This window comes from Dermacentor silvarum, unplaced genomic scaffold, assembly GCF_013339745.2.
Source record: "Dermacentor silvarum isolate Dsil-2018 unplaced genomic scaffold, BIME_Dsil_1.4 Seq1127, whole genome shotgun sequence".
Classification (NCBI taxonomy): Eukaryota; Metazoa; Arthropoda; class Arachnida; order Ixodida; family Ixodidae; genus Dermacentor; species Dermacentor silvarum.
Genome location: NW_023605590.1, coordinates 1 through 59,999, shown reverse-complemented (window position 1 = coordinate 59,999; position 59,999 = coordinate 1). Strand labels below are relative to the sequence as shown.

At 46.3% G+C, this 59,999-nt stretch overlaps 2 protein-coding genes across 6 annotated transcripts; both read right to left on the bottom strand.

Moving 5' to 3' along the window:
* Positions 1–158: 158 nt before the first annotated feature.
* Positions 159–3,977, bottom strand: LOC119434497 (hairy/enhancer-of-split related with YRPW motif-like protein). 3 transcript variants are annotated; one of them, XM_037701645.2, is made up of 6 exons: positions 3,463–3,975; positions 3,166–3,397; positions 2,648–2,749; positions 2,179–2,266; positions 1,933–2,112; positions 159–1,524 (listed from the first exon to the last, which is right to left on the bottom strand). In XM_037701645.2, the coding sequence occupies exons 1-6, from the start codon at positions 3,507–3,509 to the stop codon at positions 809–811; spliced, it is 1,365 nt and encodes a 454-aa protein (XP_037557573.1). In that variant the 5' UTR covers positions 3,510–3,975; the 3' UTR covers positions 159–808. The 3 variants fall into 3 exon arrangements, with proteins under 3 accessions (XP_037557573.1, XP_037557575.1, XP_037557574.1); XM_037701647.2 differs by having other exon boundaries at positions 3,304–3,397; positions 3,463–3,968; XM_037701646.2 differs by lacking the exon at positions 2,648–2,749 and having other exon boundaries at positions 3,463–3,977.
* A 19,233-nt stretch (positions 3,978–23,210) lies between these two features.
* Positions 23,211–43,991, bottom strand: LOC119434499 (N6-adenosine-methyltransferase catalytic subunit). Of its 3 annotated transcripts, XM_049659503.1 has the most exons (9): positions 43,822–43,991; positions 43,394–43,696; positions 42,588–42,839; positions 39,184–39,381; positions 37,433–37,615; positions 35,467–35,720; positions 32,813–33,026; positions 28,417–28,673; positions 23,211–23,418 (listed from the first exon to the last, which is right to left on the bottom strand). In XM_049659503.1, the coding sequence occupies exons 2-9, from the start codon at positions 43,652–43,654 to the stop codon at positions 23,226–23,228; spliced, it is 1,812 nt and encodes a 603-aa protein (XP_049515460.1). In that variant the 5' UTR covers positions 43,655–43,696; positions 43,822–43,991; the 3' UTR covers positions 23,211–23,225. The 3 variants fall into 3 exon arrangements, with proteins under 3 accessions (XP_049515460.1, XP_037557576.1, XP_037557577.1); XM_037701648.2 differs by lacking the exon at positions 43,822–43,991 and having other exon boundaries at positions 43,394–43,801; XM_037701649.2 differs by lacking the exons at positions 23,211–23,418; positions 43,822–43,991 and having other exon boundaries at positions 28,413–28,673; positions 43,394–43,801.
* Between the last annotated feature and the right edge of the window lie 16,008 nt (positions 43,992–59,999).

Genomic DNA, 59,999 nt, shown 5'->3' with positions numbered 1-59,999 from the left:
AGCCAATTTCCCATGTACCAAGCATATGTGGAAAACCTGCAACTTTTCATCAAGTTACCAGTAGCTGGTGAAATAACTTCAGCTTACATACTAAATGGTTATTACCCATCAAGGCCACACATTGTGAGGCAATAGAGTAAAAATAGAAAAAGACAAGGTCCAACAGGGCTGTCTTTATTGGTGGACATGCACTTGCAAACAATAAACTCGGCAAACTCAACAACAGCATAAATAGGGAGCAATAAGTTAAATTGGTTGCCTGTCCAGGGACAAAAAAATAAAATGTGGGAACAGGAAGGCACAGGGCTAATGAACTGGACTAGCTTCTGCATTTTGTACAGAGTGCGGGGACTGCTTGCCTCACTGTGTTGATCAAGGCAACAAGGAATGCCGAGAAGAGGTGCATGCCTTGTGACTAACTTCGAGGGTAAAATGCCTCAAAGAACAAACATGAGAAGTTGATGGCTTATGCAGGAAGTGACTGGATGTTTCCTGCCCTGTCGAGATCTCAAGGACAGTGGCTGCCTCGTGCAGTGATGAACTTGTGCCCCGAACTGAAAAAAACAAAATCATTTATAAAGCTGTACAACCAACACTGTTGACTGTGTGTCTGTATGCAAATGCAGCAGAGATGTGAAGCCTGTGGCTAGTTTGAAACAGTGGCGGAGCATAATGTTTCAATGTTAACGAACGTGTTTGGCCTGCCAAAAAAGCACCCTCCAATTTGTTGGGTATCTTTCTGGGCAGTCGTGCTCCTTCTCCTAAGCACTCTGTACGCAACGCATCACCTAGGTGTGAGAGGTGTCCATCAGGCGTAGCCATTGGGCTCGCTCATGCGGAGGCGCCACGGACACTGCGACCACGGGGGTGGACCTAGCACACGTTGCCGGCCAAAGTGCACAGATATGCTGACTGGGTGTAGAGGGCTGGGGTCATCGCCCATGCACGAAAAGGCAGGTCCAACGAGGGCAGGGTCTAGGGTCACGGGAATGTAGTATGCGCCACGTGGGTGCAATGCAAATGCAGCAACACCAGGTGGCGCAGGGCTACCGGCTGGCTCGGGAGGAACCTCGGGAGGAGGTGCCGATACAGTTAATCTGGTAGGGCTCGGGGAAGGCGCCAGTGGTCCTTGGGTATGGGAGTGACGCCGCTGCTCTTCAGTGGGGGTGGAATTCCGTTCAATGGTACCCCACTGAGCATCCTTGTGGAAGCGGTCCTTGATGTCATTTTTGAACTTGTAGGTCTCTTCACTTGGGGCTGGAGTCGCAGGCATCGGCTTTGGGAGGAGGTAGTCAGAGCGCCGCATGACCTCTTGTACACTAAGACCTGGATTCTGCAACATTTCTCTCAACTGACTGACGGAAGAGCAGGACGACGAGGACGAACACGAGTTGTCTGGATGCGGAGCTGTCGGTTCTTGCTTTGGTTGGCGATCCGGGTTGTTTCTTAGCCGCTCAAGAAGGGGCTCAGGCTCCGTTGGCGTCTCCTCATCAGAAAGCATCAGGCCTGACGGGAAGCATGGCCCTGCAGATTAATGAGCAAGTCAATAAAACCTCCCCTTTCAACTTGGTCTATATCATGTGTTACAACTTCAGCACTAAATATGACACACAATTCAACCAACTAGCCCAGCTGACATTCACTATGCATTAGTACATGTCAACAGTGCAGTGCAAGAGGTGACTTCAAACATTGGAGCACTTTGAACAGCACTGAGTGCACAGAAAAATAGTTACAATATTTGCTAACAGCGTTCAGTTGCTTATACAGAGTTTACTTGCATTTGCATGCATCAAGGCACTTTTTGGAAGAATCTGGTGAGCGCTGCAACATTGCAAAACTGGTCATTGCCCTTCCCCTCTACCGGAGACTTGCATACCCCAATCTTCTTTGCCCACGCATGCAGTGCTGTCTTTCTGTTCAGATGCTCACCAGCTCCCGAGATCTTGTCAAAGTGCTTCTGCAGGTGGGCAACTAGCCGTAGGCACATGTCGTCCCCCGCACCATCCAGGTCCACAAGAAAGCGCGCCGTTTCCGAGAGGCACTCCTGGAAGCCCAGCCGGTACTGGAGCCGATGGTCGCTGTCCACCCTCTGGACTACTTCACAGGTGGCTGTGGTGGGGGAAAGCCGGCACTGCAGAAGGGAAGGGTAACGACAGCATATGCACGTTTACTTACTGGGGTCCTTGCAGGAGTGTGCCTGCAGGTGCCGCAGGTGTTTGATGGCCATCTCGATGATCTCTGTCTTCTCAATGCGGCCTCTGCCCTGCAAATGGGGACACCAAGGAGGGTGAAGGCCCGAGGATGGCACGCTGCTAGGGACGGCCCACATGCGGCGCTCTCTCGGTGCTTTGGCGGGCAGCTGGGCAGATGCTTTTTTTGAGGGGGTCAAGAAACATGGTAGTGTGACGTGACGACACAAGACATTTACGTTTGGTGCCAGCCTACGGGAGCTGTGCGTTCACCTGCTGCAAGAAAGGCCGCTCTCTTGCGCCGCACCTGTGCTGCGACAGAGAGCACACAGCTGCCGGACTTCACTGAGCGAGACGACACACAAGCGAGACAAGCATCTGAGAGGGCGGCCAATGCGCGAGGGGGCGCTCCATGTGGGCCGGTGGTAGCCCGTGAGTGCGCGCGCGGCAGCTACCTTCTTGAGGTAGACGGCTGGAATGAGGCGGCTCAGGTCGGCCAGGCAGTTGTTCATGCGGTCTCGGCGCCGCTTTTCGATGATCCGGTGAGACATGGGGTCCTGCGCGCCGTGCAGCCAGAGCGTTAGAGTAAGTGGGGCCGCCGGCGCCCCGGGCGGTGCCGGCATGCACGTGCGACCCGGAATAGAGGGGCGACCCCCTATTTTCGGGGCGCGCCCATTCCGAGCCGCGGGTGTCGGGTTTCGGCCACGTGAGCGGCACCGCGCGACCTTGGCGCGGTCGGCGCAGGATCGATTCGTCTGACCGTCCCGGAAGAAGCGCCAAGGAGAGCCGGTCGGGCCAGCGCCGATGGCTCTCTCGCGCGAGCAGCCGCCACGTGACGGCGGCCGAGTCACGTGCGACGGCCTTCGGGGCGTCCTTGGCGCGACCGGGCGGCGGTAAACAAGTGGAGGAAGTGATAAAAGAGAATGCCCAGCAGCAGGGCGCGGCTGCCGCCGTGTGTGGTCGCAGCACTCACTCTGCCGAAGCGGTGGTGCCCTCGATCCCAGTCCAAGCGGCGGGCTCCTGGGCGGGGGCGTCCGCAGCTTGGACTGCAATCCCGGGCACCACGTCTCCCGCAGAGGCTCGTCCAGGCCCTCCTGCTGGGCACACTCACCCGGGCGGCCTTCTTGCGGCCCAGCTCCTCGGCGTCCTCGAGCATGTCGCCCGCCTGGGGCCGCCGCCGTTCCAGGGCGCAGAAGTTGAGGCTCCTGCGCGAGCACCGACGCAGCTCAGAGCACGGCCGGCAAACGCGCGCGCGCTCGGGGGGCCTCACCGCTGTTCCATTTTGAGCCGCAGCGCTTGTTCCCAGCCGGCGTCCATTGCGCTGCTCGCGCCGCTGCCGTGTGCCACGATAGCCAACCTGCGCTCTGCCGCCGACGAGGTCTGCTGCGGCGCCGGTCACGCGGCGCGTCACGCCGCCGCTCACGTGCCAGCGCTGACGTCAACGCCTCACGCGACCCGCTGCGTGCGCCGGCGAGCGGAAACGGCGGCGCAGCCGGCGGCGCTCTCCCCCTCCAGCAAAAGTGCGGTCGCGTGCACCTGCCTGCGTGCGTGCGCGCCCGTCCGCCCTTCACTTGCGCTGCGGCGACAGGTGGAGCCACCGGCGGTGTCGTCCCGCAATGGACTCCTCACCTCCCCCACGGCGGCGGCATATGTTGCGGCAAAACAACGCACATATGTCGTCTGCCGCTTTTGAACTAAACTGTCGCGGCCGCCACGCGAGGCACGTTTTTAACATCTGTAGCCCGAATAATGGATTGCGTTCGCCGAGCGCGTTCCCAGCCATTCATGAGCTTGTCGCCGCAGCCCTATTTGGACAGGAGTGCGAAGCGCGCGCCTGATTAGACGGGGCGCGCTCTTTATTCGCGTTTTATCTTTGCCCGAAGGAGAGCCACTCAGCGATATCGGCGCGTCGCAATGAATTCCAGCGGTCGCCCAGCTAGACGTTTCTACGTGCCCATTGTCGAGAGGGCAATCCCCCAAACACGTGCACGTGCTCTGCCTTTTATTTGTTTTGTTGTTTTTTTCCTCCCTTTTCGTACTTGCTTGCAGCTGATAAGCAGTTATTGCGCATCTGAAGAGATACAGCCAGCAGCTATAAAAGTAACGCGCGGACAGACCGGAAAAAACGCTCTCAGTGCAACGCGCTTTTGCTCACACAGCGAGAAAAGTGCCCTTGCAGACGAGAGTCCAGTTCTACGGCCAATTAAGACACGTAGTACATTCGTGCTCAGCGTAAATGAGTATGTCGCACCTTTTCATTCTAAAGATAAAAAAAAAAAAAACGTGCTACATTCAGAGGTGCACCGAACTGCTTTCGCAACAGGTGCCGGAAAAACACAAACAAAAGAGTTGAAAAATGAGCGGCCGGCTTCTGACGCTCACGAATATAGTGCGCTAGCTACACGTCGGGATTCAGGTCATTCGCTTGATATACTGGTCCCCAGCCCAGAACTATCAAGGAAAATAATTTCTCTATGAAAAAATGCAGAATGGAATCAGTGCCACGGCTGGAAACCTTTGTTTCATCGGTTTTTTTTTTTTTTTTTTTTTTCTTATTCTGCTGTTGCTAGTGCCATAGAACTTTTACCGTTATACCAGCTATACTACGGTAAGTTAACGGTGCAACCATCTACACACACGCGGGCACAATTTCTGTGCTGCCTTCTGTTTCACACGGCAAACGCCGTAATGAGGTTAGCTGTAGAAAACATGTTAAGCGCGTATACAAAACCCAACTAGGTCCTGGCATGGAATTTGCGAACCGTTAAACTATATATCAGCTCGTATGTTTGACGAAAGCTGCTGGTTCCTCCAATATAATATCTTGTTTTGGCGACAAAAAGCTTTCATAACAATTTGCGGCCCACAGTGGATACAGAATAGTTGCGATCAGTAACTGGACAGACAGGCAGCAGTGCAGCAGTCGGCAGAATATCTCACATCATTCACAGCGAAATTCAACGTAACCAACAACTGCTGGCACAAAAATTAAGGTGAACGAGGTGCTCTACCTCCCCCCCCCCCCCCCCCCCCCCTTCCGCCCTGATTCCTAAAGGCCAGATAAAAGCACTCCGCGCCAAGGCTCCCTCTCGACAGCGGTTTCACCACACGCCGTTCGCAGTCAGCGACAATTCATAAGCGGCTTACGGAAGGCGACTGTCATTCATTGACATTTTGATTTTCTATATAGGAGTGGGTCTGTAAGCGAATGTTCTTGCTTAAAACGGAACCACCAGCGGTGCCCGTGCATACAAATAAAAGGACGGCACGCTGCGTCCGCTTTATTTTATAGGTATACTGTCAAGCCGTCCCGAGCCGACATAGTAAAGAAATTAAATATAATGGATCTTTAGCAAACGCGTGCTATGAGAGACGCCGTAGTGATTCATTTCGACCACGCGCGGTTCCTTAAAGTGCAAGTAAATCTAAGTACACGAGCGTTTTTACATTCCGCCGGCCGCCCTCGAAATGGGGCCGCGTAGGCCGGGAGCCGAACTCTCGACCTCGCGCTCAACCCGCCAACGAAATAGAATCGAGCCGGATCGTCAATCGAGCACATCGTCAATTCCGTGTTCTCGCCGTCTACGCGTAGTTACAGTGAAATGAAGCGTATTAGTGCACAGAGCGGCGCATTTCACGTTATCACTGTCATTAATTATTTTATTGCGATAGCAATTATATGGACACTCCAAAGCAGATTTCTGCCGTCGGCGTCGCCGTTGCCGTCGCCGTCGCCGTGAGGTTCCGTATGACGTCAATGGAGATGAAATCGTCGCCGCGCGCCGCCGAACGCTGTATGTGCGAGTGAAAGGGCGCGAGGGACGCGCGCTTTCACGGGGAGTGAACGCACGGCGGAGAACAAACGCGCGTTCTGCGCCGTGCGTTAAGGGCTGCAGAAGTAGGCGTCTCTTTCCTCCTTTACAATCACCATATATGTAGAGCAAACGCGCATTCTTCGGACGCACGAAAAGCCGTGGGGGGGAGGGGGAGGGAAGAGAAGCGACGTTTAGCTGCAGCACCAAGTGCCTATTTATATCAGAAGCTCCGGCAACAGTCACCAACGCCGCACGCATTTTGTGCGAACGCGGGCAAAACGCCGATGGCGTCGACAACAGTTGCGCGTGTTGCCGGTGCTGCTGCATGTCCAAGTTTATACAGCTGATAAAGCTACTATCATTACTCCGTATAGCTCTCTACAAATTTGCTATCGCAATTGATGCTTCGCCTTTCAGGTGAAACTGCGACAACTTTTTTAAGAACCTCCGAGCCGTGGGGGAATGGAGGAGCATATTTAGTCCAAGAAATGCAAGCGATTAAAAAAACAATAATGTATCGACACTGGTGTATCGACACTCGACGACAGAATTCATCGATATAATTCGGAAAGTTACTCGACCAATAGCCCAGCTTAAATTATTGCTCCCGAATTTATCGCAGCAAACGACAAGCAAGGACACCGACAAGGTCACAAGGGGCAGCAACAACCGATAGTTTATTTCTTGATCACACCAATGAACCAACTAGCCCATATTAATACGTTATGACCAGCAATTCATTCGGTATCTGCGCGTGAGGGAGACTTCTTTTACATCCTAAGTTATGGATATACGTCGTACAGAGGACAGGAAGACTCCAGAATCATTTTTTCATCAAATCTCAGCTGAGCTTTCCATTCCGCTCATCTGAATGCTACCACCGTGGTCTGGAACATCTCGTCCACTCAGCAACTCGGGCTATTGGTACAGAACATCTACGTTCTAACCCATGTGCGCAGCAACAACAAATCTATAAAAACTGAGCACACCCGCGAGCGATCAGGCACGAAAATAAACAGTCACATTGTGATCGCACCGGGGAACTTTACTGAGTCAGAAACATGACAAGACACTGCTTCAAATTTTTTTGTCAAATAAAGAACGAAAAGAAAAACACGCCGATCCTGATAAACGGATAGTTTGGACAGCTTGGAATACATTTCTAGCTCCGCTTTTAGTACAAGCAGCACCGTATGCAGTGCTCGCGCTGTTTACACAAGGCGTAAAGAGAGAGAGAGAGAATAAACTTTAATCAAAAGAGCACGCGAGCGTAGGTAGCTCCTCCGCTCTGCAGTGGGTGGTCCCCTCAGTCCAGGAGTAGCTGCCCTTCTCGCTCGGTTGACCAGGTTGAGCTGGTCCGTCGAGTCCGAGCTGGACAGCGCTGCCTCCTATTGCCGTGTTGTGGGGTGTGTTATGGGTGTGAGCTGTGGTGTGATTGCGCAAGCCCATACCATGTGGTAAAGCTTTGCGCACCGAAGCGCTAACATGCCCTCTGAAACTGTGGCCAAAGCTTCGTGTCGTCCACCCAATCACCGTCTACCATATCCGCCAAAACGGAGGTTTGCTGAGCCGCGCCGACGTCGTGCACATCCACTGTGTGATTGTAAACACGGTGGCGGCTGAGGCAAACAATGGACGCTGCACCACGCGATCAAACACGGCGGCGCTCACGGGATTACCGTTAAAAGGGTCTATACGGTCTCGCCACGCGGTTTTTTCACTCGTACAGCACTCGCTCTCATCTGCCACTTTCTTCGCTATACACCTTCCTTCATACGTCGCTATACATCTGACTGATGTTAACTGGTGCGCTGAGCGTCCTCAAACTGCACAGGTTTGGGTTGAGCCACAGAGTTTCCTGCGATCTATTGGTTGAGCCACCGCGGCAGGTTGACCGATGTTCAACTGCAGGCAGTCGCGGTCAGCACGTTCTTTTTTTCTATTTCTTCGCAGTCAATAATTATAACGTCTTTCTGGCAAGGTAATTTCCGAGTGCGAGAAGCATTTTGTTTGGATGACCTGCGGCGTTCCAAGCAAATCCTCCGGCTGTGCCAACGACAGGCAACAACAGCCTGCGTCGTCTGTCTTATCGCAGACAATGGCCGGCGTAGATAGCGCCCGCGCTGTGCAGTGCCACGAAGCAGGTCACCGGACAGGGCAACAGATACACCCGACTGGCGCGCAGTGACATAACGACAATATCTCATGTTTGACGTCCCCAAAAACAGCCGTATATATCCGTGTTGCGCGAAGGTGCCTTGAAGAGCGCAGGATAAGATCGGCTTCGTGGCGACTTCAGTGTTAAACCACCGAAGCGTGTGTAACACAAAACGCTCCACTTCGGTCAGGTTTTTGGTCTTGACCAATTCACCATATATGCACTTCTCGCGACCACCACTTCTCGCTACACCAGCCCCCCATTTTGTCCACTTAAATTTCCATCCATATGTTAGAAGGTAATCTCTACGAGCGCGGGTTTTGAAGCATGCGCTGTTTCGCAAATGGCGCGATTAAACTTTTGTTAACGACGACTTATTCGCGCGAAAGCCGCGCAACGCTTGAAACAGCGAAGCTGGGCGATCGTAGCCCAGCATTTTCCGGAAGTGCGCGCGAACTTTTCATCTTATTACTCATGATTATGATAATTTCTTGTCGTGCGTCTCGGACTTACGGCCGTCTCTGCGCATTGCATAGCGTAGCTTAATTGCAACACCGACACCGCGTTCCAATGCCGACACTGCGTTCCAGGAGACCCGCTCCGTGAATGCGTCTCTTTCTCGCTCTCATAGCGCGCAAAACCTCTTCACCTCGCAGATCACGAGCGTACGAACGCGCTAGCTGTGGACGAAGACGACGACGCTCGAACGCAATCATATGGTTCGCATAAATGCATGTTCGGCAAGCGTGGCTGTATAGAGTGGTTACGACGCTCGCTTTAGGACCGGGGGCACGCGGGTTCGAATCCTGCCTCGGCAAGAAACTATATAGAAACTTTATTTGACTGGAAAATATTTTAAGAAGCGGTGGTCGGAGCCCCTCAGTCCAGGGCCCCACTGGCCTCTGATGCCTGCCTGACCTGGCTAATTAAGGAACGGGCGAGCTGTGCACTAAGCACGCTCATAGGGCAACTAATAATATCACAATGGAGCAGTGGGAGCTCCCACTGCTCCATTGTGATATTATTAATTGGCCTATGAGGGTGCTTAGTACACTCCCATGTTACATGTATTAGGGTAGGTATGCCACCGCACCAAGGGCACTTGGCCCTATAGCGAGTGGGATACATGGCGTTTAGCATTTTTAGATGGGGGAATACCCCGGTCTGCATTTTGCGCCAATCGGCGGCCTCCCACGCTAAGTTGTGGGTGAGGCGGCAGGCATTTTCTGCGGACTCCGCGCAGATGAGCAAGGATGTCTTTGACATTTAAATTGATGGGATAGTGTGAGGGGTAAGTTTCTTTTCTTTCTTGGTAGTTTCTTGCTATGCACCACAAATTATGGCTGGCTTAAACAGCTTCGTTGTTAAAAATATCCAGCGGCCGTGGCGTGGAACTATTCCTGTACACACCAAGCAGGACGTGTTTCAGAAATTGGGCTAGAAATTGATATAAAGAAGACGAGATAATCAAGCGATTTTCCCGGGAGTGCATTTACCACAACGGCATACATCTTAAAGTGAGTGGAGTGAGGTGGTAACTCAGTGGAGTTAGATAACTCTAGATAAATACAAAAATTATAATAATCAGCATTTATACATGAGTCAGACGATGGATTCTAAAGGAAGACGACACACATCATCCGAACAGTTCATAATCGCTTCCAATTAAACTTACAAAACCACGGCGCCGTTTCTTGATATTTAAATGTTTCTTCTGTGTCGTGGCGCCAACTGACATCTGAAATTTAGATTTTCAAACTAAACCTGAATAGGCTCTCCTAGGAGTTTAGCTCTGCTGCAACTTGCTTCCACATAGCACGAGTCCACATAGCACGCGGAGAGTTTTTGGGAGAGCGCAGACAGCATTTCGCGTATCTCTTTGCGTGTGACCGCGGAGTCCGTCGGGGTGGGAAGCGAGGGCGGCATCTTAGGGGTTGCCTGTCTGCTGGGGTTGGTTTGTGAGTGGCGTTCGGTGGATTCAGGTGGCGATCCACGATCAAATACGCGCCATTAGGGCGTGGAGTTGAGCGCTGTCCTTATAGCCTGACGCGCCTTGACGGCAACCAGTTCCTGTTTGAGCTTTAAGTTTTCCGCGAGAAGGTGTTCGTACGCGGGGGACTGAGTGTTGGGCGGAGCGATGGGTGTCGCCCCTACTGCTGGCCAGCTCACCTTGGTATCGGTGCCGGCTGAAGAAGTGGAATTGTGCTTCTCGGCATACTTGCGGGAGGCCTGCTGGGGCTGTTGGCGTGTGGGTTGCTGCTGTTGCCACTTGGTCTTCCGGTCCTGTTTCTGCGGCTGTTGCTGCTGGCCAGGTCCTATATACAGGGGGTAGGGGAGGGAAAGACTGCGACCGCGAGCGAGAGTGGCTGCGCGAAGTCTCCCCCTCCTTGCTGAGCCACCTGCGTTTGGGATTATAGGTGGCTTGCGCTGGGGGTTGCGCCCACGGGGTTGGGTGGGTGGGGTGGGCCGTGGCCGCAGGGTCTTCAGTCTCTGTGTGAGAGAGAGAGAGAGAGAGAGAATACCGTAAACATCTTTATTTTGTAAATGCTGCTTTGGAGAGGCGTCCTCATTCCAGAATGCCTTGAGCTCGGGCCGCATCCTGGGCCCTCGAAATCAGCCGTTGCTGATCTTCGAGGTCGGAGCTGGCCAAGGCTCTCTCCCAAAGCTCGTTGGTGTGGTAAGGGTTCGGAGGATTGAGTGGTGCCTCTCTGCAACCCCCTACTATGTTGTGCCTGAGGGACCCGGGCTCTGCGCAGAAGCGGCATTGCGGAGAGAATTGTGTAGGGGCTATGAGGTGGTTTCTGGTTGGGTGGGGGAATGTATTAACTTGTATAGCTCGGAGGAATCGCTGCTGCTGTCTAGGTAGTGACTTGTGTGGGGGTGCATATGTTCTGCGGGTTAGCTTGTAGTGTTGTGTGATGTCTTGGTACGAGACTAGAGGCTGCATGCGCTTGGGTTCTGTGAGCACTCTTCGGCGCCCGTCAAGTGGCCTTCCCCACATATTTGGCATTTGGGAGCACAGGGAAGACTGTCATGGGCTCGAGGGTACCGCACTGCCGACACACTCGAGCGTTCGGCGTAGGACACATGTCCGATCGGTGCCCCGGTTGTAAGCTTACTTGGCAGGCTTGCCACGTCGGCTTGTATGGGTGGCAGGCTACTCCCCCCCCCCCTCGTAATACAGTACATAGCGGGGGTTGAAGGGGCCCTCGAAGGTGATCAAAGCAGATTTAGTAGCACCAAGCATCTGCGCACTGCGCACTCTCACCCCCTGCGTGCGCACGCGGAGGTTGGCAGCGAGTTCTTCAGGAGTGGTGCCGGGATCTATCCCATGGATGATTCCACGTACGTAACGTGTCTTCGGGGGCCGCGCACGTAAGTGTTGAATTCGTTCGGTTGACCGCAGTTTGCAGGAATGGGGTGATGGTCGTGCCGGCAATCAGCGTGATGGGAGCGTCCATATTGGTGGTGGAGGGTGCCGCGTCGCCAGACCTGGTGACCCGTACTCGCCGGGCCAACACCCGCTTCGGACCTTCTCGAGCCGTTAAAAAAATTTGTCGCAGTTTCACCCGAAAGGCGAAGCACCAATTGGGATAGCAAATTAGTAGAGAGCTATACGGAGTAAGGATAGTAGTTTTATCAGCTGTATAAACTTGGACATGCAGCAGCTCCAGCAACGCACAGAACTGTTGTCGGCGCCGTCAGCGTTTTTATATAATTACGTATTTGGTGCCGCAGCTAAACGTCGCCTCCCCTCCCTCCCTCCCGTCCCCCCACAGCCTTTCGCGCGACGGAAAAATTTGCGTTTGCTCTCTATATATGGAAAGGAGGAAAGAGACGCTTAATTCTGCAGCCCTTCAGGGAGCACGGCGCAGAACGCGCATTTGCTCTCCGCCGTGCGTTCGCTCCCCGTGAAAGCGCGCGTCCCCTTTCACTTGCACATACAGCGTCCGGAGCGCGGCGACGATTTCATCGCCGTTGACGTCATACGGAACCTCACGACGACGGCGACGACGACGGCAGAAATCTGCTTTGGAGTGTCCATATAATTGCTATCGCAATAAAAGAAGAAAATGTCCTACCGCGGCTCGGGAAAGGTGTCCGGGTGTTCCAGATCGTGAGTTCTAGGTGGTCCGACGCAAGGTAATCCGGTCAGGGAGAGCACATGTTCGGCGGCGCTCAGTAGCAGACCCAGGATCTCTGCCAGGGGGAAGGGTTTGACAGTTTGCCAATACCATCTAAACAGCCCTAATTTCGATTTCTGCACGGGAAATTGTAAAAAAAAAATGCGCTTGTTGCCAGTGTGCAGACGATTGTGCGTCTTACATCTTAGTTGCAGTACTCAAATGCGTAAAGAAAGAAAAGGGGTTAAACAAAAGGCGGGGTTAAGTCGGCCTCGGGGGGGGGGGGGGGGGGGGGTTGCGCCCCCCGTCGGTGCGCCACTGGCGGAGCTCAAGCGACGCACATCCGCTCACTCCGCTCGTAGGCGCCGTGCCCTCTGCGGGCGGCTCGGAGGTTTTCGACGAGATCAGAACGGGGCACCCGTCGATCAGCGTCGGAAGTCTTCACCCCCTTCTCGCCTCGCAACGTTTTTTATATAAATACGCATTTGGTGCCGCAGCTAAACGTCGCCTCCCCTCCCTCCCTCCCGTCCCCCCATGGCCTTTAGCGCCGCGCGCTTTCACTCGCACTTAAAGCATACGGCGCGCGGCGACGATTTCATCGCCGTTTGACGTCATACGGAACCTCACGGCGACGGCGAGGCCAGAAATCCGCTTTGAGTGTCGATATAATTGCTATGGGCAATGAAAACGGTGCAGTGGCTTAGCTCGGCTATGCCAGGATATACGTAGCGTTAGCAAAGGTTCAGCTGATTATTCTTAGCTTTCCTGGTTGTCTAGATTGTCAAGGATTAGCTTGATTGTCATGCTTACTGTTGCTGCAGGGGTGGTCGGGCACGTCGCTCAGCCTCCTGGCGACGCCGCTTTGCTAGACGTTCATCCCTTTGCTCCAGTGTCTCCGCAGCACGTTTAGCCTTCTTCTGTTCATTCCTCCTACGCTCAACCGCTAATTGCCAGGCAACTACTTCGGGATCCGATGAATCAAGCTTCTCCGTTCTTCTGCGCTGTTGAGCAGCATTTGCGCTCTCCTTCTCCATGGCTATACCACACTGGCAAACGCCAGTCAGAAGCGCAGCGGCTCCAGCGCAGTGTCAGACGGCGACTGCACAGCGAGCGCGCGCCGGCGCCAGTGCGTCTACCACGGCTACGACGTCACTCCTCTGGAATGCGCAGACCGGCGGCGGTGAGTCGCGCGAGAGGTGCCGGCTCCGGTGCGCAAGCCGTGTGACATCACTGATCCTTGCGCATGCGCAGCACGGCTCTTGATGTGCCGCGCGAAACGGGCTTGGCTAGGCCAGTGTAGCTAACGCTACAAAAGGTGCGGCCAGCCGCGTGCATCGAAAACGGTGATGATGATGATGATTTATTGGCATCCCCTTTGAAACGGGGTGGCGACAAATAGTCACCTAGCCTGCTTGATTTAATCAGGTATACTACACATGTTCTTTATCTCGCATTTTTCTATACCTTTTTCAAAAATTTAGCTTGTACCGCTGCCTATGATTTTAAGAGATCAGGTCGTATCGATCTTTTCCCTGCTTTTTTTCCACCAGTACTCTAATCGTCTCTTGCTGATCTCTACGGCTGATCTGTTTATGTTTCCTTCCACTTTAAACCCAAGCGCTTCTGGGAGTTGCACGTTACCTACGGTTCTCGCTGGGTGGATCCCGTCGCATTCCATTAGGATGTGCTGAGTGGTCTCTGGATCTTTACTGCAGCATACACATGTCTCATCTAGTTCCGAATATGCGAACGTCGGACTATATTTAGGCCTTTACGGAGCCCTGAAAGGAGACATTGTCGCCGTTGCCCGAGTAGAGTTGGGCCCGGCTGCGAGTTGCAACCAAGTCTCACTACTTTACTGATCACCACAGTGTCTTCATAGGCATAAAAAATGATAAATAAACACTGTATTCATTGCAAACATGTATGTATATCAATGCGAAACCACACCTCGGCCACAGCTCAAAAATGGGCCTAGCCAGGGCAGTGAAGCTTTCGTTATCAACCAGGGTTAACCAAAGCTAAACCACAGCAATTTTTTTTATTTATTATCCAACAGCGGTGGTATGGGGATACGTTGTACCCACGTAATGCCCCTCTCTGGGAGCATTTTCAAAAGGAAACAAGAGTGCCGATATTGAGCCAGTAACAGACTGCGATGAAACCATAAAATCTCGCGTCTACGTTTTTACCGGTGAAAACGGCTGCCTTCAACTCTCACAGTCAGGCCAGCAGGATCAGCACCACTAGACCAGGTGGCGCTTGCGAACTAGGCCGGCCCGGCAAACATGTCACCGCTGTAGTGCCCCGGATGTCGCAGCCCTTTTGAGAATTTGGGTCTACTAGCCACTGGGAAAGCCTACAAAATGTTCAATTTTGTTTAATCTGAAATGTAATGCGCTACAGTGCGGCCCCGCTAGGTCCACTTTCACCTTATTGGCTTGAAAGACTTCAGCTGTCAGTGAATTTGATATTTAGGTAGTGAAACTACATAATGCCTGACGATGTTTTTCCAGGGTCTTTTAAGGCCCATAATGCAGAACAGACATTAATTTTGGCTCCCTGCATAACTTCACTGCATGCAAATGCTCTCAGCATGGTAGGTTTTTTCACTGTCCCAAATGACTCCACTGACAACTGAACTTGTATGAATTACATACAACTGGTCTGTACTGCTCGCTTTTACACAGGATGAATTACACAGTGCTACTGAATACTAGTGCTCACAACTGCATCTACTAAAAATTTGGCAGAACCCATCTCATGATGACACTGTCGAGGGTAATGTGTTTAGCATTGAATCAATATGACACAGCATATTGCCACCACTGGAATGAGTTATGTATGATGAGTGTACTGCAGCAGGCATCCCCTTTTGCGCTTCCCTAAGGACAAATATTGCCATCCAGCGGCTCCGCTGTGAAGCCTGCGCATGGCATCCTAATTGAATGACTTGCCAGTGCGTGCAAATGCATCATGCGACAACTAGGCTCCTCTCTCACGCTTATTTCTGGACATGCTGGGCTATCTGGTGGTGCTTCTGAGAAGTCCATGCATGATCTCTGAGACAAGGAGCGTGGTGCACTGGTGCCTGCTGTGGAGATGGGTTTGCACAAGGCTTACCCTACGACGCTCCTCCACTCCACAACGCACAAAGGCGCTACGGCAGGGTTCATTGACTCTCCAACACCGCGCAGAGAAGGCTCCGGAGTCAGATCGCAAGCAGACACAGGTTTATTCACCCAAGATACAGCACAGTGCGACAGTCACGGCACTTAAATGCCAAGGCTCACCGCAGGCCGCCACTCGGGAGGCCAATCAGGGCGCGTCCCGGTGACGTTTTCTCGCGGGCACGTTCAATCCCGGGGGGGGGGGGGGGGGGGGGAGAAGCACGGTTTGCGCGGGAAAGTAGGTCCGGTGCGCTAGTCATGTCCACCATGTTGCCGTTACGGCGGCGGTTCCCGGAGATCGAGCTAAGCGCCACGCGCGAGCTGGGGGCGAGGCGCGGGAAGGCACCTCGATCCCCACAATGCGAATGCCGAGAATTGTTCCCTCGCTTGCCTCACACTCAGTGGCACATACTCAGCGACCCAAGTTGGCGAAAGGTTCACAGAAGAGCAGCACATACCCAGTGCATTCATGACGCAACTCGCTAAAGCATTGGCGTGAAAGACATTCACTGAAAAGTGGCACACACCCAGTGCATTTGTGGCAAAGCCTGCTAAAACACCAAGTTACTGTCCTTGAGGAACCCTTGTAACGCAGGTTCAATTCCGCTCAGCATCGGAGAAATTTAATTCTTATGACCCAAGTTGGCACCGGGGGGCACATACCCAATGCTCCAAGTTGGCATCAAAGAGTTTCTTCGAACAGCGGTACCTACCTAGCTCCACATCTACAGTGACACATGTCAGCGTGAAAGAAGTTTGTTGCAGGGATGTACACATTGCCACGTACTCAGTGACCCAACTTGGTCCGACGATTGGTTTCGAACCATGTTCCCTTAGCGCAGCAGCCCGATGCGCTACCCATTCGACCACTAACTACTCAGTGACCCAGGTTGGTGGTAACACGGTAACATAAAAACAATTAGATTAGATAGATAATTGGCCCCCGGACAATGCGTGAAGTACCATAAGAATGCTAACACGTTAAAAGTTACTTTGCAACGACACTAACCTCGTACTAAACCCACAAGCAAAAGGGCAAATTTTAAGGTTAATTATCTGTGTCTCGCAAAGTGCTGCCATGGATGTGAGCCCGTGCGTGCATGCGTGCGTGCATGCACACATACAGAACCATTCAGTCCTCATTCTCCATGGCCTGAAATAGGTGCGCAAGGGTTGTACACAGCTGCCATTTGTACTCTCTCGATTCCAGTGTGCCGCTCAGCAGTGTGCAACTCTGTTTACCATGATCAACAACAAGAATGCACTGGCAGAGCTTGACAGGTGTTGCTTGTAAGGAAGCGTGCTCTGTTCAACAGGAAGGCATGGGGTCACTCATCCCAGCTGCCTGTTCTGTTTCTCGTTGACAACTGAGCCCTCAGAAACCACCTCGCAGAAGCTAGCAGTCAGCGAGGCCCCAGCACTAATTATGAATATAGATGTTTTATCCTCAGAGATATAGCCAGAGGTCGAAATGCATCCCTGAAACACTTTACCAGTGCGTCCCCCACCTTGCCATCTCTTATTTCAGGAATTCAACGGCATAACGCAGATTCGGACAAAGAACACGAGAAGTACTGACACATATGTTCGAAGTTGTAGAAATTATACCACACATTTCTCACACATATAAAGATGATACCTAGGCAAGTATGAAAGTTAGGAAATGTAAGGTATCTTTAACTGCCTCCAAATCCACCACAAAGAAAGTTAGAACAACTTGTTAACCTTTATTTCTGGCCAAGGAGAGTACATTTAATACAAAAAAAAAAGGCCGAGTAAAATATTGAATTAATCAATTAATTAGCAACTATCCACAACTGAAAATTTGCTCCAGGGTATCAACACTACTAAGGGCTTTGTGTTACATTTGCCATGTTTAAATCAGTATTTATAAGTATCAAATTCAGTGTATGAAAAATATTTTAAGTTGGGCTTTGTGGTGTAATTTGATACCAAATTTTGCCTAAAATATTGGACCTGGTGTCATCGACATTACTGTGCCATTATTACATAAAATTTGCTGACATCTAAAGAACTAAGGCTAGTACTGTACGATGACATTTTTTGAAACACTTCTTGAACACAATAAGAAAACGTAGCCGATCTGTAGAAGAGGTTTGTAGAAAGAAGTATGTATAGACTACTTATAACGTAACCGCTTATAGTGCAGGACCGGATATAATACGGTCTTTTCAGACTCCCGTTAATTTTCCCATAGCACTCTAATATATATGCGTATCGCTTACAGTGCAGTTGCAGGACACGAAATACCAGTTACAGTGCGGCTGCCTGGAAGTTCGAAGTCAACCTAGATGGCAAACGCTCCCCTCAAGCCACAAATACCGTACTTACTCGAATCTAACACGCACTTTTTTTCCGATAAAACAGGTCCAAAGATTGCGTGCGCGTTAGAATCGAGTATGACCTTAAATCTGCGTTACCATATAACCGTCGGCCTTTCAAAATGGCCGCCTAGCACACGCGTCGAGCCTAGCTACTCTCGAGCCTAGCTACCGTAGCTTCCTCCGTGTGCTGCAGTACACCTGCTTAGGCTAAAGCCCCTATATATAAAAAGTAGCGCCATTCTTAGATCTTGCTGCCACCGTGCTCACCTCGGCCTCCTCCACTCCCCCATTGGCCAATCCGTGTCACGTGGAAGCACGCGTTGCACTTTTGTTCAATTTTTTGTTTCCAGCGCGCTCCGACCGCCATTCTCGGGCCTGTGCGACGAAAGTGCGGTACACACAAACGGATCAAACGTGTTAGGGACAAGAACTTCGTTGTGATGGCATGCTGCTGCGCCTTCAGTTGCCGCAACTGACAAGGCGAGGGCAAAAGGCTTTGTTTACCATCCGGCGTGTGCAAACGCTTGCTGCACACTTGGTATTTGTGCCAACTCGCATGGTCGCGTTGCTACTTCCAAAACGGCATTATTAAGGCCATTTACTGACTGACGAAGCAAAATCACGCCTCAAAAACTTCTCCGCAGGGCGCGATCGAAGTTTTCTGCGGATTTCCTCTGGTAGCTCGTTAGCTGTTGTCTGCCACGGCAGGCCCGACGTAGGCGGCGCTACTGTCGAGATCGCGCCTCGATCGCGCTGGCCGCGCCTAAATTCCCTAGATTTCCTGCTGAGAAAGTAAAAAAATATCTACAGACTTTAGCCGCGCCGAGCGCGACAGTGGAACGGAGGAGGAGGGAAGTGGTTGGCGCTACTTTTTATATACAGTTAAACCTGCTTATAACGAACCTCCATATAACGAATTCCTGGATATAACGAAGCTTTTCTATTCCCCGCCGTTACTCCATAGAAGCACATGTATTTGAGACCTTACGTAACGAAGTGGCAGCTGGAGACCCCCTCGAAATAACGAATTCTCCCCACCGACAACCGAGAGATTTTGCCCCAAATTTTGTCATTTTTGCGCGAGCAGCAACCGGAAGCACCTTCTCCGCTGCGACGGAATGCGAAGCGGCGGCATCGTGCTTGGCGCGCTCGAATTCACGGCGACTGCGAGGTGAGAGCAAGCGCACGTGTGCATGCGTGCGAGCGTGCGCGAGACGGGCCTGCATCCCTCGACCCGGCGATCTTGCCACCGCGGGCATGACCTTTCCCCCTCCTTTCATTCAAACCTGATCCTGCCACTTGCTGCAGCTGGCCTAGCCTGCCAAGCTGGCACTTTCCTTTTCCAGTTGATGTTGCCGAAGAAAAAAACCCTTTTTTTTTGTCAACGCGCTGGCAGCGCCACTCTTTGGTTCCTGCGATGCGCTTCACTTCACTAACCTGACACTAGGTGACACTATACGACGCTGCGACGCCATCATGTCGCTTGCTCTTCGTTTCCGACACCTTGCGCTTGTGCGAAACGACACGCGTCCACGCATCCAGTACCTGGTGTAACATTCCAAGAATGAGTGCTTCGATGCAGAAATGCAAGATATTGACTCTTGAGGACAAAATGGCCATCTTGGACGCCGTTTGCTCGTTACAAAACAGGTGCGCGTTACAATCGAGGGCGCGTTAGAATCGAGTAAATACAGTAAGCGTCTCTTTCTCTAATTTTCGTGCCAAACCTGCATATAACAAAATCCTCTTTACAACGAAGTTTTTTGGGAATTAGTCAATTTCGTTATATCCAGGTTTAACTGTATAGGGGCTTTAGCTTGGGCAATAGTCTACCGTCTGTCTTCACGTTCTCTGCGTCTGCTCTATTAGCATGAAGTACCGAGTCCATAATGATGCCGCATTTAAAAGGAAAATGATCACATGTGCGGAGACGGAGGGAAATCGGGCCGCATCACGAGCATTCGGAGAATCCGAAACTTGCGTCCGAGACTGGCACAAACAGAAGGAGAGGATTCTCGCCAGCAAAGCAATGCGGAACGGTTTCAGTGGACCAAAGCAGGACGTAATCTGCGACGATCCACTTCGGCAATACGATCACCTTGGTCCTATCTTGAAAACAATCTGCGACGGGGAAAGTCCGCCGCGCACCGTGTTTTCGCCGCTTAAAGGTCACGTTGAAGCGAGAAGCATGATAGCATGAAGGTCAATTCCCTTGCCGCACTTCGTCACTTGAGCGTTTGTCAAGCCTTTGTCCAGCAGTGGACTTATTAGGTGATGAGGTTCAATCTATCTACGGGGTGTTCTATTTTATAGTACAGAAATTTAAAGAATCGCCTGTGGCAGAAGTTTAAATTTATTGTGGCAGATTACCCGATGCGGTGGACATCACTTGCACGTGAAATCGAAATACATATTCAACTAAATAAGAAAACATTTCTAATTAAATTTTTTATTAATTACTTTAGGGCACATATTGCAATTTATGAACTGTAGCTGGCGAGTTCGTAATGCGTATAAACTAGAAAAAAAAATGTTTTCAGACCAGCAGCTAATCCTAGCACAATGCGCACCTTGTGGCATCTAGTGGCAGGTTTTTTAGGCACTGAGCTACAACTGCTTCAAAAAAATTTCATTCTGGGGTTCTACGTGCCAAAACTAGAATATGATTATGGGGCACGGTGCAGTGGGGGACACCAGATTAATTTTGACCGCTTGGGGTTTGCTAATATGCACCTAAATCTAAGTACACAAGCGTACTTGCACCTCACCTCCATTAGAATGCGGCCATGCTGACCTGCAACCTCGAGCTAAACAGCACAATGCCATAGGCACTGTGCTACCGCGGCGGGTCGAGCTACAACTGCTAAACTGAGCACATGTGAAAAGTATTTGTTGGATGTCAGGAAAAGTGACAATGAAAGCCTTTCGAAACCTTAGCAAAATAGGAAAACTCTCTCTGAGGCATTACAGTTGTTTACATAGCGCAAGTGTAAGAAAACTCAGTTGTAGGCAGCTAGGGCCTTAGTACCTTTGGTGGCAACACAAAACATATTCTCAGTTGTCTGAGCAAGGACTGATGCACTCAGCTGTTTTTATCAATTAATTAATTATTTATTTATTCATTTATTTATTATACAAACCCACATTCACTCTATGAAGCATTACAGTGGAGGAGAGACAAAACAATACTGAAACAATGAAAATCATAAAAGATAATAAAAAAATGCACAGTGACAGACATATCAGAACAGGCAGCGTATTATTGTGTACAACAAGATACAAAAATATATACAGCAACGAGATAAAGAAAAAAAAAAACATATGCATAGTTAGAACAAGTACGTACCTATATTAATCAAATGTCTAACAATTTAATGTAAAAGGTTAAGTTTGATGTCACTGAGGGGGATGGTGCACTCAGTCAATTCATTCTAATTATGGATTGTCCGAGTAGGGTCTTTCATTTTCGGGTTTTATATTTTTTGAAATTCAGGGGGTAACAATTGGCTGTTATGCTGAAAAAAATCGGGGAGAAATTGTGTGTTTTGTCCTCTAGCAGACCACAGTTTGAAATTTTTGTGGTAATCTTTAGCAACGATTAACACGGGCAATGCGTTTTTTTTTTTACAGGAACGCTCCATTTAAACAAGCAAAATTACCCAAAGGAACATGTAATGAAAAAGAAATCTGCTCGCAAATCATGTGATAAACTCATCTATGAAATTCCTCGTTGGCATGCAGGCATTACTGAAAATTTTTTAAAGAGACCACACGAAGGATAACAACAAATAGAGAAGTGTTTGGTGATCCCGTCTTTATTTTGTTCATTGCACTTTTTAAACAAATAAAAAAAATAAGTACTAATAGCAGTGCACAACACGGGTGTGCTTTGTAAGAGGAGTGATGCTTTTTCCTATCTTACAAGCCCACGTTGACATCCATTATCATAATTATGCATTTTGAGCATTTCTGTGTTCATCCTAGACCTGTCGGGCATTTCGTACTTGTCTGTTGTCGTCCTGTTTTACTGGTTGCCGCCACACGTTCTTGCAACAATGTTAATGGAAGTCCAACAAGCCGAATCTTCCACCCTTCTTTAAACGTAGCATAGTTGGGTAAACATCCTCTCAACATGACAGCTACTGGTCGCAATGCAGAGCAACGTCAGCACTGTGCTCACTTTTTTCTTTCTTTTTGACAGCGTGCCTTTTGGCTGTGTTCGCTTCCTAGTGCATTACCGCCATTTACATGCATGCGATGGGGAAGAGGGAGTGGGGTGGGAAATGCGATGCAATGTGCCATTGTTGTATTCATGTAAACACGTCTAATAAAGACAACAAAGTTTCGTTCACTGAAGGTCGGCAGGCACTTATTAGATTACATATGCCGGTTTTTACTTGAGTGTTAAGCGAAAAGGAGGCATATACTATGTTCATATATGCACAATATAAATAATACGGCATATCTTGACCACCTACTCACACAAAGTGGGCGGTGTTTTGCAACACCTGCATTTATTTTTAGCGTTTAGGAAAGGGCAAGCTTCCCGATTTTCATTAAACTGATTCAGGGTGCAAAAATCGTGAAGTATGAGGTTTTACCTGAAAATTAAGGACCCTAGATATGTGCAATGCTTATAACAGCCAGCAGCAGCCCTATTTTGAATTTAGCTCTAAGAAAAACGAATAGATCAGAATAGAGTGTCTTCTTGAAAAAAGGAGGATAGAAAGTACTACACTAATTTTCGATTACGCATGTAAAGGGTAGTTTATTTATGACACCAAATTGGTGTCTAAATGACACCAAAAAGTGTTAGTTTGTGACAGAAATTTACCTGCGAAATTTGAGTCATTTAGCAGCTCCAACAGAAAATTAGCTTCCAAAATATGTGCTGCCTTTCAAAGCAAAAAATAAGAAAACAGGTCTTGCACTCTCACTGCTGCACCTGACTTATTTATGCAATTTATAGGTCTAGGGCATAAAAAAAGAGTGAGAACGAACAGGGAGGACACAGTGCAAATGCTAGTGTTGTCTCCCCTGCGTCTGGCCACTTTTTTTTTTTTTTTCTTGTTTTCCTGTGCCACAACATTGCTGCACAAGAAGAGAACATCAACCTTTGTTACTAGCTGTTTTTCTTTCTTTCTGTTGTTGTCTTTTTTATTTTTTGTGTAGCAGTTGAAATGTAATTGGCATGATAATTTTAATACTTCACAGGACCGAATATATATATTATTTTATGAAGCAGCAAAAATATGCTGGGCAAATGGCGCCAAAGTTCGCAAAACTAGCCAGATAAGACCAATCACATTCCTGAGTTAACGCGCTCATTCAAAATGAAGCGAAAGGCCCGATAGTATTGGCAAAGAAGGCTCACTCACTTTGAATGAGGGACCAGTCCAGCATGCCTACCAGAGAAAGCTTTTATTGGCGTGGTATGGGTGTCACAATTGGCGGTGGAGGATAGTGGTGATACGGTACAGGGGGAAGACCTTCATACATAAGGCCAGGGTCGGGCATACCCATCGGGTCCCCGTACACAACCATAGGATTCATCATCGGCCGGTTCATCTGGGGATCCGGTGGCCACATATCCATACCCATGTTAACAGGTCCACTGGAAGACACAAGAAGCCGACGGGTACGTCACTACAAAGGGCAGATGACAGGTTTCAATTATGTCTGAGTTAGGGCTGGGCGACTGCTTGATTAGCCTTCAGATTAGTCAATGAATGGTTTAATCGCAATAGATTTTTTTTGGTCGCAAATAATTAGATGATGTCACGTGACCAAAATCAGGCAAGCGTTGGCACCAATGTCTGCACTTCGCTTGCTTAACCGCAAGGAAGGGAACGATTGATTGAGCTACAATGTTCCAACTGAGGTAGCCCCTGCAGGCATGTCTAGGAGTCAGGAGAAACATGCCCATGAGCGCTGCACTTCAAGCCAGTGCGATAATTAGTCGAATGAACAGCCTTGCTATAGCTAGACATAATTTCGTCTGAGTGAAATTGATACACTTGATAAATATGTACACTTCAGTAAGGCGTCACTGACATTAAAGGCAACTTCGAAGTACAAGAATTAAACTATTTACTTTTCGCTCACATACATAAATCCATAAATCTGATTATTTATTCAATTAAAGGTTTCGATTAATCAGGTTAATATCTTTAATTGATGCCTAGTCCTAGTTTGAGTGCTGTTGTTTGCTTGCACGACAATGAAAATCGCAAGTCACTAAAGTGCCATAAACAGGCACAAGACAAAGCACTTCTCCGCAGGCTCAATACTATGCAGTCTATAAGATTCCACTCCCTGGCTTTGGGCAAACTTTGGGCAAACCTGAATCAGCTTAGTGGACACGCAAGAGAACATGTGGCACTGATAAGGGCGGTTTCTTGATAACGTAAGGTGAACTCCTGTCAACAGGCTTTAGCAAAATTTCCATCTAGGTCCATCCGGAGCTTGTAGAATAGTTCGCCCTACTTACTTAGCCCTTTCTGTGCCAACATTTTTTTTCTTAATAAAGCACAAAAGTTTCCTTTTTTGATGATTCATTGAGAACAGCCTTTGTTAATGCAGTATCAGCAGCAGCTTCTTGTGTGGTACTGTAAAGGATTTTGTTTCCTCTCTTTTGGTCACGGAAACGGGTGCGTGTTACAATCGAGGGCGCATTAGAATCAAGTAAATACGGTAAGCGTTTCTTTTTCGAATTTTTGTGCCGAACCTGCATATAACGAAATCCTCTTTATAACGAAGTTTTTCGGGAATTTGTCAATTTCGTTATATCCAGGTTTAACTGCCTTGCAGTGTGGCGGTGTACTGAATACTGGCGTCAAAAATTGTGTTTTTCGGGAAACTATGAACCAGTAAGAAAGCGTAACAGCGTTGGGTCATTTTTCGTTGGGTTTTTTGTTGTCTGTTACCATAAATAATTTGTTTTGTTTTCGAATCTTTCCTCGATGATTCACTTTCATGATTTCGTAGTTGAACAGTTCGAAGAATTCAAGCCTGTTTTCAATGTTCTCCATGCGACAAGTCATTCCTGGTGAGGTTAGGAGAGAGCGAAGTGGTTCTGGATGAGAATAGGAAAAGTTGGCGCCATCTTCTACAGCCCTTGAGGGAGCATGGCTCAGTGCCAACAAAGGGGGAGGGAAATGTGTTTCTGTTGAGCCATGCCCATGTGCCAGAGGCCACCAGCAGCTCAAACTCCTCCTCACTCTGGTCAGAACTAATTTGCAGCTCTGAACACGAGTCACCAGAACTTTCCAGCCCTATTTCCTCACTGGGGCTGGAAGACACATCCAAAAGACCTCGCTTATGACGCAGAAGCAAGTACCCGAGTGTATTTTACATTTGTCTATATTTGCATGTTCGGACCATGAACTGCAGTTTTACTAAGGTGCCCCCAGAAATTGGAACTGTAATTGCAAGAAAAACAAAAGAGCTGCAATTAAATGGCTTGGATTTGAGGCACATGCATGGGGGTCATATCATTCAGTTTCAGTTCTGAATAAATCGATCTGCTGAAAATTTAAATTCATTTCCTTTCCTAAACAACAACTTTTTCCTCATTGTACAGCTGCCTTCACAAAGTGCCTGTTGATTGCTTCATCTATTGCTTCAATTGTGTAAAATGGCACTCATTTATATGTTTAATGTTATTTAAGCTATGCTTTTGAGTTGCAAAAAGTCAATAAACCACATTCATTTCTGATAGCGCTGAGTGTGACCAGTGACAACTTGCTGTATTATACGATTCTGTGAGTAAAAATAAACTGAGGTTGCGCAAGAACAGTCATTCTAATGCCTTAGAGTTTACATAAATTTGGTAGCTGTCACGTGATTAACCCTGCATGTATTCTTAGACTTTAGTAGTTGCGGTGCAACTATGTCTTAATTTGTCAGGGCATTGAAAATGTCCAGTAAACGATGCGCATATATACAGAGATGAAGTAACAAACAAATAAAATGAAAAAATTGCACAGATCCAACACACATTTTGGAATCTACGTAAAGCGAAGCTTTCGTGAGAAGGTTAACTAAATGCTTGTAAAACTGTTCATCAATGCATTTTGCAGCACAGCAATCACGTACCTGCCCAGCCAATTGGCAACATGCGGAAACCTCTAATACATGACCCATGTGATCCACGGGACCGCAGATGACACTATCTCGAAGATCAGTCCACTTTTCATCACGCTTTGAGATCAGCCCAGTTTACTATTTCACTATCTCAAAGGCCGGCCCACCTTATTAGGCAAGAAATTGACCGAGCAGATGCGTCAAACCATGGAAAAGAAGGCATAGAAAGATTCACTTTAATAAAGGAATTGTAATGAAAACAGAGAATTATGCACTCAAATGCTTATATTTGTTGCACTGAGAAAATTTAGCTATCATTTGTTGCTTTACTGCGTATATCTTTAGAGAACAGAGCCAGTGGCCAGCACATCTCTAAAGGTAGTACAGTAGAACCTCATTGATGCAATCCCGTTGATACGTTGTACAATTTCCCGGTGCCAACGTTTGCGATAGAGAACACGAAAAATGACCCAACGCTGTTACGCTTTCATACTGGTTCATAGTTTCCCGAAAAACACAATTTTTGGCACCAGCATTTATTACATCGCCAAACTGCAATGCAGTTAAACCTGGATATAATGAAATTGACAAATTCCCGAAAAACTTCGTTATAAAGAGGATTTCGTTATATGCAGGTTCGGCACAAAAATTCGAAAAAGAAACGCTTACCGTATTTACTTGATTCTAATGCGCCCTCGATTGTAACACGCACCCGTTTTCCGCGACCAAAAGAGAGGAAAAAGAAATCCTTTGCAGTACCGCACACCTCATGCTTTCATACAGAAATACAACTATCACTCAAGATTTACTCCCAATACACTAAAGTTGCGATGAACAAAAAAGCCCCGTGAACGCGTGTCGTTTCGCACAAGCGCGAGGCGTTGGAAACGACGAGCGAGCGACACGATGGCGTTGTAGCGTCGTATGGTGTCACCTAGTGTCAGGTTAGTAAAGTGAAGCGCAGAGACTTGCGCAGTAACCAAAGAGTGGAGCTGCCAGCGCGTTGAAAAAAAAAAGTTTTTTTGTTTCTTCGCCAACATCAACTGAAAAAGAAGTGCCGGCTTGGCGGGCTAGGCCAGCTGCAGCATGCGGCGGGTTCAAGTTTGAATGAAGGGAGGGGGAAAGGTCACGCCCGCGGCGGCAAGATCGCTGGGTCTAGGGATGCAGGCCGGCCTCACGCACGCTCGCACACACGCACGCACGCACGCACATGTGCGCTCGCTCTTGCCTATCAGTCACCGTGAATTCGAGCGCACCAAGCCGCTGCCGCTTCGCATTCCGTCACAGCGGAGAAGGTGCTTCCGGTTGCTGCTCGTGCAAAAATGACAAAATCTGGGATGAAATCTCTAGTTTGTCGGCGGGGAAAATTCGTTATTTTGAGGGGATCTCCCACTGCCACTTCGTTACGTAGAGGTCTCAAATACATGTGCTTCTAGGGAGTAACGGCGGGGAATAGAAAAACTTCGTTATATCCAGGAATTCGTTATATGGAGGTTCGTTATAAGCAGGTTTAACTGTAGTATGGTACGTTTTCAACTGCTAGATCCCATGTAAACAAGAAAAGGTGCAAGGCGCACATGTTTGAGAACTGTAGCTGCCTGCTAAAGCAGCTTCCTCACAATACTTGCCCGCCCGTCTCACATAAAAATGCTCGTTCGCACTCAGCTTTCTATTCCAGTACCAGCAAATCTCCCAGGTCATTGCACACAGCATTCCCAGCTATCGCCGCCAATTCCATTGCGATAAGCATCATCACGTACCTGTTCTACAGCGCGCGAGACATACTGTGGTTTGAAGTATAACTGTATGATTTTTATGGATGATAACCTAAACACGCCACCGTTTCCTGTGACAAGCAGCACAAAATGAGCGTCATGTTTCGCTCTGGCAACATCACAGACATCGTATTCCGGCAAACGCCCACCAGCTCCATTTTGTTCTGCTTTCCCATCGCTGTCTTAAAACACTGTGCAATATGAAAATGATAATGTGCGCCACGGGTCACTTGCGCCCCACCAACTTGACGTGCGTCAGCGTCTTGTGCCGCAATGATTCGCAATGAGAGGGCACGTCAAAACTTCCCACCAAAATGCCCTGCTCGAAGAAGCTGCTGACCTAGGCCGAACAGAGGAGCACGAATGTAAGTATGCCTAAGCTGCAAAAACCACAATGTGCATCTTGGGTTGCTTGAGCATCACCAGTTTGGCGTGCATGGGCAGCTCGTGCTGTAACAATTCGCATAACACTTCGCATTACATCGATGTCAGCTACAGATGAGTCTGTCGAATTATTTTGTGACTTCAGATCGTATGCTTTTCCAGTTAGTATGTTTTTCCCCAGCATTTTATTCCGAAACATATAAATGAGGCTCTACTGTGCACATGGAGCTACATATAAGCCGATTCGTTATACAAGTGCTGTCCTGTGTGTGAGCTACTCAACAAAAGAGCAGCAGCAACCACGGTCAGCAAAGTCAGAGAAGGTTCACCTAGAAAGCTTCGCTTAAAAAAAAAAAAAAAAGACTCACTGTGTCTTCAAGCAGTCCCCATCTGGATAATGCTTGCGGAACTCGTTGATAAGCACAGGATCCGTTAGCCGGACTCCTTCCACTTGGTTGCCCAGAGTGATCCAGTTGGGCTGGACATTGTGTGGTCGTCCAAAGAGCTCAATCTTGCGTGTGCCTGGAGACAAGCGCTCAATGATGCCGTAGATTTCATCAGGCTTGTGACTTGTTGCACGAACTTCCGCAACTATCACATCACAGTCAAGGCCCCGGTTGATTTCCTGCAGCAATATGGCAAAACAGCAGTCACTCATGTGGTTTTAGCAGCATCTCATATGATTTGAGCACTGGAGCTGGGAAAGTCCGGTTTAACTAACGAACTTGTTCCCTCTGCAATATAGTCTCCAATTTGAAGAAAGACAGTTTCCAAGATCTCCGTTTTAGTAAATGTGGAGGACTATAATGGTCCTATATAAAAGCATGCCCATAAGTGTAGTAAGAATGAGCACAAGTCATCATTAACTCAAATTTGAATTAAGAGGTTTTCAAGTTACAAAGCTGTGCTGGTGGCTATGAGACACATCTTAATGGTGGGCTTAATATTAATTTTTATTACCTGGTGCTCTTCAGTGAGCACCTAAATCTAAATACACAAGCACTTTTTCATTCTTCCCCCAGTGAAATGTGGGGCTGCCATGGCTAGAAATTGAGCCCGTGACCTTGTGATCAGCAGCAGAATAGCCACCAAGCCACTGCAACGGGTGACTGCCCAACAAGAAGGCACAAAAATATAACCATAGGACTTCTTGGAGTAAATTTTCATATACCAAAGTGATTGTACTTAGTGTTGTATATCGCGGGATGGCAATATACAAATAAACTATCTTAGCATTACAGCATGAGTCAAGTTGCCGCTTTTCAATGATTTGTTCTGGGCTTGCATTCCAGGTCTACTAATTCCAGGGATATTTACACTTATGCATGATGTAACATACAACGTGACACCTCATTGGAGCATCTTATCCGCCATCAGATAGAATGAACGCACACTGGGAATGATATCGCCAAAAGTTTTTGACCAGGAATACGGTCCCCCGTGGGATTTGGAACTCAACACGGAAAGTGCAATGCAGAAATGTGAATCTCAGGGAGTGCATGAAAGAATTGCTTAGATCATGGGTTCTCAAACTGGGTTCTGCGAAAGGCATTTTAGGGTTCAATGGGGAATGGGGAAACCAGAAGTCTGTTTTATTCTATTCATATCCACAATTTGTCAATTTAGAGAAGAAACACTGGACTGTGGTACCAAAAGCACAGCACACAACATCCACACTTCGGTAGCCTTGTGAGAGATCCACATGGCAGCAATGCGCGAGACCCATCACTGTGCGATTTTCAGGCCCACAGTGTCCACGCTGAGTGTTCTTCATTCGTGCTTGCGAAAGCGGTTCAAAACATGTGAGCGGGAATAAACTCGAAAGTTGTGAAAGCTGAGGGCCACCTCTAAGTTCAGCAGCTTCTGCATGGTCGTGCTGTCGACGGATGACAACATGGGCCGTTTAAACGCGGGGCAAGTTCACGCGTGATTTGCAGTATAGGTATGTCAGTGTCGGCATAGCACAGTTTAGATACGAAGGCTCGCTTACTACTGCACTGCCTTGGTTTCTACCTTATACAGAAAGAAAGTGTGTGACATGCATTTTAATGTGCGGGAGGTATACCGCTGCAGACCATTGTAGCTGCATTTAAAGCGGGTTTAGTGTCCTGATCAGTATATTCAAGACCATTCCACAGCACGAATAACTTGTTGCATTTGTGTACAAAGAAGAAAGTAAACTTTTATGCATCTGACACTTCACTTGGATCAGGATGCCGTTTACGGAGCGTGGTGCCTAGGGCACTGGCCGTATGGTCAGCGCATGCTGCATTTCGATGTGTGCAGCAATGCAGGGGAAAAAAAAAAAAGAGAGAAAAATGCTTGTCTGTGTATTATCATGAGTTACCCAGTAAAGAACGATGGTTTTCAAGGCCACATGCTCACGGGGCAGCGGTCCTACTTTGGTTACCCTATAGACTCGTGTAAGGGCCGCACCCCCAATTGGCAGTCCAAAATTTTGAAACAAGAATTGTTCAAGACAGCGAATTTTCGCACGCTGTGTACTTCCGCGTGCCGCTACTAAATGGCGAGAGCTGCGCGTTGACCTCTGATGCAATGGTGCATCCGGGGATCCGGGATGCGCACAAGTCAAGGCAGTGCCGGCACCATTTTGACCAAAAGGTTCAGTCCTATGTAAGGGCGACACCTTGTGAAAATTGTGAAAAAAAAAAAAAAAAAAATGCGGCCCTTAGACGAGTCTATACGGTATTGCCTACCATGTTCGTGTAACTGATGCCCGAATTTCTGGTGAAATTTGATTTGAACATGTTCATGGCAAAATGTGATAGCCAACAAGATCGTTATGCATATAGAATTATTTTTCACTTTTAAAACAGACAAACCTCAAACTGTATTGAGTTCACTCAATACAGTTTCGAACTGCAAGTATGACAAAATGCAGGCTCAAATGTACAACAGGCAACCAGAGGCTGATTCTAATAAGTGGCATGGAGCCACTCACTGATTACCCTGTTTAAATGATCCAGTAATTTGTGTACTTTCTTTATCTTATTTCTATATAAGGTGTGTAGCCATTTAGTTAATTCACTGCGACAATTATAGCAAGCACATCAGTGGAAAGAGGGAGAGGGCTGGTGGGGTTTATCAAATCCAGAAAGTTTGAGAACTCTTTACTTATGCACTGGTAGACTGATAATCACTTCATCAGTTGTAAATGTAACATAACAACACTTTCTATATATTTGGATGCCTGAAAATGTGTTGCAGCGGCTGACGCTGCCATTTCACATATCCATAATTTCCTGACATTGATTATTATTTGAGCATGCGGCGTATGGTATAATGTTTTTGCAACATTGTGGTACAGTAGATTTCCATTAATTTGACTTCGGTCAATTAATTCAATCTTGACCAAAGGTCTTGGATGGCACCCACACATTTCTATGGGACCAAACTTTCGTTATTTCAATCCCAAAACTGGCCTTCGCCGGATAATTAGAACTTGACCAGTCAGCATGCATATGCCTGACCCCTGTGGTGACCCCAATAGGGAAACATTTACTTGCAGTGTCTGCCTTGGCAGAATTTGGAAGACATTGAATGCATTGAACACAAGTCAACTCCAGATGAAAACGCCTATTTTCTGCCAGCCCTAGCAAGATTGTCAAGCAATAAATGTACCTCACAATGTCTGATTACAGTACTTACTCAATTCTAACAGGCATCTTTTTTCTTTTCCAAACAAAACTGTGATGAACACAGCGTTTGCAGCGTTCGTATGCTTTCTTGCATAACATGGCTCTATTGTGGCAAACCTGACTTTAGGGAATCAACCGCTACAGTGAAACACATATTAGACCCTTGCTCCTTTTGATTGCAAAAATTGAGCGGGCGTTAAGATTTATACTTTGTTTAGGAGCTTTAAAGTCATTTCTATGTTAGTTTTGTGCTGTGGTTGTCTGTGTTCGTGGGGTGTGGTTGCATGTGCAGTTACATGACACTCGAGTATGGTGCGAGACGGAGTGCCGGTGGTGGCACCTGCCGTGGTGCTATGGAACAGATGACACTTCTGATAATCGCCGGCAGATGATGACTGATACAGCAGTGAAATTCAGTCACCGTGTCAGGTTTCTGCCGGGATAAGAAGTGAGGAGTAGTACTGTGCGAATGGCCGTGGTCAGTGCAGTCACTATGCTGGCTTGTTCAAAAAAAGTATTGCCTCATTAACTTGACAATTTCTATGTTAGTTTTCTACTTTGGACACACAGAAAGCAGGTGTTTTCACTGCCATGTTTTGGCCTTGCATAGACCAAAAAGGCAGGCAGGGATTTTGCTATATCTGGAAAAGCTAGTGCATTATGGCCATGAATATATTTAAAAGGACACTAAAAAGGATTACTAAATATGGTAAGACTGGTAAGAGACCCTTTCATAGTTCCATTTGTACTTTTTTGGTGTATACTTCCCCTTTTTGATTTGCACGCCCAAGTTGAAATTTCACCACGTCACTGTGACGTAACAAACCATAAAGACTTTTCTCATACAGTCGAACCTCATTATAAAGAAGTCGCATCAGACTTAAAATTAACCTTGTTATATCTAATATTCATTACAAGCATTAATTTCTTACATGCTAATATCAGCGAGAAAGATTGTAGATTTATTTTATTATATTCAATAACTTGTTATATCCGTGTTCACTACATTGAGGTACAATTGTAAAAGGTATTACTGTTCAGTGCTCTTTAATGCCCCTGATTTAAGCACAGACCGCCCTGGGTGAGGAGCAAGAAAGGAGCATGCCTTGGGGTTCCCCTTCACTCCCACCAGACAGTGCTCCTTGCCGTGATTGAGCCAGTGGCCTGTGCGGCCTGTGCGGATGATGCGCTGCAGCTGGTTGGTCTTCACCCAGATGAGCTCGTCACAGCGCTCGTAGCCCCAGAGCTTCAAGCAATCCCGGCCCAGCTCCATGGCTCTCCCTGTTACCCACAGGAAGATGAGGCCGTCGTCTGTCAGGCTGCACACCACACACAGCACCCCAAGAGAGCTTGTGAGAGTTCAAAACCTAGAGGTGTACCCCAAGAGAAGCTATATTGTGCAAAAAAAGCACTGACTAATGGTACACTCAAATGGGCATTTTCAAGCGCTATAAAGTATAAAGCACTCTAGTCGTAATTTACATTCAGCTGGTCGAAATTGAGCGCTTGGAACACAAGTGTGTTCACACACGATTTCAATATAACGAAATTTCATTGGTGCCACAAGAAATACCGAGACGACAAATGGAAACTTCCACGGACGCAGGTGGTTAAATGGCTTAATTACAAGCAGCTGCTTGCGCATGCACCTCTCAAATTGTGCGCCACGCGACCGAGAGCGACCACCGAAGCAGTATTTCATATAAAGTCCAAGTGCGATAAGATCCTATTGCGTCCTGCGCACTGTATGCTTTAGGTGCAAGTGAAAGCATGCAAGGATGAGCCAAGAAGGATGGTGGCTTGATGAGCACAGTCTTTCCATGCAAGCAAGGGGAAAGGAAGGAGGGGAGCGAGCTCATTATCAAGTGTGCGCAAGGGCGGGAGGAGGGGGAAAAGAGTGGAGGGCTGGTTGGTGCACATCTCTTCTAGCGTGGCTGTGGCAGCGCATGGCTGCTGAGTGTATACGCAGCCAGCAGCAAAGCCTGGGTGAGCTGAGGTGGTGTGGCATCGTGCACTATCTTTCCGCGTGTTTAGTGCTGAAGGCTGCATAATCTCAAGTTTTGGAGACGCGTCGAAGCGAGAGCCAGACAAAGCATTGGCTTCCTGCTGCCACCGTTTTTCGTGATAGTGTCGTCTCACTGCGGGCAGCACCATCAGCTGTGGGGGTGGAGTGGATGCAAAAGCATAGCTAGCTTCGCTTCGTACCGCCGAAGTTCATGAAGATATCATCGATATGGCATGAAACTGTATCTTTCGTCACAGACTCTCAAATTCAACAAAATGATTTTTTTCCTCACTGAAGTTTTCTTTTTCTGAATTCCCGATAATTGGAAAATTTCGCGGCCCCTTCCGTGTAAGAAAAATCCATCAGCGACTGTGCTTATTTGCATAAGAATATCCACCGATGACTGCATAATTTATCGCCCAATTAAAAGTTCAGATGATCATCTCGTTCTTCAGCAAGACCTTGAACAAATTATTAGCTGGTGCAATAAATAGCTAATGACTTTAAATACCTCGAAGTGCAAAGTAATGTCGTTTACCCGGAAGCCAACAACTTCACCGTATCCTTACCACACTGATAATTACCCGTGGCAATGGCTACACAATTTAAGTATCTAGGACCTCTATTCACATCGAATCTTTCTTGGTCAGAACAAATCACGTCGATTTCAGCTAACGCCTCCTGATCATTGGGATACTTATGATGCAGCTCAAGAAATGTTCCTTGAAATGTTCAAAAGCTAGCTTATCTAATGCTCGTTCGTCCCCAGCTCGAGTACGCGTCTCCCATTTGGTCCAACAACAGCTTGATTTGTGCAAGTTGGTTCACACTGAATAACGTAGGTACAGCGCAACAATTTTTGGAAGACAGGACAGCGTTCTTTACTGTCTGTCTCTTTGTTTCCTTCCAAAAATTGTTGCGCTGTACCTACATTATCCGTTTGGTCCCCTCACCAGAAATACTTCACTCAATTGCTAGAACGGATCCAGAACACAGCAAGCCGCGTCATCTTAAACGATTACAGCTACCAGTGTAACACAAATAAAACTTACACTTTCATTACAATCCTTGAACACTCAAAAAGACATTGCCCTGTTAACACTGTTTCACAAGTTCATTCACTCCACTCGAGTACCGGCATGCTTGAAACGACCCTACTCCACGTCATACAGGCTCCACAAAATTTTTCAGCTATGCCCGCATTTACCGGTTCTACACAAGCATTCCAATACTCTGCTCTTCCTCATGCTGTCAAGCTTTGGAATTCTCTCCCGGATAGCATCGCATGCCTGTTCAACTATGATTCATTTCATGACTAATCAAATGTGAGATTTTATGGTTATCGCTCCATGTATTCTTGTATTTCCACTATGTTTTGCACCTTACTGTCGCGTTAGTACCGTAATATCGCTGTGTTTACTGTTATTTCGCTATGTCACGTTAGTGTACCTAGGTTGTGGTTCTGGTTGTGTTATGTAAATGTCTATGTATTTATGTAGGTCATATACTCTATGTATTTTCTGTGTATTTTCTATGTACCGCCCCCCTTACTCAATGCCTCAAGTAAGGCCTGTAAGGTATGTTTAAATAAAATTAAAATAAAATAATAAAATATAATAATAAAAATAAGACATCAAATTTCAATCTAACGAATCAAATTGCCAATTTTACCGACTTTGTTATATCGAGATTTAACTGTACTACATTATGCTGAGATACTATCACAGGCTGGAGGCCAAAGATGGAGCAGCTACCTGGGAACATTGAGCTTCCGCATCTCATCATCGGACATGGTGCCATAGGGGAGCTCCATGTGGATGTCCCAGGGTGGGTCTGCCATCACCACAGAGAACTTGCCCAGAATGCTCATGTCAAAGTAGCGCAGGTCACACTGAATCCACTGAGGAGGATGCAGCACAGTCGGCCCCGTGCCCCGCAGTAGTGCTGGGGGAGAAGAACCGCCCGAAAGCGCTGGAGGTCGGCTCATTGGCACCGAACTGCTGTCCACCTGAGTGATCACCACCATTCACTTGTTGCCACACTTGCGACAGAAACTGTAGGCAGTTGTTAAAAAGCTGCAAGTGAGACCAGCTGAGAGAGCACTACTTGGAAAGCAAGAGTTGATCAAGAAATTGTGACACACACAGTAGAGAGAGAGAGTGAAAAGCAGAGAATTGTGCTGTGGCGTGTATGTGCTGAGCCGTGCTCCCTCAAGGGCAGCAGAAGATAGTGTCAACCTTTCCTTATACCAAACCACTTTAGCTTCCACCCTGCATAGGAATAGGCAGTGTAGCAAGTAAGGACAGAAAGGATCCAAAAGGAGGGCAGGGGAAAAGAAAGTAAGGGCAAGAAGATATTATGGTATGTACAGATGAAACGAAGGTGATGGTGAACATGTAGACATTCTAGAGTTTGTTAATTAATCCAATGTCTCGAAGTGTTGAGAAGGCATAGCACTTAGTATGCTTCCTAGCTCTAGTGGCTCTTGCAAAACTGAGCTCCCTCTAATAAAGCAACAAGTCCTTTAATATGTATAAGCTGGACATTCCAATAAAATCTGTTCCATTATTTCCAATGAACCGGTTATCACAGTATGTAATACAAAATACAAGTGATTGACAGATGGTGATTCAGATCCAAAGGAAACACGGGCTTATGAGAAATGCCGTAATGGAGTGCTTTGGATTTAATTCTGACCAGCTGGGGTTCTTCAATGCACAACCAAAATGTGGCATGCAAATGTGTTTTTGCATTCCACTCTCATTGAAGGGAAGCCACCATGGCTGGGGATCGACTCCGCAACCCAACGCCCAGCAACAGGATGCAACAGCCACTGAGCCATGCCAGTGGATAGAAAATGTGGACACGTGTACTTGATTATCTTTTTCCTGTGACCGCTTTTCACCGGCTAACCAGTGTTAAACGTTATCGCTAGGCACAAGACGCGCCTGCATGCATCTGAACATTCTCGATTGTTGTAGCCGATTCTACCTGTTGTTTGTGTTGTCGCTGAACCTACTATAATCAGATTGCATGCTCAACATGAACAGTGTTGTACATTCTAGAACTTGTACGAGTGCCAGGGATTATGCTCGAACGTTCAATGAGTCAAGTATAAATAGCCGACGCATCTGAGCCACAGATCATATTTCGACGATCAACAAGTGTGCTCGCCGCTCTCATTGACTGAGTGTTACTTGTTTTGCTGGGCACAGGTTCACCCAATAAACAGTTAGTTTCTTGACATGCCTAGTGCCACTGTGATTGTTCACCATCGCAAAGTGACAATATACCTAACTGCATGAAATTGTAAAAGCTTCCAGCATGGTAAATAATTACTCAAAACTAGAAGGGCTACTGTAATGTTGCTCTTTGGGACAACAGAAATTTGCAGAGCAAAGCAACGAACATGATTCCAAATGCTGCAAGCCAGTACTCAAGAGAAACAGCATGGTCATGTTGTAGCACATGTACACGTCTGTCCGTATGAAAGTAAGCATCAAAGAAGAAAGTCAGCCAGAGACTTCTCCTACACACACTTCACTTTTAAATCTGAATGATAAGACCATGACCATGGGTGCAATAAATGACTATTTGGGGTTCAAAAGGTGCCTGTAACATTGCTGTTTGAGCGAACACTCACTGTGCAAATCTGCCGACCCACAAAACAAAGGGTGCATGAATTATAACCACACTCCTGGACAGAGGCAGGATTTTTACCTCGTAGTGCACATATTTACAGCTGTCCATGTGAAAGCACGTGTTGAGGAAGGAACAGTCGCCCAGGGACTCGTCTGTGTGCTTCTGGATGATCTTGTTGAAGTGTAGCTTGTTACAAGCTGTCCCAGTACTGGAGCTGCGGCTGCACTCCTGCTTGGTGCCATGTGGGCAAAACTCTTGCACCTGGCCGAGAAAGGCAAGAAGGACAGGTCAGCCACGCACTCCTTCAGCAATGACACAACAACTGCAGTTAGCCCAGAGGGGGTCTGGACTGTCCCACTTGATTTCCAATAAACAATTGGGCGACCACAAGACCGTGTGCTAGTAAAGAACGACACACACTCCAATGAAAAGAAGAAATGTTTTACACATAAAAAGAAAATGTTGTCATCCCACTGAAAGTAGCATAGGAACACACATGCATTCCACAGAAACAAAGATCACAGTTAAGGAAAAACTTCTTCCTGGTCCGTGATTTGAAGCCTGCACCACTACGTCACTGGGGCAGTTGCTCTACCAAATGAGGTCCCAATTATAGGCTAGAAGACGGTAGGACAAGACCGATTTATGCGACAACTCAAAGAGTGGGGTTTGGGTTTCCTCATAGCTTCATGCTACCTTCAGGTGCATGCAAACTTTCCCTTTCCAGAAACTCTTTCTACCTTGCTTTTTAAAATGCTTTAAGTATCCTGCTGCCAACAGTATAGATTAAAGAAAAAACATGGGTAAATCATACTCCAAGTGACAATAAGAAGAAGCAGGAGAGATCATATAATGCACAGAGAAGATACCAGTGGTCTATTAGGTAGCTTAAAATTGGTGCAACTGAAGGCAGCAGAGAATCAGATGGAGCAATAACAATAGGAAACTTGCAGGGCATAGGTTCAAGTCGCCTGACACAAGACAGGGGTAACTGGACATGGATGGGACGGGCCTTCATCCTGCAGTGGACATACATTATACTGGTGCTGCTGCTGCTGATAATGAAACACCATACTTTTTGTTCATTCAATTATCGGTCTGTTTTTTTTTTTTTTTTTTTTTCAGTGGCGCTCCTCCACCAAGGGGCAGCAGTTCTCAAACTTCCTAAATCTCACAGCCTCTAAAGCCTACTGATAATATGGGCACCAGTTGAACCCAGTTTCATTTACAGGCATAAAGCGTACACGCAAAACCGAATCAAGCTAGGACCTTATTAACTAGCAATGTCTATCAATCTACAGCAGCCAGGATTAATGTTTATGCACTTGGTTGGTCACTTGCCGAATGATAAATGAGAAACATGGTGTAACTTCTTGCTAATGATATGATCCAGCAGTGTGGAGCATGCAGCCTCACATAAACAGGTCACATGTCACTGGAAATGCCTTAACATGTACTTTGCTCACTTCTTCAATAGACTACACTAATCAATGACACGCTTCTGCCGCAGTCCTTACAGACATCCGTCAACTACTCCAAAGGACCTCTGGGGCTCTTTTAAATGCATTTTTTCTTCTGAGATGCAAATTCTTTGAGATTTGCATCTTTTGAATGACATTATTAGGTGAGAGTGTTTGCACATGACTTGTTTTTCGTGCTTTCTCTATGTTCGTGTAGTGCTTACACACTGCTAAGAATGTTCAACTCACCCAGTTGTCTGATCTGGTACATCTTACCATTTTTATGCCACATTGTATTTTTCTTCATAATGCTCATCTGCACTGTTTGCTAAAGTGCGGTGAAATTTTTGAAAGTGGAACTAAACAAACCTGTGCGCCACCTTGCGAGCGGAAACGTTCAACGAGAGAACGCTCCTTGGCAGTTGGTTTGCTCAAGAGCTCTAGGATTTCCTCGCCCAACTGCTTGGTCTCTTTCTCCCGCGCGGATGGAAGTGAAAGCAGCGACTCAATCGGGTCAGGCGCAGAACGCTTCTGTCCTCGCTTCCCCCGCATCTCGTCGCCATCCCCCTGTTGTAAAAAAAAAAAAAAATTATTAAATTCCGGGGTTTTACATGCCAAAACCACAGTATGATTATGAGGCATGCCGCAGTAGGGGGTTCCGGATTAATTATGACCACCCGGGGTTTTTTAACGTGTACCTAGATCTAAGCGCACAAGCGTTTTGACATTTCACGCCCATTGAAATGAGGCCATGAACTGAACCTGCCACCTTGTGCTTAGCAGCGCAACGTTACGGCTGCTAAGCCACTGTGGCGGGTCATCCGCCTGTTGTCATCAAGAAGGAACGGGCAGCCCTTTGCATAATATGCAATTGCCTGGCTTTAGCCAGAGGAATCCAACAGCAAATAAAATGCCTAATAATTATAATAATGACACCAAGGATGATGACGATGTTTATTTCTTCAGCGTTTTACTCAAAGCAATTTAAGAGTGGATGAATAAATACAAGACAGTGATAGAGTGTTTTTGTTAATCAGGAAAATTCGACCTCAAGCCACCTCCTGAATTGTAATGACAATCTGAACAGAGTGCTGAAGGTGCACGTTGGACTGTAGGGGCTGGATGCGTGGGGGGGAGTTAACTCGGGCTCAGGGGAGGGGGGGGGGGAGATTACAAAACCCGACCCCCCCCCCCCCTTCGGTGCGCCACTGGCAGTGCCAGTTAAATATGCAAACTGTGTCTCAGGGTGCATCCAATGAAATGCCACCACAAGTGCACATATAACAAAATAAGCAGCTCACATGAAGACGGCCTAGGTAAGCATGAAAAATGAACGAAGTTCAATGTCTCAGACTTATATTTGTTGCTTCAAGTAGCTTTGGGCAAAGACTTCAGCCTTAGTTTTCTCTCTAGCTTCTGAAGGATATAACATCCACACACTATTATTATGCACATATAACATGTGTATCTACCACGCGCCCATTCCACTACGTATCAGCGTTATGCTTTTTTTTCTGCACACAGCCCGAAAATGGAATACCCTTCCTTCATCGCCCTCATCACCGACACTTCCCGTTTCAAAGCTGCTATTGAAGGCCATCTTTCAAGTCACGCCACCTAACCTGTCCCGCCATTTTTCTATGTGCCCACCCCTCATATAATGTCCCGTTCTGGGACCTTTGACGTATCATGAATAAGTAAATAAATAAATAAATAAACACACACAGAATATCTGTCACCACTGTTGTTACTTTTATCATAACACCCCAAAATTTTTCAGCTTTGATTTGTATTATAAAGGATGTTTCTTGACAGCAGAACAGACATACAAGTGTCCTTTTTATAGCAACCTATCATTAGCAGTTGACATGAATACATGTGTGATAACTCATAAAATATTTATCTTATATTCACGAACTTCTAGCATGTGTTGCAATTGCAGTATTAAAGCCAGCCAGTCTTTAGGACATGCCGGCATGCCCACTCAGTAGGAAACCTTAGGCTAGCAAATTTTGAGATTGAATCAAATACTATTACTTGAACACTATTATATATTTAAGAACTATTAGAAAAATATTAAAATTTATGAACAGCAACTACTCCGTTTGTTATTGAAAAGTAGTGAATATTCAAACGCCCTTAGTTCCATGATATAGAGATATGTATTACCAAATACTATACATATATATATATTTTTTTTCAGAAACAGAATCGTTTTTATTATGCATAAGATATGGTAACTGTACATGGTATATATCCTCCTGAGACCCGAACACCAACTATGGGATAAAATCGCTCTTCAAAGTAGTTTTTATTGTGTACTCTTATGTTATGAACTTGAAAACCAATTTTAAAAATTTAAATACCACTGTTAGATGCCAAAAACTTCGTCTACATATACGTAAAAAAAATAACTATCTCCATCATCTTCTCCTGTTTGCTATGGTAAAAATTGCATTTCATTACTTAAACGCAGAGATGAAGATGGAACCACGTGTAGTACATTGCCGTGTTGCTGCCGTGTTCAGTATTTTCACGCAATCTCAGTGATATCGAAACACAACTCAAGGTTGCTTTCAGCTGTCTGGGACGGCATAGAGGTCTAGATCAATATAGCGTCAAATTTCTCGAAAGTGGATGACAAGAAAAGAAGTAAACTACTTCTTTATAGTTACACATGCACCGTACTTCATACCCAGAATGACTATTTTGCGTAATCACTTCCGAGTGAATTTCAAAAAAAATGTTGAAGGCAATGTGCAATGTATTGCAAAGGGGTCTTAGGAGGATATACAGGAGGAGGTCCCATAGTCAAAGACTAAAGGAGGGACCTCCTGAAACATGTTATTTATTTATTAGTGCAGTGTATGAAAATAACAAGAAATAAGAATGTGTCAGCGCTACTTAATAAATACAGAATTACAAAAGTTGAAAAAAAGCATGAAGGTTGTATTTAAACATGCTAATATTTCAGTGCTCCTTAAGGTTAGTCGGTAACAAATTCCAAGGTAGCGGAAAACTTGCCGTAGTTATTCTTGGGCACAGGAAGCAAATAGTTATTATTAGAAGCAAATCGTGTGGCCCTAAAATGAGGAAGCTGGTTTTCCTTATTTAGCTTAAGATGAAGTTTTCCATCGAAAAATTTGTGCATCAGAATACCTAGTGAGTATTTGTGAAGGTTTTGACCGGATAATATATTGTGTGTATGTAGAAGTGTATCAGTGAGAAAACTAGAATATTCACATTTTGGTTATGCAAATGTTTTGAACATTGGCAGACCCTTAGTTCCAAGATGTCCCTCCCCAAACTTCTGGAGAAATGCACTGATGTTCCATGCATAATTTTCACACAAAGCACTCCTAAACAGTGCAGGACAAAACTGTGAAAAACCGATATATTGTGTGCCAGATTTGAAAGATGAATATCTACCGACAAGCTGGTAATAGCTTTATGATTTTTACCAAAAACACGCTTAAAATTTCACAAATGTGGCATTTGAAATTTACAGTTTATTTCAACATCAGCAAGTTAATTTTCATAACAGAATAGTTATAATTAGTAGTTACCGCATATATGATGCCTGCCACGACTAATATTTTGTTGCCAAAGAAAAAAACTCAATTGCATTGTCTTCAAGAAAAAGAACCATTTTCATTGAAACAGCTTCTATATCTGCTAAGGAGCATCCCAATTTGCAAGGCTGGCTTGCAAGCTCTACTGTTCAGAAAGTGAAGCTTTTCACTCTTATCTTCCAAGAAAGAGCTGTTAATCACCTGTGCATCAACAAAGGCTTGTAGACGGGTGTGCTCAGCTGAGGTGACTTGGAGGAAGGGGGTCCCTTCAGCCGTGACGTCCTCACCAAGTGCGATAAGTTCTTGTGCAGCCAACTTGTGCAACAAGTCCTCAAGAGAACTGTGGTCAATATCCCGGCCTAGTGACCGGCTCACAATGGCCTGCAGTCGGCGCGAGTCTGCTGGCAAGTCCAGTGCAACATCAAGAAGACAGCGCAACAAGCGGCGCTCCACCTGTGTTACCAAGAAACCAAGAAAGAACCAAAGAAACCGACTAATGAACATAAATATTGACAAAGTTTTTGATATACATATTAAATCTAATACGGTGAGAGACTGCTTCAATGAACAATTGTTGCTTTGTCCCCATTCGCGCGTTGGCTTTTCCCCTGAAAAACATGGAAAATTATCAAGTTACATTAAAAAGTGGTTAGCCAGTTTGTGAACAAGTACTTGTAAGCATGTAAGCAAGTAAGCATGGATGGCACTAAGAACGAATTTGCCTTCAGCGCGGTAATGTGAGCAGTTTATTGTAGTAAAAAAGTGGTTAAGTAGATTACTTTAAAATCTTGCAAGAATATAAGCACACTTTATTGTAATGTTGAGGTTGGTCTGTACCTTTCACGCCATCAACAAGGTCGCCTATTGTCCAGCTCAGATGCCTCACCTATTTGGAACGAAACCTCTTCTTCTGCTGCGACTCCACCGCAAATTGATGATGCGGACCAGGCAGCTGAAACTTCACAAACATGACCACCGGGTTTGGAAGACGGAAATCCCCTACTCACCTCGTCTACATCAGCGGGGGCCGGAGAGTCTGTGCTAGGGCACTGGGCACCGGTCGCCTGGTGGCCTGGTTGTGGAGATCCCACGGATTGGTTTATTGCAGAGCTCAGCGCTCCGCTACTGTCTTCGCCGGTACTTGTGACAGGCTCCGTTGAGATGGCCTGTACTATCTCTTGGCGCTCTTTCTTGCGACGCTGAAGACGTTCACGCAGGCTCGACTGCCGCGATTTGAACTCTTGCATATCCTTCCAGGCGTCCGACATGATTACGCCGTCAACGACGCACTTGTTAACGTGCACAGAAAGCTACGGGGAAAAGTGAAAGTAAGCGCCGGCAACCGCTCGGCTGAAGACTTCGCTTCCCTCCGTTTATAAGAACACCTTAAGCAAGTCCGTTTTATTTTCCAACAAGGTTTGGAGGGAATGCTTACCTCCACAAAGAGTGGCTGAGAATTATAACTGACTGTAGAACTAGTAGCACAGAACACCTATCAAGTAGTATCATAGGTAGTACCGTAGTAAGTCACATCAGTCGTAAAATTAGACAATTGATACAAGCCGCCATGTTCACCACAGCTTTATAGAATAACGATGATGATGATACCAAAAGTGTGGAGACAGAAAAATGTACAATATAAGCTCAAAATTACAATGTAAAGTCTAAAGTTTCCCTTTTTTAAGACACGTAAGTGGTAATCAAAAAAATAAAACTGCGCAAAATGGCATTGCATACCGTGAATTTGGAAACCACGTGAACTGCGGCGCGCAGCTTCGAAAGCACGGAGGAAGGAACCAAAGGAACCTACGAAGGCGTGGACGTTACGCGAACAGTGTAATACCATTTTTCGACTGATACAGTCAGCTTTGCGTCTACAACATCGAGGCGAAACGATTCAAAGCCACAAAGCTGGGAATCAGGTACCCACATTATCCCGCATTACATGCATTGTGCACTCTTATCTACTAAAGCTGCTGCCTGCAGATGTGGCTTGCTCTTGCACTGCCATAGCTCATTGCAACGCTCTCCGCCAATTGATAAAAGCGTACTTAGGCGCAGTTATAGTGCAGTTTCATGTCGTTCATTCAGCGAGCTTTTTTTCTACGAGGGTTCAGGTTTTTTTATTGTTATTTGAACGTGCTCGAGAGCACCAACGCACAACTTTCGACGCGTGTTGAGGCACTGGAGCTCGAGTTGCTCCATTAAAAAAAAAATAAAAATAATAAAAAAAAAAAAAGGGGGGGGGGAGTAAGAGTGCAGAACACAGTTTTGATGTTTGTCCATGCAAGCGAAGCTTCAATGTCAGATCTGTAGCAATCCCGGATATAAAACTAAAAGTATAAGAGTATATAACATCCTTGGTTCCTATGGCAGGTCGGGAGCGGATCTCGATCCGTGATCACCCCACAGAGTATATGTCCACTCCGCCGAAATCAGCATAGTGATTCACTATTCGGCCGCAGCGATGGATATTGTCATGCATTTTCTTCTTGAGAAAACCACTATTCGGAAAGCAGCTTCTCAGATTCAAGCGGTGAGGAAATGGGCGAAGACGACAACGGAGGCGTTAGCGCATGAAAGCCGCATACTTGATATACTTGACGACATTGCATTTTTCTCCTCACCACCAGGGGCTGCGCCATGATGGGGCATCCCCCCCCCCCAAAAAAAAGAAAACATATATATATATATATATATATATATATATATATATATATATATATATATATATATATAACTTGAGCATGACCCCCCCCCCCCCCCCCCGAGAGCGCCGAAAAGCTGACCCAAAGTAGGCAGTATGAAACAAAATGTCAATTTTGATGTCTTACAATTTAGAGGCAGATGCATGAGAGCAGCGCTGCTTACAAAGAGTGGCTTCGTTTAAGCATAATTTATTAGAGAAAAGTTCTGATCACAAGCAATTATCCTCTCGCTTGTGACAAAATATGCGCTTGAAATACAGCGCCGAACTGCCGCAATAAGATAAGTATGGTTCCACTCCTTCTAAATAGATTTAAAAATGGGCTACACTTCTTCGGTCCGCTTGCGTGAACCGGCAATTTTGTGCCTCAGATGTAATAGCTTCTTTTTCGGGCGCCTTCCGCTCACAGGTCTCTTCGGCAAAGAATAAGGTTCGCCTTGCTGAGGTCGTGAGTGCTGTCTAACCGAAGGCAGCACACACACACACACACACACACACACACACACACACACACACACACACACACACACACACACACACACACACACACACACACACACACACACACACACACACACACACACACACACACACACACACACGCACACATATATATATATATATATATATATATATATATATATATATATATATATATATATATATATATATTGCAATCTATAGCGTGTCTTTACCAAAGTTGGAATTGATATGCACATTATTTAGTGGCGTTAGTTCTCTCTACTGCTGTGAAATTTCTCTTTTGAAGCTATATTCATCTAGTACGGTACAGCACATACATAAAAGACAATAGTAAATAAATGAAAAAAAAGAAGGTACGCAGCAGCAAGAAAGTATTTTCTTGTTGCTGCGTACCTGTGCTTTCTTTCTTTATTTACTACTGTTTTTATGTATGCGCTGTACAGCGTACTAGACAAATTTTCATTTTTTAGCGGAAGCACTGCCGTGTAAATATGCTCAATTTTAATTTATATATTACTGCCTTACTGGAATAGCTTATTCACACTGATGTGTTCAGAAGGCCTTCAGCCCAGTCAAGCAGCTGTTAAAAGATTTTATCGATCATCGTAAAACCCTGTTGTGCTCTCGGACGAGTGTGTTGAACATGCATAAATAAATGTTCGCTTTTTTTCCCCACATTGTTAATTAAATGACGCAAAGAACGCACGCCGAATAACTACAATGTTCAGTTAGTTCAATTAATAAAAATAAGATTGAACATGCGCGGAACATGGCCGCATCATTTTAAGAGAAGCTTTATAGGCTCACAATTAAGTGTCGGCGGTGGTGGTGTCACGCTAAAAATTGGGGCGATCCTGGCGATAGTGCAGAAAGGGCCCAAGCTCAATGGCGCATACCCCTGTGGGCTCGGGGACGCACCCTTGAACTACCCTTGTCACGTGGGACCCAAAAGAGAAGATCACCAGCCCTTCCCCTGTCGAGAAAATGGAGGCAAACGAAGCTTGTCGTCCGATTCTAGCGCGAGGGCTTCCGAAGCCCAGGCGAAACGTCAGCGAAGAGCCCCGGACCCCGAGTTGTGGGAGCGCGATGTTGAGGCCAAACGTCAGCGAAGAGCCGCCTACCCTGAGTGTTGGGCAAACGAAGCGGAACGCCTGCGACAGCGTCGTCCTGCCACAAGCTTCGCTTACCCCCATTTTTTGTGATAACTTTTGCGAGTTAATGCAGGGCCGGTATTTTGTAGCGATGCCTTATGACTTATTCCATACTAGTCTTATCATCCACCGCTCACGGCCAGCTGATCCTGTTGATAACGCGAGCGGACCCTCGCTCTGACCACTGACAAGCGCGAAAAGGCAGTTTAGATTAGGGGGACGAAAGCGTAAGGGCCCCCAAGCGCTAGGGGGCCCTTACGCTTGCGTCCCCCTAAGGTCATCCATCCATCCTCATCTAGCCTCATCCATCCATTCATCCCTAATCTAAAACTGCCTGCACCGGAAAGTCATCGCTACAAAATACCGGCCCAGGTGCAAAAGAAAAGAGTCGCATGAGAGCTAGTAGCCATGCAAAGGTTTCTCCATAAAGCATTTCTTAGGCCAGCCGCAATTTGTGGTTTGTATCAAGAAACTATCAAGAAATAAAGCTCAATTGCCAAGACGGGATTCGAACCCGCGTACCCACGGTCCAAAGGCGAGCGTCGTAACCACTAGGCTATACAGCCACTTTTTTTTTTTCTTTATTGTCTCATGTGCAAAAATTCACTCATTTATGAACACCCCAGTTCAACGAAGTTACACGTGAAAAGCATATGCAACATTTACCAACCACGCTTGCCAAACATGCATTTATGCGAAACTACGATTGCGTTCGAGCGTCGTCGTCTTCGTCCACAGCTGGCACGTTCGCACGCGCTCGTGCCAGTGCTCTAGCTGCGAGGTGAAGAAGAGGTTGAGAGAGATAAAGAAAATGAGAGAGAGAGAGAGAGAGACGCATTCACGGAGCGGGTCTGCTGGAACTCGCTGCCGGCATTGCAACGCGGTGTTGGCATTAGAACGCGGTGTCGGTGTTGCAAACTGTGCTACGCAACGCGCAGTGACGGCCGTAAGTCCGAAAGAGCGGGTCTGCTGGAACGCGGTGTCGGCACTGAACTCAGGCGCAGACAAGGCCGAACCTAGCTACTGCCAAGTTCAACCTAGCTACAACCAAGACACGCAATCAATCGGCCAGCTTCGCTGTGTCATGAGCTTTGCGCGGCCTAGTGCAAGCTTTCGCCTTTTTTTCTCGAGTAGGAGCAAACCGCAGACGATCTGTCTCTCTCTCTCTCTCTCTCTCTCTCTATATATATATATATATATATATATTATATATATATATATCAAATTACTATTACAATAAGCAAAAAAGCCTGGAAATGCATCTGTCAGGTATTTTTATTCTTTAACACATATAGACCTATTTCTCAATCGCACATGGTGAACCACCGAGGCCCGAAAAATTTGAATTCGCATTTATTTCTTGACGCTATAAAATGTATATATAATGCAGGGACAAATGGCATTAAGTGCCCAGAGGTCCCTGATCCAACCCAGTAGCAGCAGTGCAGCGCATAAAAAAAAAAAGAAAAAAGAAAAATGTACTTGGTGTTAAGTCTACAGCATTAATGTATCGCTAGTTAAGGTAATATAGTACTGTCAAGGTTACACAGAAAGAAGTACAATTAACAAATTACTTTCTATACTCAAAAGAATGACGGCAGAGGTGTGCGAACGTGGTGAATTACAACCCGATTTCTAGTAAAGCTGTTTTTCTCTTTTTTTCGAACAGTTGCACTATTAATGTTTCAGTTTCTTGTAATTACATCGCATACTTTTAAAAAGTTACCCGTATATTAGTGTTCCGTTTGAAACCTTGTCCCTGTGTAATGCTTTGAAGCACTTATTGCTGGAAATTAAAAAGAAAAAAAAAATCAGTAATTCATCAATGCACATCTTACTTGGCCAGAAAATTTCATGATGTCCTCCCGCCCTAAGTCACCACAAAGTGACCTTCATTGCTTCAAAATATAAAATATCTGCTGTTTTTGCTCCTGCCGGGAAACAAGTAGTAGTGTAGCTCTTATTCAAAAACGACCTGAAAGTGAAATCTATAAAATCAGAAGTGACACAGGCCTTTAGAAAAAATTCATTGGCACTTAAATGGCTCTGCACATTCGACCGAGGTCACTTTCACGAACATTACGCAAAGAAATTCGGCAGTTAGACCTGTAAGTGGTTTAATTGATTCGATTTTTGATGGTGATAAGATAATTATACTGCAACTCTACGTAGACTATCTCTGGACGAAGATTCAATAGTTCCAGCATTGATAATCGAACGATTTCTAGTAAGGCACACCAATTGTTGGGCGCGGCTGATACTTTATCCGGACCTCTCCCCTCGCCCGAAGGTTATATATATATATATATATATATATATAGATATATATATATATATATATATATATATATATATATCAAGCCGATTGTTTTGTTTTTTCAAGTATGGTTAGGCGGCAAGTTGTTACGGCGGGAACTGTCCTGCGCCAGGACTTCTGCGCAATGCAAGGTCAAGTGCCCCCCCCCTCCCTCCCCCCCCCCCCCGGTAGTTGCGCCTATGTGCATTCCGCATGCGTTAATTGTGCGGAATGTACCTGTTATGGTGATTATATAGGAGTGGTGGTGGTGGTGGTGGTGGTGAAAACATTTATTTCGCAGTATGCTTGGACCAGCCCGTAAGGAACTGGTCCTTACAATACTGGGTGGAGGTCCCTAGTTCGGGACCCCAGTGGCGGTAGCCGCCGCCCGGGCGCGCCCAACTAAAGGCCTGTACACGCTCAAGCCGCACATCGCCGCAAGCCGCACCGCATGCTGGCGGTTCAGTGGTAGCGGGCGGTTGGAGCAACCGGGCACAAAATTCGATTCACGCTGGGACCGGCGCGAGCGGTGCCGTACGCATGCGCCCTCTGGCTGGCAAAACAGATAACCAGCGACTGGCAACATGCAACAGCGCGGTCGCAGCGTTTGTGTGCTGGCGACCAGCAAAATTTTGGCCCGAGCCAGGATTTTGTTATTACGTTTGTTTTCTTATTAGGTAATTTTCTGATTAGTGAGCTCGAGCGGTTCGCATGTGCCGGCATCCGCACTCCGATTCGGGGCCGCGACGTATGTTAAGAGCCGGCAACCGAGAGGCGGGGCAAAGATGTTCTAAGTCGGCAACTATCGTCAACAGCAGACGACACTGGCATATTTTTGTCGGCGTGGGTTCAGCTTCCGCGTCACGGCGAAAACGCAAATCTCTTGCACTGTCATACTCTGTTGACTGCATGTGTCGTGTTGGCGCGCTGAGCCACCTCTCGAACACTATGCAGTTATCTTACCTGCGCCTTTTTTTTTTTTTTTCGTTTTCCTTTCTTTCTCTTTTTTTTTAAATCATTGCTACCGCATACTGTTGTAACAACATACATCGCTATGTACTCGGTTGTGTGCGGCGTGACGGCGCATTTTTTGTAGATGTGCTAGCGAAAGCTTGCAAGACCGCGCGTGCGTTTTTAAGCCAATGAACAAGGTATTTGTCGCAGCAACAGCGTAGCACGCTGAAGCGCCGCAGCGTTATACAGGGTGTTCATTTATAAGTTTTTAATTTTTTTTAGAAATCCTCTGTGGCAGGTAGCATAATTCTTATCGTTGAGCTGGGTTATTCGATGAGGCGGACATTAGTAACACGAGAAATCCCATATTGAACTAATTAAAAATGACTAATCAACTTCTTAGTTAATTATTGTACAGCACATATTGTGATTTACGAATTGGAGCCGGTGAGCTTGGCAGGCGTATTCACTTGGGATGAATTTCCAGAATGACGCCAGTTTGGAGATATGTGCCATCAAACTCGCCCTAAAATGCACTGTTGTTCCACTTACTTTTTACCAAAATGCTGTTTTATACATTGAAGCACTAAAGTAACTGGAACGCCCATGTATTTCGTCCCACACTTTGGAAAATAATATCTCAAAGCTGGCGTCATCCTGGAAATTCATTTCAAGTGGATGCGTCTTGCAAGCTTTTTGTTACTTGAATGTGTTTCGATTTTTTGTGCTACTAATGTCCACCTCATCGAATAACCCAGCTCAACGATAAGAATTATGCTACCTGCCACAGGCGATTTTTAAAAATTCCGTAACACTTTAAAATGAACGCCCTGTATATTAACATACTCTTATATCTATTATCGCGGAATACAGCTGTGTAGATCGACAAGTCACTATGTCATCACCGAGCACGCGAGGAATATTCAACTACGGCTTGTTGATTACTTACGGTTTTTTTTAGTAGCTGCCAAGTTAAAAGTGAGCGTACATTGATTAACTGATGGAATATGACCGTGTCACACAGCACTCGTGTTTGTTCGTTCTGTGTTATGTCGTTGTTCCATTGATGAAAAAAGCCGGCGAAGCAGTGCCCCCGGACCCGACCAGAATCTTCGAGGTCAGGCCCTAGAGACGCTTCTAGACCCCTTCAATGACTTTTGGACATCACGCAAGCTATCACAAGAATGAAAAACAGCTGGAGTACGCTTTATCACAAACTGGGCAAGTCCCCGCACATTGACAACCTGTGGCTGATATCCCTCACATCATGCATAAGCATAATCATGAAAAGGATAGTACTCAAATGCCTCCAACAACACCTGGACGAACCCAGCAAATGCCAGACCCATGTTTGGCTTTATACGACATCTTGAGACCCAGGACGTGCTAATGCAATTGAAGAAGGAGATTGTCATCCCTGCCGCCACACCACGGGCCATTCTCGCGCTAGACCTGAAGGGGGCATTGACGACGTGGCACACGAGGCGATATTTCGGAATCTCAACAACACAGGCTCAACAACACAGTGGCGTATTTAAGCCACTGAAAAGTAAGGATGGATGTTCAGCCTTGCTGGTGTGGCATTTCATAGGTTGTAACCCACCATATTTTTAACCAAGCAATAAGGAAATTATATGGTCACGCCATACCATCAGTACAACTGAAGTGTTGCTTCCCCAAGGAGTCTCACTGCCACCTTCCCCATTTGCAAACACTTTATAAATACAAACTAGCAACATGGTATGTAGTCACATTATATGCTGTCTGTATGCTTGAAGTGCACCAAGCCATTTTCTCACCCTTAAAACTGGGCTAATGCTGTCTTTTTTTTAATAATAATTATGCAATAACCTTACTTAATACATTGCTGTGAGAACAATAGTTGGCTTAACAGTAGCACTGCAACATAACCTCATACCACATTGCAGACTATCTATAGAGGCTGGCCACAATTAGCGTAACTGAAAGCCAGCTGAACAGGGTGCGAGTTCATGTGTATCAAATAAATGTCTGTTCCATTGTCACAGACCCCGGTGAACGAGGCGCAGACGCCGGACTAAATTCCAAAGCCGACTTATCAGCTTCCGAAATTAATCCCACGAAAGCAAGGACAATTAAGAGTGGGCCCTCTGGTGCGCCAGCGAACGCCGGTTGCTGTCCAAAGACCGAGTCAGAGCCCAGAGTTGTCAAAACACAACAAAATATATTCTTCACACAAGGCAGTTACACACACACTTGCACACTTAGGCTAGACACAACACAATACAAATCAGATGGGTATTAACACAACAAAAGAAAATAACGACAAGCACAAGAGTCCAACACGTAAAGTACAAATAATAGGAACACTAAGTGTCCAATCGTATTCACCGTGCTGGTTGGTCTTGGAGTCAGACGATCTCGGCGTAACTTGGGGCAAATCTCGAAGAAGGAACTTCTTCCGGAAATGCAGACGCTCGATGAACTCGTTGACTAGCTTGCCGGGGAATCCCCTTCTTCCGCAGACGCTCGGTCTTCACGTTACATACTTCACCGGTGCGGACTCAACTCCTGAATTCCTCACTGGACTCCCGGATTCCTAACTGACAATGCTCGCACGGCGTTATATAGCCGTCGACGGTCCTTCTCGAACATTCGATCGAGTTGTGATTCCGTAGCACGGCCAAAGCTTGGGAAGCTTCTACTCTTTTCTCGTACCTTCGACCGCTGCTTTCGGAACATTCTCGAGGGGGGGGTGATGATGACTCATGCTGTTCACGCACGCTCACGCTGTTGTATCTCTCTCGGCTCGCCGGGTGAGAAGGAGTCTCGGCGCGCGCGTGTGCTCTCTCTCTCTCCTCTCCGGTTAACGTCGCTTCGTCGAGTCCTCGTTCCAAGACGTTTCGGCGCCGTTGTTAGCGTTGTTGCTTGAGGCGTATGCGCTCTCCCCCTCTGTTTGAAGTTGCCGCGGGGACCGGCGTGTTTTTCGCTGGCTGCGCGGACACTCGGCGCGCGCCTTGATTACGCGCTCTTTTGTGACACTGCCCCCCACTTAAGAATATATGCAAGAATATTCAAGAAAACACAAAAGAAGCGCGCACAAAGTCCACTACACACGAGTCCGTAAGTCCATAAATCAGTCCAACCACAAATACACATCACTCGCGATACATCGAATACAGCACAAGTCCACACAAGTACCTGGCTACACAATAACACATCGCTAGCATAACTATTACACTTAGGTTATGACACAATACACATCTCTCGAGTAACAATTACACTTGTACTATACAAAATACATGTCTCCGTAACAAGACAAACCTATGAAATATAACAGGTGCAACAAGTATACAAAACTATGACAGGGTAGTTTACAGAACACACAAATACATAAACAAACACTCGGTGCACTCAAATCAAAACAGCTTTGCACCACCAGATAATCGTCAACGGATTCTTAAATTTAAATTTCTGTCCTTGTTTTCGATGAGGTAGGTGTTCGGCGTAGTTATGGAGTACCGGTCGGTTTATTTTCGGAATTGGGTGGAAGGGAGCTGGGAAGGTTTTGCCTGACCTTTGTTTGAGTTCGGGTGACAGCTGCCGCGGTGTTCTCGTCAGAGGTTGATGGTTTTCCGCGTGGCTCTTCAATCGTCGATGTTTCGATCTTCAACTCTTCTTCCAAAGGTTTCGGATCGTCTGGGGCGCGAACTCCCTCGACGTTTCCTATGATTAGGTCGTACAGTGGGTGGTCCATGCAAAGCGCAGTGACTTCCCACTGTAATAGGGGTATCGACCTCAATTTTGGCTTCGGCAAGCTTCTAGCCGTACCATCGACTAGGTAAACTAAAGTGGTTTCGCCCGTGAGCTCCTCGTCTTTTACTAAGTCCCTTCGCACGATCACTGTGCTGGTGCCGGAATCTCGTAACACCTTGATTTGTTTGTCTGCCATTTCCCGGCAAGTACGGGCATTCCCTTATCGGGAAATTCGGGCGTTGTGTCATCACCGCATTAACGACCGGAATTCTTTTCCGTCTCGAAGTTCTACAAAGCCGGTCGTTTATGTCTTCTGCTTGATGTGTTTGCGGGGCATACACACAGGATGCTTGGGGAGTTTCCTTCACTCCGTTGCGACAGGAATCGGCTTTGTGCCCCGTTCGCCCACATTTAAAACATTTACCTCAGTTGGGGCGCGTAAAGTTGGTCCGACAACTGCTAGCATGGTGGCCCAGTCGGTTACAGAGATAACACCTCGGAACAGGCTTCGGAGGGTTTCTCCTTTCATCGGATGCCGGTTTCTTGCGTCCCCTGGCTCCTCTTTTCTGATCTTGGAGAGATTGGTGCCCTCCCTGTTCTTCCAAAAATTGGTCTGCCAATTCCAACATATCTTGAAGCGTTTAGCTTTCCTTTCTTTCAGATAGAGTGACAGGCTCGGGTGGCAACTGATGAGGAATTGCTCCTTGATCAGAAGCTCTCTAAGCGCACCGTACTCCTGTGCAGTCTCTGAAAGTTCGGTCCACCTATCAAAATAGTGACTGAGCCGCGCGGCAAATTGCGTGGCAGTCCTCGCCATCGGCTGGCTTTCCATTCCTAAACTTATCTCGGAGCCTTCTACGGTGAACCTAAATCTTTTCAGTAAAGCAGCTTTCACCCTTCCATAATTAGAGGCATCGGTTGGCGTCAGCCGACCGTACACACTAAGTGCTTCGCCACTCAAACACGTGCTCAACGCAGTGGCCCATTGATCCTCTGGCCAATTCTGGCTTTTAGCAACTGTCTCAAATCTAGTGCAAAGTAAGCATCCAGATCATCTTTCTTTCATCGAATGCCACAAGCAGTTGCTTGGGTTCAGGACGGAAGCTAGTTTCTTCCCTTTCAGTGCTATCGACCTCTTGCCTGGGCGGGAGCGTCTGTACGCTGCTGCAATCGAAGTCGTTCGAGTTCTAACTCATGCTGTCTCTGTCTTTCTCTCTCAGCTAATTCAGCTTCTCTTGTTCTTTTCGCTCCATTGCCTCTCTTCTTCTTTATCTGTCGCTCCTTTGCTTCTCTTTCTCTCTTCGCTCCATCGCCTCTCTTTCTTCTTTGGCCCGTTCGGCCGCTAGCCTTCTCTCTTTCTACAGCTTCTTTTTCCTTCTGACTAACCCACTTCCGTAGTTCCGCTCCGGAAAGACCCATCTTCTCACCAAGGGCAACTAATTTCTCAAGATCCATAATGCCCTTCAAAATCTAGCCGCGTGCAAAAAATATCTGCCTAGATTTCAACAATCGAACTGCTCTCTGCACACAAGTTAGCGAAACGTGGTGCAACACTCAAAATCGTTTACAATAGCAATGTAAACGACCCTAGGCTCTTTCTCCCTACTATGGACACACAATTGCACCAGAAAGGTCCTGTCGCGGACGCCAGAAATATTGTCACAGACCCCGTGAACGAGGCGCAGACGCCGGACCAAATTTCAAAGCCGATTTATCAGCTTCCGAAAATGATCCCACGAAAGCAAGGACAATTAAGAGTGGGCCCTCTGGTGCGCCAGCGAACGCCGGTTGCTGTCCAAAGACCGAGTCAGAGCCCAGAGTTGTCAAAACACACAAAATATATTCTTCACACAAGGCAGTTACACACACACTTGCACACTTAGGCTAGACACAACACAATACAAATCAGATGGGTATTAACAACACAAGAAAATAATCACGACAAGCACTAAGAGTCCAACACGTAAAGTACAAAATAAATAGGAACACTAAGTGTCCAATCGTATTCACCGTGCTGGTTGGTCTTGGAGTCAGACGATCTCGGCGTAACTTGGGGCAAATCTCGAAGAAGGAACTTCTTCCGGAAATGCAGACGCTCGATGAACTCGTCGACTAGCTTGCCGGGGAATCCCCTTCTTCCGCAGACGCTCGGTCTTCACGTTACATCACTTCACTGGTGCGGACTCAACTCCTGAATTCTCACTGGACTCCCGATTCCTAACTGACAATGCTCGCACGGCGTTTATATAGCCGTCGACGGTCCTTCTCGAACATTCGATCGGAGTTGTGATTCCGTAGTCACGGCCAAAGCTTGGAAGCTTCTACTCTTTTCTCGTACCTTCGACCGCTGCTTTCGGAACATTCTCGGGGGGGGTGATGATGACTCATGCTGTTCACGCACGCTCACGCTGTTGTTATCTCTCTCGGCTCGCCGGGTGAGAAGGAGTCTCGGCGCGCGCGTGTGCTCTCCTCTCTCTCTCCTCCGGTTAACGTCGCTCGTCGAGTCTCGTTCCAAGACGTTTCGGCGCCGTTGTTAGCGTTGTTGCTTGAGGCGTATGCGCTCTCCCCCTCTGTTGAAGTTGCCGCGGGGCCGGCGTGTTCTTTTCGCTGGCTTGCGCTGACCACTCGGCGCGCGCTTGGATTACGCGCTCTTTTGTGACATCCATTGATTGAGGTTATATATCTGTTGCTGTGATTACTAATATCAATTCAGAATACATATGGCAGAAGAACAAATACCAAGACAACACAATCAAGTTCCCTGTGAGAAGCTGCTTTTTGCCACTATTACATGCAGCAAAAAGAGACGAGCAATTAAGCACACTATTGCTGTGTGCCATCTTTGTGCATGTACAAGAAGAAAGTGGACGAATGTAAACGTTTTCAAATACGAATGAATAAAATATTATTATTATCAAAGAGTCATAGTCATACGAGAAAACACGTACCTGTAGTAACAATATTTATTTCATATAAAAAAATTGGGTACCCACCTTATAGTGCAAAAAGAGAGCTAAATATTGGGCACAAAGGATAAGTTTTAAATGCAAGACTACTAATTGTTACGTAAAAAAATCGACATAAACAGTCTATCAACAACTTTAGAGCCTGGCTGCAAAGAAGCTTTTAAGAAAGAATGGCCTCTGAAGAATGTTTAGCTTTCAAAAACGTGCAATATATTGTTCCAAGAAAACATCAAAGTTATAGAAAAAAAAAGAATAGCCGATGATGGACCTACGTGTTGAAGACATATGTAAAATACTCGTTGAGGAAAAGCAGCACAGACCGATTGTAGCAAAAAGATCAGTCTGCTAGATCAAGAAATGTGTGGTCACCTTTCGCATGAAAAAAAAAGCCTATGGGAAAGTTTTCTTGCCAATATGAACTGAAAGATACTTTCGTAAACAAGCTTGCCTTTGGGAGGCTACATACACTTGTTCACATGCAAGTACCTGCGCGTATTCATTGTTAAAGAAGTTCAATTAATATAATGACACACAGAGCCTCCTCTGATTAGGAAAAAATAATAGTTGTGTGGTCATATATAGATAACATTTAGAATGTCAAGGTACCCTTTTCCATATTATGCAAGTACTCATGAAAGACAAGACTCCAAGAAACAGCATAAAACTAATGCAAAATCTATAACTGATTATTCAATGAGATTTCCATTTCATGTGGCAAAGTATTTCACAGGGCAGATAGGATTGACATCTGTGATTCAGAGATATGTCATTGTATCGGGCACAAGTATTGTACAACTGATAATTTTGGGAATAAAGAATAACAAGCATTGATTCCGGTATGTCACCATGCCACTTGTATCTAAAAAAGGACTATCACTTATATGTCAAGCTTGCACCATTATGTTTATGTGACCATACATGTGTACCCCATCTGTAATGAACCATTGCTTTAAGTTATGGCCACTGTCATGTCATTCCCGTACATTAATTGTGGTTTTGCACAATACACCTAGAAAACTTTTGAGCGGCATTGCAGTACTTTTTCTTGTATGTGCACCACTGGCTTTCTGTCACAACACCCACTTCGCATCCATGATAAATGCTGCAGTCAAGCAAAATAGAGTTTCAGACTAAGGTACCTAAACTGCTTTCATTCCAGAAAACCCCAAACAAGGTTTAGATTCTTGAGGACACAAGTTACTTGCGTCCTTTGATGTAAGGCTGTTTTCTGCATGGAATGAATGTTAAGATTTTGCTGTGCAAATCAATGTTAACCTGATAAAAGGGATGGCAGCCAAAACTTGCATTCATGATACTAGTTGCTACTGGGGCCAGATTAACCTATGGGCTAAGGGGGCTGCAGCTCCAGGCTAGGGGGCCCTGTGAGAAAAATGTTTCCTTGAATTAAACTTTATTTCTTGCGTTCAATACAGAGTAAAACATAATATGGACAAATACATTGGGATCCCTAGCTCGAGGCCAGTTGCAAACCATAAAAAATGTAGAGGATGCAAAGCAATTAATTTAGCACAGACACATGTACTTAAACTCAGCAACAATATGCACTTTACATTAGAAGTAGAGAATACAATACAAAGAATCTTCAAAATGCAAATGGTATCATTGAACATTACAGGAGGAAAATGCACCAGAAAAAAGAAAAAGGAAGCGTTGAATGTATTAATAAACATACGAAAGAAGATCACGAAAATGCTGTTTTAATTATCTCTGAAAATTAGCTGCATTTCTAACTTACATGGGCTGAACGTTCCTCTCGACTACTCCAACACTTCAAATTCTCTGTTTACCACAATTATTACAAGCCTTTGGAACCAGAAAATTTTGTTTTAGTGCACTGCGTGTACAGCGTCCTGATTCGGTAAAGTTGGTAGCAGAGAGTGGGTAGTCAGTAACGATGCTACTATTAACCATTACAAGAGTTTAAAAATTTAGTAATGATGTAAACGGTAAAATGTGTACGTTGAAAGAGCGGTGTCGTGTAGCATTGTATTGTGAGGAAGTCATAAAGTGGACAGTCCTCTTTTGAAGTTTTATAAATGGCTCAATGTATGAATGGCCCAGAGATGTAACACAGTACCACAGGTGACTGTGGAACAAGCTGAAATAAATTTCTCGAAGGGTTTCTGTATCAAAACAATTTCGGCTCTTGAGCAGAATATAACAAGCCTTGCCGAGATTTTTGCAAAGCTTGTCAATGTGAGGTTTACATAGAAACAACTCATCTAATTGTACAACCCCTTGAGTCCCTCAGAAATTAAGAGGACTGTTCACCAGGGCCCTGTGGAAAACTTTAGTTATACTATAAAAGTTGTAAAGTGTCTTCCAAGAGTATTCTACCACAAGAATTTTTTTTAAAACAGCATAGTAGCAGCCGAAATAGAAGCAAAGAATCTGTAGTACAAGAATGTGACCTGCTCTTCGTGCACAGAGGCATTCTTTCTTTGCCCAACCGCAACGCAAAGGACCTTTCTTGCCTACTCCCATATAAGAAATGAGGGTTCACCTCCTCTCTTTTTTTTTTTTGCAAAACACTAATGCACCTTTCATTTTTTTTTATTTAGATCACGACAACGCATAATACATCCATGTTACATTTACAAGTCGAACTGCAATGAGTTTGTTGACATGATGGCAGATAATTAATGTAAGGAGATGATCGTTGCGAAGGTGCATGAAGCTAAACATTGTTCCCTCATCAATTCCACGCTTACGTCTCTCATGTTGCCTAGCTTTGTTGTCCTTTGGTGCAGGCTACATGGTGACGTTCACAAAAGATTTACAGATGTTAGGCCCTTCTCGCATGCCCGTCTTGTACGATGAATTACTGTGGCAGTTAGCACTGGTAACATCAGTCCCCACCCTAACCATGATTACGCAGCAACATGGCACCGCCAATGCAGCCCAGACCACCCGCTTCAATCTCAATTTGCCCTTTTACTAGCTGTACGCGCTGACAGCAATAAATAATGGTAAAATCCATCACTGCGTAGTCTCATCTCATGCTGAGGACAAAGCATTAGGTATTTTCTTGTTGTTCTTATTGAGATCAGCTGTTTGTTTGACCTAGGACTACACAGGCAGTAAAAGTGGTTCGGTTCTATTTAGCAGGTGACACCACAGCAGTAGCAATGGTGATGCATGACGATGCAGAACGCTATGAAGGCGTCATTGTTCACTGCATCATTAATTCCTACTCTGCTCTAGTACGGTACGTGATGACAGCGGTGAGCAAACGTCAAATACACGCTGAGCAGATGGCGCGGTGCATGTGAACATTTATCAGGGTGTTCACTTTTACTA

What these genes read in the sequence shown, in the direction of transcription:
- LOC119434497 (XM_037701645.2), bottom strand. Translation starts at nt 3,509, where the DNA reads ATGGACGCCGGCTGGGAACAAGCGCTGCGGCTCAAAATGGAACAGCG. An exon ending in CGGCTCAAAATGGAACAGCG is followed by an intron (nt 3,398 to 3,462) that starts GTGAGGCCCCCC and finishes GTGCTCGCGCAG; the next exon opens with GAGCCTCAACTTCTGCGCCC. An exon ending in GGCACCACCGCTTCGGCAGA is followed by an intron (nt 2,750 to 3,165) that starts GTGAGTGCTGCG and finishes CACGGCGCGCAG; the next exon opens with GACCCCATGTCTCACCGGAT.
- LOC119434499 (XM_049659503.1), bottom strand. Translation starts at nt 43,654, where the DNA reads ATGTCGGACGCCTGGAAGGATATGCAAGAGTTCAAATCGCGGCAGTCG. An exon ending in CCCCCGCTGATGTAGACGAG is followed by an intron (nt 42,840 to 43,393) that starts GTGAGTAGGGGA and finishes TTGGTAACACAG; the next exon opens with GTGGAGCGCCGCTTGTTGCG. An exon ending in GCTCGCAAGGTGGCGCACAG is followed by an intron (nt 37,616 to 39,183) that starts GTTTGTTTAGTT and finishes TTTCTCGGCCAG; the next exon opens with GTGCAAGAGTTTTGCCCACA.